At 33.6% G+C, this 72,089-nt stretch overlaps 2 protein-coding genes across 2 annotated transcripts in view; one reads left to right on the forward strand and one right to left on the reverse strand.

The window, feature by feature from the left end:
• Positions 1-760, forward strand: part of btd-like (buttonhead-like protein) — a 1,905-nt gene extending 1,145 nt beyond the window's left edge. The window contains exon 2 of the mRNA NM_001165006.1: positions 1-760. This exon is cut by the window's left edge and continues 710 nt beyond it. Coding sequence (NP_001158478.1) covers positions 1-448 — 448 coding nt within the window. The 3' untranslated portion in view covers positions 449-760.
• A 10,689-nt stretch (positions 761-11,449) lies between these two features.
• On the reverse strand, positions 11,450-54,444 carry LOC100376087 (myosin-IIIb-like). The gene is made up of 34 exons (XM_085495828.1): positions 54,291-54,444; positions 53,194-53,351; positions 52,134-52,288; positions 51,059-51,163; positions 49,645-49,744; positions 48,210-48,432; positions 48,021-48,086; positions 47,670-47,840; positions 46,778-46,871; positions 46,416-46,532; positions 44,637-44,741; positions 43,858-43,941; positions 43,481-43,683; positions 41,804-41,905; positions 41,162-41,276; positions 40,334-40,460; positions 38,309-38,519; positions 37,057-37,198; positions 36,461-36,614; positions 35,226-35,314; positions 34,928-35,057; positions 34,341-34,432; positions 30,815-30,904; positions 30,233-30,438; positions 29,674-29,785; positions 29,318-29,480; positions 26,846-26,926; positions 25,940-26,167; positions 22,078-22,262; positions 21,193-21,440; positions 16,779-17,000; positions 16,323-16,443; positions 15,198-15,295; positions 11,450-15,052 (listed from the first exon to the last, which is right to left on the reverse strand). The coding sequence occupies exons 1-34, from the start codon at positions 54,314-54,316 to the stop codon at positions 14,878-14,880; spliced, it is 4,698 nt and encodes a 1,565-aa protein (XP_085351954.1). The 5' UTR covers positions 54,317-54,444; the 3' UTR covers positions 11,450-14,877.
• Between the last annotated feature and the right edge of the window lie 17,645 nt (positions 54,445-72,089).

Consider the following 72,089-nt stretch of genomic DNA (forward strand, 5'->3'; position numbering starts at 1 on the left):
CGGATCTGCACCGACTTACCCAGTTCAGATAGGCGGAAGGTCCACAATTGCTACAGCCCGGCGCTGCAGACGATGCCGATGTCCCAACTGTGTCAACGCCACAAACTCCAACAACCCAAGCAAGAAGAAGCAACACATCTGTCACATACCCGGTTGTGGAAAAGTTTACGGCAAGACATCACACTTAAAAGCACATCTTCGCTGGCATACCGGTGAAAGACCGTTCGTCTGCAATTGGTTGTTCTGCGGAAAAAGTTTCACCCGATCTGACGAACTCCAGCGCCACCTTCGCACACATACCGGCGAAAAGCGATTCGTCTGCACAGAATGCGGCAAGCGGTTCATGCGTAGCGACCATCTCTCCAAACACGTGAAAACCCACACATTGAAGAAAGCGATAACTACAGCGACAAAAGCACAGGACAAAGAAAACGAATCTTCGCAGTGAACTCTATTTTGAGAAAAGGACTCAATTAATTTGTAACATGTGCAGTACTAGTAACTTTTACGTTGGATTACTCCGACCCCACCGATGTACCCTAACTGGGCACAGAACTTATTTATTTTTGTACTATTTAGCATTAATGCTAAAGCTTTTCTTCCTTTTCTAAAGCAGTTATTATTTAGAAATCGGATAAAAGTTGTTTGAAACCTTCGCTCATCAAATGAGTCGTTAGGTATTCATTCTGTAATTAATTGTAATTACTGCGTTTTTTTTTTACTTATAACAGTGTTAAAATAAAAGACACGTTGAATTCTATGTCATTGTTTGCTGGCGTGTGATTTTGTATGTGAGATTGAGTCGCCCCTTATCGCCCTCCAAACACCCCTGTATTATATTTCTGCGAGGCCAACACAGTACTAAAGCTCAATACAATCAACAGAGTTTGCCTGTATTTTGTACTGCAGAGTTTCTCAGAACATTTGCACGTACAATGATAAGATTCGATTCCTATTGCCACGGTGTTGCCACATTCATAGTTACAAAGTTGTGCACTTGAACAAACCCTGATGTGCATGATCCACCCACATATAGCCGGTAATTGATATATTATTATGATATATAAGTTGTGTTTTTAGTTATGCATAACATTTACACAAATTAAAAAAAAAATATCGGTTTACTACTTCTGGTATATTGCCCCATGTCTCTGAAATAATGCTAGGTACTAACATATGTGTCCGGGAGTTTACCGTCTTCGATCCTATACGTGAGCGTTTGCCTCTCGGCGCTGTTACGAGAATAAATTCACTCGTCCAATAATTTATTCAATGGTGTATGGTGTGGTTTCATTGTACACATTCCAACCCCCAACAAGATATATTTATTCCTGTAATTAAGATTTTGTGGCTCGCGTGTTTAACTATATATTGTTATTATTTCAGTACGTGTTTATGTTAGCTTGTTTTTTTAAAAAGTGTAGAACATGTGACTATGGCCAGCCATATTTTTTCATCTGTTCTTACAGGCCGTTGTGGAAATATACACGGTGAAAACAGAATATGAATAATCCTGTGTATTACATGCCATGTGCCGTTGTACTACTTGTCGGTGTTCATGGTAACGTTTTTTTTCTAAAACTGTTGACAAATTATGGTTATTATTTACAAAAAAACGCACCGCGAGTTATAATCCCCGAACGGTGAACATACAAATAAAAACAGTTTAATATAAACATTTTTAATTAAAAACGTAGACATGGACCATTTGTCACATTTGCAATTCTTATCTGTATACCGAATGTTCATTTGTCCACGCATTGTTCTAACCACTTTTTCAAACGACTCGGTGATTGAAATACCCCCATATAATCGTGTAAATAACATAAGTCGAGTTTTTATCCATTCCTATAGAACTTTAATTTAATAGTAACAATATTCTTCTTATTTTTAAAAAAAGTTACGTTTCCAACAAGATTTGTCGAATTCATGAGATCTACCCAGCACACACTATGCGTAGTTTAAAAACCTGTGTATTTCTTGTATTTATTGAATTAATTTTTGTTATTACCCCAGCAATTATCATAGAAGCCCGAACACTAACAGGGAAACTGTGTCGTTCATGTAGAGCCCATAACCTAAATACTAGTAGTTGTAATCTAAAATATACATCATGTTTTATTCCATTTTCATTTCAAATTCAAAGCGAAGAAAAGGTAAAAAACTAAGGATTTCTAAATTTCTCGTGCTGAACGTTTTGTTGTCAGTTTGAAGCCAGTGCGGAGTGATCCCCGTGCCAGCATAGGAACAATCATCGATAACGAACATTTGGCAATTTCACCCGTTTCCAGGCAACAATTACACGATGACTGTAGCCTCCAAGGGAACAGGAACAATTTCCACTGTGAGTTTCGGAATAAATCGGCACATTTTCACATGACGCTTGTACCTCGGCACTCAAACTGTTCTTTCCATGATCGTTTTCGTAATTTGTCAATTTCGTCTTCTGTTGTCAAGCCTATTTTCGATTATTTGAAATCACGCTAAATGCGCATGCGCTACAAACATCGGCATATCTCATAAAACAAAGGGAGATTAAAATACAATAAAAATAACTACCCGTAGGACGAATCTTGGCAAAAACATTTTACTTTGAGGGAACTTCCGACATCTTTTATTTCCAGAAATTACATCAGCTAATATTACTTATTTTTTTGAAATTCACTTTGCTTACATTTTGACTAAATTGTGACAAATGAATAAAATGTCTTTCCGCCACAAATTCTCACGAGAGTACTGTATGTACGTGCACTTTCTATAAATACAATTATATATATAATTATTAAAATTCAAATTAAAAAAAAGTTTCACCAGTAAGTTATAAAAAGACGAGAATTAAACATGAATACAGGAACAATTTATTGTACTGCGTTCATAAATGGATAGGAATAGGAAACGCGATATTCTGTCTCGCCGGAAATTTGTTCTCGTCTACAACTATCATAATTCTTATGCATGTCTAATCGTGGTCGTATGATATGCGAAACCATTTACTTATTTGGCGAGGACGCCATTTTGGAATTACAAAAGAACTACAACACGGAGTTACAAGTATAAACATAAAACACTCAATAATTATCTATGACGTCATTAACAACGCCTGTTACGCGGTAATTATCATTGTAACAAGCCGTCTTTTATTTTATGTAAATTTACCCAATAGATTAATAATGGAGTAAACGACCAATTATTCAACATCGATTTTTAATGGTTACGTTGTTTTTCAATACGCAAACTTTAAGTTAGGTAATCGTGAACAAAATCGCAGCCCGAAATTTAGGCGCCGATTTGTTTTCATCTTTTCTGTTTTAAGCTTAAAACTGTAGACGGGACATGCCTCTTTGTCTGGTCGTAATGGGACAAATGTTCCGACCATTAGCATATGTAACTAGTTCGATGTGTCGATTGAGAGGTCATCCTCACCCGGCCACCCAGTAACACGGACAACTTATAACCAAACCGCGTGTGGCACAACCAGAAATGCCATGTTCTGGTAGTATTCTGCTTATATTTCGGATGTACAATTTTCTCCGTTTCAGTTGGAGATTGGAGATCACGTTGATGTTCCGCTGAGACAACCGGGTGGTCGTGAAAAGTGAGGAGCACTTGCGTAAACATTCCTGATCGGGTGTGAGGTGGGGTGGGTGAATGAATTAGATGATGTTATTAGTCGGCGTGAATCAGACGATTTACCGAGAGTAAGCCGGTTGTGTGTGGCATATATTAACTCTTTGTAATCATCCCTAGTTACTTTGATGTATAAGGACTTTAAAACATAAAACCAGCAGATAGTCAGATAAAACTATTCCCTTTATTTTGTACATGTGCCGTGTAATCGGAGTAGAACGGCGCCCTCAGCAGTCGCAAGGGGAGCAAAAAAACCCACAACATGTCATTTTACTAGTATCAGTTGGCATTTATACACAACGGCTTCCCGAAGTACGCGTTTTGCAATATATGTTCTGCTACAGAGATTGGTTTACGACGATTAATTAATTAAATGTTGGTTATTGACAGGTACTCGAAAAAAAACGAGCTCCTAGAGACCTTGAAGTCAACGACGCTCGTCACGGTAGATTTGAATACAGTCTCTTGCTTGTTTTTATTTGTGTGTGTTTCCAATATTATTTGAGTGTATAATTGGCGAAAGTCGAGTTGCCGCGTTCTAACCGGCCTTTTCGTTAACCCTGCTTTCGCTATTTATACAGTCACATCCTACTAATATTTTATTTTATTGAAGAAAAAAAGAAAAAGAAAAAAAAATATCCGTTGATACCAGTTATAACTGATCTGAATATACAAAATTAATAATTTTACTATCGTATAATGATTTATTCAAACTACTTGTTAGTCTACAATTAAACATACATTGCTCTGGTATTCAACTCGTGTAAAATAAATAACCATGCTTGAAATATAGAAATGGTCGGCGGTTCGTGGAAACAACACTTTAAGCCAAAAAATGATTCGGCCCGCCGAGAAGCATATTTGACGATTTGAAATAGAATTTAATTTCTTCTGACGATTTCACTGCCCATAAAACAATTTCCTCAAAAAAAAAATGAAGTATGAACATAAAGCTAAAAGGTATATTTTTAGTAAGATTTTTTCAACACGCACATTAATTAAAACTGCAAACAGCTTTTGTTGTCAGATTACAACTCTGAAATAATAAAGATTGTTTATTTGTTTTTAATTTTTGCGGTAAAATTTGGTGGCGTTTTGCAAAAATGACCATCTGATCATTGCGATCGATGTGTTTGCATATGAATATGGCTACGATAAAACCGGAGAGGATTATGAGTTTTTAAACAGGACTCTGTGGCCTTGTACAGAGATTTGAATCACCAAGGTTAGCAACACCGACAAATGTTTGAGCTGAAAAGTGGAGATTCAATTGAAAATTTGATACGATCGGCGACGAGTTTCTCTAGCGCTGTAATGATGGAGCCTATAATCAAAGCCGTGTCGTTGAAGTGCACGTTACTACGCCCAGAGCTGCGCTCACTGACGATGTGCTGGCTGAAAGCACAGGACCAACTCGCGGAGAATTAAAAAAAAACTATTATTGAAAATAATAGCAGGGGTCTTCAATTTTATGATTAAAACGCCAGCAAATGGAACTCTAAATAACTTCCTTCGGCATTTTGCAACCGTGATACCAGTCCGCCGCAGGTAAAATAGCGTTTTCAATGAAAACATATCAACTCGCGGCGTGATAACCAGCTAAACCGCCAGACAGTTTCCCGCCCATTTTTGCACTGAATATTACCACTATACAACTATACAACTATACATTTACCATTTTTAGATGTTTTAAATTCTTTCAAGTTAAAAGGTATTATTTCAAAAATCTTGGAACAGCAAACACTTTTCACAAACAATCCTGATCGTTACATCCCACCATTAACGGCACTCGACAGCGGCACAAATAAATCCACGAAAATCAGCGTACTGTTTCAATGCAACTTGAAGGGGCACCCAAATCCAGTCGAGCGAGTGTGTTTTGTATCCAAGAAGATAAATTGCAAATCTAAATACTACCAAAACATTAGAATTTCTCTTTAAATAGAAGAGATTTTCATGTTAATGAACTCACATAATTAGACAATATTTAAATTACTGATAGTACGGACGAGCTGGTAGCATATTTAATTCGCTGAACCAGTTCGCCACGTTTAGCGGTAGAGTAAACGGATCTGACCCCAAACTAATATTTCCGCCATAAACTCCCTGAATCTCGAATCCACAATGCATTATTGTACATGTCTATAGCATATCACTCAACCATTACCGTGTTCATATTACCTTACACCGATAATGTTAAAGCGCGGTGGTCGTCGCGTAGCGCGTGTTCGAATTTCATGTAAATAAACAATGTATTTTACACGCGTTGTATACGTCGCTATGAGTCCCACATCGAACAGGACGCGGCAGTCGTCGACTGCCGCCCTTTAAAATCAACGTCGGACCGTTCCCATACTAGTATATGCTATTTATTGAAAAAAAAATAGTCGTAGAATTTAGACAATCTGTATTGTGTATGCAATATACAAATAACTAAAATGATTTATACTGAAAAAACTAATGAACCTGGACAGTTTTTGCATCCATGGTAAATCTTCCAGTCCAACACGTGACTGTTCGTGAGTCGCTTCATTCACAAAAGGGAGACGAGGACGATTTTCCTGAAAAATCGACAGCCCAGAAAATTAACGATTTTGATAACAAAATTACAGAATGGATCCAATGTGCCGGCCTGTTCTCGCTAAGTGTCTCTAAAGCGCATTAAAAGGCTTGCCGAAAGAAGAACGCCCCAGGCAACGAAACGCACCGCCTTTGCCACAACAGCTGCCTATCCGTCAACTAGAAAGTGACGAGCAGGACGCCCTCGGGCGTTCAACCCAAGAACAAGCGACAGTGTTTACCGTTTATACAGAAATATAAAGAAACGCAATTTTTCAGGTTGTTGATACATTTCCGGCATAAACAACGTGATGAAGCCAACATCGTCACACCCACAATTGTAGGAGATCTATTAAAAAAAAATAATCTTTCAAAAACGCAAACCCAATTAAAAATAACCGAATGTAGACACGAAGTTCGATAAGTTCAGAACTGAGTGATTCCACACTGACTGTTAGCGTATAGAGCAGTTTCTCAACATCGATATTCAGACTAACGATAATTTGTTTCTTGAAAGACACTTTCTTATAATGTGTTAGTTTGTTTTGTTTTTTCAACGAAAGGAGTTGCAGCGGTTAGATCAAGTGTTCGATTCGGTGATAGGCCACCCGGGTAGACCGCCGACTGGGACGGCGTGGTGTCTTACCAACGGTGTTGCGGCAACCACACATGTTAACCTCTTCTCGAAACAAGATCACCACGCTGGACTGAACGTGTTAAACGGTGTTATTTTTGTCGACAATTAAGACGGAGATCGCCGAGATATATATTCGAGATGGAGTTTGAGTTACCGGCAGAACAATTTTAAGTTATCTCACTTATTAGTAGTTGGTAAACAAACAAGTGGTACACGCGAAAAAGTTCTAAACTAAGCTTACAATCGAACCACTGACATTACTTCCGCTGAGTGTCGCCCGGTGTTTTCACGGTGAACTTGGCATTGGTGGTACGCCCCGATGCCGTGTCCGGTACACTTAAATACCATTCCAACACACTTTTAAAGAACCGCTTTATGGCCATTTTTGTCGTAGTTTTTAATCAACGTTATTCGGTCCACAATGACTTTCGAGGTCGAACAAAAAAAGGATTTCCCAGCTACTATTAGCAGAATATACGCCAATTGATGTGACATATTGCACCGTGTTTGAAACTACTAGTGTTCCAATTTATTTGTTCAGTATAACATGAAATAAACAATATTTTGAAAATAGTGAAACATACAGCTCATGTGACTAGTGTGACGTCACGTTGGTTTAAACCATATTCGTTTTTAATTGATAGAAAGTGTGGCGTTGGCCGAAACTGTGCTGTATTGCAACATGGACGTTTCCCCCCCATAGATGACATCATAAAACAAGAAAATAACATGTAATTTGTCATGTTTCCAGTTAGTAGTATACCATCGACCCACAATTATATCCCAATGATTTTGTGATTGACCGTATAGCTTATGAATCTCTTGTGTGAATTATGAAAACGGACCCCTAGCTGCCATCTTGAACTTGTTGACATTCGTTTATGAAATTAGTTTCGTACAATATATATTTTGTAATAAAAGAAAGCTGACTTGTACTATATATTTCATGAAATACACCAGGAACTCGTCCTAGACCTGAAATTGAATTTTTAGAATGTCGACAACAAAAAAAATGACTTTAGTATACGCATAAAAACTTCGCTTTAGGCGACATGTTTTTTTTTCTTCACGTTATCCCTAGACCCCGGAAGTTCTCTAGGGCCATATGCGTTATCTAGATTCCGTTGAATTGAATTGCATATCGCTATACATTAAATGCACGGGAATGCCTTTGATAGTAGTGTGAATAGGAATGAATGGATGGATGCTCGCGGTTTTAAATATGCTATGTGGATAACTTTGAGTTTTTAAATTTTGTCTTATATCGCATCAGCAAGTTGTCACAGACATTAGATTTGTCGTACTAAAAATAATAGTATTCTGGCTGTAAACGTGTCGTTCGATGCAATATGCAAACGCGAGTTTACATTTACCTATACATACAGATAAATGAGAGACGCATGTGTATTAGAGGAAACACTGCCATGTTTGTTTGTTTTTTTGTTTAGGATAAAAAATACTTTTAATTAATATGTAATATCAGGATGAAATTTCAAAAAAGAAAAATATCAAAAATGCTCAGAAATACCCAAATCAACATTTTCTCTTTAACTTAATATAAAATTGTGTCAAATAATAGTTATTGTTGTTTACCGTTGACAAAATTACGAGTCATTGTGAATCATATAGTAATAGTATAATGTATGGTTTAGTAAAGTCATCCATTGATTAAAATAATTAGCAAAGTTACTTTCAGTCCATGTTGGGAATTTGACAGGGTAGCTTTACCTGCTCTAGTTTGTTCTAACAGATAAGGGCAAAAGGAAACTTCGTCAGAAGAATAGTCAGATACGCTACTGCTCCCCCTCCTCCTTCGGCGATGTGTCCGGAGTCAAATCTCGACAAATTACCATCTTTTCCTTTTGTAAAAGCCTATCAAGTCCGATCTATTAGAGGTAGACCGTTATAAGATTATGGACGGGAATATTAGAGACACACTGCGCACATTTTTTTTTCCATTTCCTTTGTGTACCAGTTTCTTCCCCTGGTGGTGTTAGTGTAAATCTCGCATTGGCTGACTCTCCCTTATGTTTTTTTTTTTTTTTTTTTTTTTTTTGTGCAGCAAAATCCACCCTAAAGTTTTCCGAACAATAAATATTACCTCACGGCTTACAACTTAGAATGTCCTTATAATTAAGTTAGTTCTGATTTCAGGAAATTGTAGTCTCCGAAATACTAATAACAAATCAAATAGCAAGTATTTTTTTTAACATTGTGCTTTTTGTGGGGGTGGGAGAATTGTCTGCAGTGACAAATCCCATTACACTAGCCATGTTGATTGTAGAACGCTTGGACCGTGACAAAGCTCGTCGTCGCAGGATTTCCACAAACTAGTTACGAATAAACTATTTCTCCTTCTTTTCAGTTGCTGTTTTGATTTTTGTCAGAATAATTATTTAAATTGCCGATAAATATGCGCAAAATTTCGTTCGTTTATAGAAAATATTTGATAAAATGCATATAAAATTGTCGACCGGTCGCATCAAACAAGATGGCGACTGTAAAAATAGACGAAAAAGTACCGACAGACGATGTTCGGGTGAATGCATTTTTATTCACGTCAGGCACGAGAGAAATGAAGCTGAAAAATGAAATATTACAATATGGTAGATAGTGAATGGAGATAAGGCACGGGTCGGTGCACAAAACACACAACATAAAGAGCAGCGAATTACCATAAAGAAAAATGCCGCGCTGTTTGTCGACGCTAAAACTCACGCCCATATTGTTCATCGTCTGCGTGACACAAACGTCGTTTAGGTGGCGCAAATGTGACTTCGGGTTTTTAAAGGTGTAATTGTTACAATGAAAAAAAATACGACAAAATACTGTCCAGTTTCGACAATTCATCTCACCGCTGTTATCTCGGCGCCGACTCTAGATCAGCTCTCGGATCAGCGCCGTTGCATAGAGACGACCAATTTGCCAGTTTACAATCGGACATTGCATTGAGATTAGAAACACTGTCCCGCCACATGCCTAAATACCAGTTGTATTTCCTTTCCCCAAACCGCCGAATTGCAAGAACGTTTAGACCGAAGACTGCCACCCAGTAATAAAACGGTGTAGACGTCAGTTGTGAACGGCTTATATGTCCCATACTCATCGACACATGTTGTAGACTATTTTGAATAGCTTCTGTGTACCCGGGTCTGTGTAGTTTTTTTTTCAAATGTGAAGATTTACAACGAAAGTTGAAAAATTTATAACATTCCCGCTGTAAATCGAACATACTGTGTCCAAATGTACTTTTAATCTTCGATCCAATCGGATTTAGATTTTGCAAGGTATCATACAAGCCGATCGATATATATATATATATATATATATATATATATATGTTTTGCGAGTAGTTCTAATAGGCGCGAAAGCAGTGGCTCTGTTTTTTTTTCCGGACATTCAACGAGCACCTTAGCAACAAGCCACATTTGCACAACAGCATGCCGTCTGTCGTATGCTCAGTTTGTCAGCTCCGTTGAACGTCTCGCCGGTTGCCTGGCAACGCCCAAACGCGTTATCACAACAAATCCACCCCGAGTGTTATCCTTATCAAAATTGTAGCGGGCATCACAGTGTTTGATCACCAAGAGGAAGCGCTGAAATCAAAGCAAAAACACGAAGCAAAACGTACGTAAACACGGCGTCCTTGGGTTGCTCGGATCGTATGCCGGACAGTAGCAGTAACATGGAAAACGTGATTGACGGTATTGTATTGATATCAATGATGATAACTCTATCCGGTTCTCTGAGGTCATTTCTACATTACATTTTACTTTAGTTGAATAGGGGAAGCTACTTTCCGGTTAATCGAAATTAAAATAGTTGCAATTTAAACTTTAATAGCATTTTTGTTTACAAGTTTACACGTGAATTAAATTCCACCTACTTTACAAAACCATGTTAGATGGTCTCCATTATAGTTCATTGATTTTTAGTCGAAGAACGGTCACAGACAAATAACCAGACGGCACCGGTTCGGCAGCTGAGTAAAAACACAGCCCGTCATCCGTACCGCTGTGCCATAACCCTGAACACCCCGCATGCTAAGTAAATGTGAGTAAATATGGCACTGACCTAAAATTAAACATTTATTTCCTCGTTTTTACAGAAGACCGACGATGCGAGTTTATGGGTATCGCCATCCAACATAAGAACCGTAATCCCAAAACTTCCGTAATCAAGATAACACACCAAGCGCGGACAAACCTCAAAGCACCACATATGTAAATTAGAGTACAGCGCCACCAACGTGGGCGGTACTTTACCTAACTTGCCACTTGGGGGCGCTAATAAAATGTAACAAGTTTTTGAATGCAAATCTCTAAATTTTCAACCAAATTTGGATATGGTATCAGAATTATTAAGCCAGTAACAGAATTAAGTGACATTTTATTGAAGTATCAGTGTGGTTAAATCAGATTCATTCTTTGATTAATTTAATAGAAAAACAATAAAAACATTTTAAAAAGTGTTAGGGTTACAAACATATCTGAACTTTAGACAAATTTGCATAAATAAACATGACTGGGGCTGAATTCAAGTTCAGGGGATAACAATTTGAGATTTGCTACTTGAATCTTTACAGGTTAATGACTGCTGTTCCACAAACTGACACGACAAGTGGGGTAATATTTGCCAAAATAAACACATTTTATTGAACAATTTTTACAAGTCAGATTCATAGGTAGAATAAAATGTACATCACTGTCAAAATAAAATAAACAACATAACAAATAATGCACCACAGACAACCAAATATCTGGATGTCACTGACACTTTGAAATCAAGTTTTTCCAAAGTGTAAATATAATGTTTAGGTCTGAATTGTCAGAGTCAACCATGTTCAGCAAAACAGAACAAAACAAAAAATGGTTTCATTTTTCGAAGAGACACAACTAGACATTTTGAACATTTGATATATGTGTATTTCTTTCATTTCTTTCTGTCAAACAAGCTTAAAAATCTGTGATGAGTACATTTTTAAATGATTATCAAAAACTTAAATATTTGTTTTTGGGTTTTTTTTAAATGAAAAAAAATGCTCCATTAGCTACAGTGAAAGGCATAAGACTGTGATCATTATAAACATATTAAAAATATATTTTTATAAATCAAAATGAATGTTTGAATTCAAATTGACTTATTGTATTGTGACATCATCGTTGCTTCTGATGAATATTAATGAGATGGTTCAACATTATCCAATCAGCAAGCGCCTCATTTTGAATATGAGGGCGGTTACAGTTGCTATGTCATGTGAAGGCATGTGTGAGTATTATGAGCGTAGACAATGTTTAGCGCATGAGCCAATCACTGTTAAATATTTGAATTTGAGTGAAAGCTGACGATCAGCATTCCCAAATATTTATAAATACGTTTATAAACAAAGCCCGACTTTTTTACAGTATACACTATGAAACTTCTACGTGGTAATAGTCTTATGAAACACAGCTGAATAGCACTGAAAATAAAATCAAGGTAAAACAGATTACTGTAGTTTGTAATGTTTACAAGAATTGTATGCAATTACAGAAGCTACATGCATAATATTTCGCAAACGAGAATTAAAAAAAAAAAAAAAATTAAATCCCTCCTGAATACAAACATAAATGACCTTTCACATCTTCACAGGTTAAAGGTCACAATGACGGAACAACTACTCCCAAAAATGGAACTGGAGCCAGATTTATGTATAAATTTAACAATGTTTTAAAATTGGAATGTTTTTCATCAAGGTGTCGTACACCACCAAACAAAATTAAAATATTCAACAATATAGAAAATTAGAATATATTAACTTTTGTAAACTTTATTTAATTAATTTGAAATAAACTGTAAAACATGTCTTTTTCGCGAGCATGTCTTTTTTGCAAATTTAGCGAGAGAACTGATTCGCTATGTTGCTAATGACTTTATTATCAATTCAAAATGGCCGCCAAACAAAGAAATCAATGATGACAAGAGAGATTTGCTAAATCAACATGTCGCTATTACGTCATTTAACTACAAATCGCTAAAATTGCATGCCGCTTTTTCAACATGTTTTACTGTAGTTAGTTTTCTAGAACCAATAATATATAAAACAAAGTTCTTAATTTTCAACATTTTATGAGATTTACTAAATGTGAGCAAAAAAAATGTTTTTTTTTTGTTTTTTTTTCAAATACACAAATTGAGGTCAAAGTGTCAGGAATGTTGTGAGTGTATATTGAACCACAGATTGCACTTGTAGAGCAAATACATCATGATTTTGTTAAGGTAGAAGCCCATCATGATTTTAAATACCCAGAATTTATTATTTTTTAATAAATTGTACTTCTGGTCAATATAAGAATATTGACTTAAAAAAAATTGGGGGTCACCAGGTTAATTTCTGAGAAAATCATGTTTGTATTTTAGTGGATAGCAGCCATTTTGGCACTATTATAATGCTTTTACCAAAGATTCCTATGGAAGAGATATTATGCCATATCTCAAATTGTAGGCTGGTGACATTGTCATGCGATTTATGACCAACTTTCTCAAAAATAATGAGTAGGCTTATGGGTACATTAGAATTCAACTCAATTGCGATTAGATCAAATGAAAGCTTACGTACATGGTGAGAGTTTGATGCTAGTAATAATAAACATTGCACATAGAGGCATCAAATATAATATTAATCCTTGATTGAATAGTAAATCACATATTTTCATAATTTTGTCCAATAGTTATGAAGTGAAGTTTAAATAAATAGACCTTGGATGGCGAAGATGAGTTTGCATGTAGTGGATTTGTAAAATATGAAGAGAAAAATGCCCCTAAATGATTGTTATTATTGTTGATCTTGAAACAATCCATTTTGAATTATATTTTGGATTTCTGGTTAGTTTCAGATTCAGCTTCATCACTGATGGCTTTGTATTCACTTTTTCTAATCATTTATCTGAACTGTGAAATCAACTTTCATTTTTCTATACTTGTGATTTCACATGTCACCAACTTGACGCTTGAGCACTTTCACCCTGGTTTATAAATTCAATGACCTGGAGGTCATAGTTCAAAGGTCACCACTTATATCAAGACATCGCCATCTTTTTGATATAAGTATTTAAATCTGCGATCTCAACTATCGAACACAACATGCAGTGACCGATAAATGCTGCAACATTACCACAAAACACATTTCATGTCAAACATGCAACCATTTTTTTTTCAAATATTATGAAATGCTGAAAAAATAGAAAATGATGTTATCTGGCAGTGACACCAAATATATTTATAATTGATATGAATATTTAATTACATGATTAAAATACAAACCTGAATAAATATATTGACATAAAAAAACACTTGTTATAATTTAGTTGTATAGTGATAATATTTTCAAAATATTATTAAATCTTTGAAATCTAACATTTTTTTCACCTGTACTGTGGTGCAACACTTTTCATGTTTTTATGAATTTTTTTTATAATTTCTTGTAAATTTTAGTCGAAATTGACATAATTTCCAATTGGCTAGAGGTCTTGATCAATTTAAAAAAAAATTATTCATCTTTATTTTGAGAAAGGTGAAAAAGTTGAGATTGCTGCACGATGGTTAACATCCACTGACAACAACAGCTTTGCAGTGGCATGCATAAACTGAACTTTTATTAAATATTTGCATAGAGTTTTATTTTCTGTACATATTGTAATATTTTCCCCCCTCACAATATTCTGCCAATCCCTGTATATTTGTACTTTGGGATGATCCAAGCACAAATGCAGTGTTGTGTGGGTCATACCATTTTTTAATAGGCAGGTACAGGTACTAATGCTGAGGGTGAAGAAATGTGACTTTCTTCAATCTTGATATGAACATGATATGTAAATTAACCAAGTTATAACAGTTTTTTCATCAACATGTGGCAGTTATTTTGATACAATGTCATAAAAATTATTCGTAAAGTTGCAATAAAGATAATAAATAATAAATTCATGACATAAATGATCTAATCATTGCAAACGGCACCACTTGCGAGTTTCATAAACTTTGTAACTGCCAAAAACATTATTAGCATTTACTGTATTCTATAATGCTGTAATAACACGCCCGGTAAACGCAACATCTGAAGGCACTCTTCTCAACATACCACGCACATTAAACTGTCCGTAGGAATCCATCTGAAGTTCGGCTCCATTGCCAATGGCGGGCATTATACCCCCAGGTCCATGTGGCGCACTCCCGTGACCAGCAGGTTTCACCCTACCAAATAGAAATAAGAACACACTGTTATTAATAAATTGCAAAAAATCCTGACAGCAAAAATTTTGAATTTATTTCTTGGTGGATCAAAAATTAATAAATGTGTGAGATAAAAAGATGATATTCTATCTCTCAAAAACCTCACCTGTTGCCTGATATAGCTTCTACAGTTTTGAAAGAGGATTTTTTCTCAACTAACGGTTGGTGGTTTATCTCTACTTGAACTTCTATTTGATGAGATTCCTGTGAAATGAACTCAATTATTATACATCTGTCACCGTAACGCCATAAGTTACAGCGTGCCGTAATTTTGCGGTATTTTATGTGGTATTTTCGTCTTACCACATTAGGAAATGGAAATTCGAAATATGGAATGATTAGGCACGTAAGCGTCCTCTAATAATAAAAACAAACATGGCTGCCACGAGAGTTTGACCGGATTCAACACAAAGAAGTTCGCTGATTCTGTTCTAAACATTTTGAATTTCGGCATTCCCATGGTGTATCCTCAGAAGAAAAAGATGTATAATAATAAGTTTATTACGAGAATACCTCAAAGTATGCACTCAGACAGTACGCCGTGCATCGAGTCGATACTCCAGCTGTACTGTCTTCGTGCATACTTTGAGGTATTCTCGTAATAACCTCATATTATCACATGAACAGCAAACGATTTTTTGTCATCGCTAATCAAAGTGTAATCAGTGAGGACAAAGCTACGACTCCAACTGGATGTACTTGATTCTGCATCCATAATTAAATTAGCATTATTAGGCGTCACCAACAATTTTTTTTGTTTTGAGGCTGATGGATTTTCTAAAACATTCAATAGCCCCCTCTAGTGGTGAACCTTCATAATGATGTAACAAGTCTTTCAATATAATAGAACAACGTATTTAAATTGTCATTTATCAATTATATTAACTGCAACACGAATTCCCAAAAATTTGAATTTACTGCACATAAGTGCAATGCATTATGGGTGAGAATGTCTCATTTATATAATTGAAAACTATTACTATACTGGAAACTCACTAAAAACGGGAATTTGTTGTATTGTTTCAACAATATTAAGATTCATATCAATAAACATGATTTTTTTATTGTATCTTCATGATGTGAAGAAACAAATTAAATTTAAAAATGAAAATTTTAACATTTTCCCATGACATTTCAGACCAATCAAAGACTACAATTTTTTGTCATGAAAAAGATGACATATAATATTTAAATTAGTTTAAACCTTAACAGGACATATGTGTATACTAACCGCTTTATCAAATGAGTTCCTCTCGAAGGCGTCATGGTAACCAAAACCATTAAGATTCCCATTCCATCCACTGATGGCTGATTCATCAACCGGTTTGTCATAGAGAGAAAACCTGTTTGGTCTGCAAAAAAGAGAAAATATGATTTCACAAAACTAACACCATCATTTTATATTCATTGACAGAAATGATGTATTTTCAAAACTTGTCAACTCAAAAAGAGAGTTGAATTTCGTCACTGCCATGACGACAACAATTTTGTACAAACATTAGTAATTAATTAATTCTTGTGATGCTGATGAACGTCCTCATATTTTCTTGATTCAAGGGTTGATTAGTGGAAGAGTTATGTGCATATGTGTAATATATATATAATATTTCATTGTAGCTACATGTATATACTCTGTCACGTTTGTCACATGATTTCAGACAAATCTATCACTGTATATGCACGTCACCTTATAACTGGAGCCATCTTATTGCCGTAACTATGGCGATTTTTATTGATATTTGCATGTATGTGGTGTCCACTCTGCGTCTCAGGGTTGCTCAGCTGTCGTAATGGAATTTTACTTGGTGATGATGAATCAAAACCGTTCATCATGCTTGAATCGGTACCATTGCTCTGCATACTGTTATAGTACTCGGTGTCGCTGCTTGACGTAAGTTGTTTCAGTTCACTGCCAACAAGAGAAGAGATGACACAAAATAAACACTAGGATAGTTATTTAAACTTAGATCTTTATGTACAAATGTTGCCGAGCACATGTTATAATTTCATGTAATTTACAAGCACTACACTTCCACTTTTGTCACCTAATTTTTTTGAAATGAAATATTGTGCCAAAAATTAAATTCTCACATGTACGAACGGTAAGTCTAAAATTTTGTTTCTAAAAAGTAACTGAAACTTGACATATGTTAAGTTGTTCGTGTATACAGACATGCATTTGATCAGCATGCATTAGTTGATTTCAACGAGCATTGTGTCGTATATAAAACTACGCAGGAGAGAAATCAACATGGAATGCACCTCTGATCTAGAGGGCAATTGATATAAAAGTCAAATAAATACCGACACATTATAAGTACGCATGCAATTATAAAACACATTTACACGTACAAAAACAGATTTTTTTGTGTGAGTTAACAATCCAGATGTAAAATTCATAATGATATAGTTGTATACCCACTCAGTGGTTCCTGGAATGACTTCCCAGACACAGTGAACATCCTTTAAATCCAACCAATCAGAAGGTGGTGCTCATCACATTTCGGGGTGTTTTTTGTAAAACCGTGCATAATTTGTTTGACACCAAGCATGCGGATGTGGTAAAAGTACTCCCATATTTTCCCAACCAAAAACATTTATTTCATGTGCAACATTTTCTTATAAATAATTTCTCAAAAAAAAAAAGTTATTTTGTATCAATACAGTTTGAAACATAAGTTTAAACAAATTACAAAACAATTTTATTTTTAGTAAACTTTGGCAGGAAACAAGTTATAATTTGTTAAAACTGAATTCATGCAGTATAGTGTGAATGAAGAGTAACCATGTCACATGCAAATATATAATATTCAAAAATAAAATTTGCATGCTACACTTAAAAGCCAATCAGAAGTAGATATAAATTATGTATGCAAAAAAGTTTGGCAAAATTCCAAAACTCAAACAACCAATCAGAGTGAAGACTCATTAATTATACATGCCAGAGCCAATCCCAGAACAAAGATCCCAGTTCAAAAGACAGAAAATAAAATCAGTTATATTTAAATTGGATGAAAATGATACTTTTATAGGCACAACGTGGTGGAGCTTGAGGAAAAATAACAAACAAAACATTACATGAATGGATGATATGATTATGTGAGGAATGGGATATACAAGCAGGGCTGGTAATAATTAATATGCAAATGAGACAATTAATATGCACAAATTGAGCCTTTAAGACATTATGCATACAATATCCACAAACATTGTGGCTATTTTGCATATGGAAGAGTTGTTGATTGATTTTGTGAATTTGTTTTATTTTTTGTCTACCAAAAATCAAGCAACACACATGAATGACTATTTTTAAAGTGTCTGAGACATGTCATACACAAGCCTGTATTTTTAAATGGGCCTTGCCCTAGTTTATGATTTTGTAGCAAATTTAAAACAACAGAATCTAAGCATTCAGCAGAAAAATGATGATTACTTTAAGTTTGGCCCACCCCACTTGTGGATCTTGAGTTTTTTCACCCACTGAAAAGTTTTTACACTGGAAATATGTTGGTTTTTGATTATCTGCAGAAATAAGAGTTTCCTTTCAGAACAGGGCAAAAATGCCACATTAGTTTCACAACTACTGGTAATCAGATGAGATAAAAAGAGCAAGGCGATGGTTGTTCTAGTTTTTCTAGGGATATGTTTTTTTTAATGGGCTACTTTTAGCTTTAGAACGCATATCAAGATTCGCTGTCTTGGTCTCCAAAGTGCATTACTAACAATATTCAGCAAACAGGGGTGAACCACATCTCCAACAAGAAGAAGTCATTAAAAGTGTACTGATCCCTTGAAAAAAATGAAATGCCATGCCTGGGTCATGTCAAACATAAACAACATACCGGTAATACTTGTGTTTCGAAAATTATACTCATAGTTAATAACATGCATTTAAAAATTCTGATTCGTAATAATACTAATTTACAAATGATTCTATTGATTACAAGAGATGTATATTAATATTGGAGTTTTTAAAAATGAAAGAACTTGATTCTGAAATTTCATATTCCACAGTGCCTATGCAGTGGAATGCAAGCTTGTATTCACTAGGAAACATCACAAACTTCTTTTGCAGAGCTTCAACCCTGCTTGAGTTTTCAACTGTTTGTGACCTTAGACATTTTTCTGAGTCAAAAACAATATTCCTTAATAATGTCTAATCAGAAACACTCACAAGTATTATTTGGCCATATTGTTAGCTAGGAAAACATCGTCCATTTCTTAAGCACTTCAATCAGAACTCATTGTGGGATTTTATGAACACAAATATACGTAAACTACCCGGTAACACAACTCTACCAGTGGCATATTATTCTGTTTATTTGACCATCTTCTTAACACTTCGCCAGATTTTATTATTTGATAATTTGACTACCATTTTAGTTAATTCTATTGTCAGAGGCTACACTAATTCTGATTGGGTGAATGTTTTAGACATGCATCCAATCATATCTATGTATTTTACCAAGGTTGAACACGCATCCTCTTGGTAGAATCACGCATAGCTTCATGGGAAATTAATGTTTACATCAAATTCACATTCAATTGAATATATTTCATTGTATATTTTGCGCCAGAAATACCTATTGTCTACTGGAGTTGATTAACATTTTTGAAAAAAATATTTCAACATCTATATTTTGAAAGGTGAAAAGAGTTATGTAATTTAATTCATCTGAGGTAAACAAAATTTGTGCAACTGAAATAAACATATGGAAGAGATCGAATCGTTCTATATAATAACAAAGTGAACAAGAATGTAGCCAATGTTAATTTGTTTTTGATTCTACAAAGGAAAATATATAAAAATGTTGCACTATAATTTGGGCGGGAAAAATTAATGTTCAAATAAACAGCTTGAAAGTAAAAAAAAAATTTCAGAATGATTTGGTATTATCATCATCATATTAATTTTTCTAAAAAAAAAATAAAACAAGCAGCCTGTCGGCTGAGATAGCTCCGCTGTTAGCAATGCACATTTCAATTAAAGAACTGAAGATATCATTAAAAAATGAACAATATGTATAGTATCAAACTTGCTGTAGTATCGGACTTGCTGTTTTCAACAAGAAGTGAAAAACATCACTTTTTACCAAAAATGACAAAAATATTCACCAAAATTTGAGAATTAAAGATATCATCACAAAATGAACAAATCTGAGAAAGGTCCACATGTAGTATACCTATATTTGTAATATCAAAGCAATTGGAGTTACGGTTTTTAACAAGAAGTCGAAAATATCACTTTTTACCAAAAATGACAAAAATATTCACCAAAATTAGAGAATTTAAGATATCATCACGAAATGAACAAATCTGAGAGATCCACATGTAGTACCTATATATGTCATATCAAAGCAATTAGGGTTACGGTTTTTAACAAGAAGTCGAAAATATCACTTTTATTCACCAAAAAATAGAGAATTTGAGATTTTGACATGAAATGAACAAATCTGAGAAAGAACCATCCAAGGTACTTGCATATCAAACTTGAAAACATTCTGACTTGCGGTTTCGAAGAAGAAGTTAAAATTGTGAAGACGGACAACGACGGACAATCAGTAATATGAACAGCTCCGCTGTGTCGACTTTGTTTAATGCTCAAAATGTACAGCACATGAGAGACAGTTATAGAAGGAGGGGTTTGTTGTGATGTCTGTCATAATGCCGTTTTCCTATAGTCTGATTGGTTCTGCAGAGAAGCACACACTGTTCATATTTATAATGGTCAATGACTGCTTAATTACAGGCCTGAATTGTTAAGCTGTAATCCCAGCATAATCTATCAGGTTTTAATCTAGTATAAAGTCATCACATTCCTGAATCAACTAATATGCAAATTTTGATAAACAGTTTCATCAGCAATCAAAAACGCAATTATTTTAATTAATTAGAATATTAATGAGGCCATCTAATATCATTCAGTTTGACCATTTTATGCTTTTATATTTTAGTATCAACTGTCCATTGTCATCTGTCACAACACATTGTCGGCTGATGCTTTTTCCCCAATCATTTCAAATATCCATAGAGGGTTACAGCAGGTATGTAATAATATCATTTAATAAACTGTGTTTTTGATACTTTGAACATTAACTTACCCAGTCATCTTTCCTTTTCTCCGGTACACCTCTGTACCAGAATTAATTGCACCATAATATGCAGCATCCTGTAGAGAGTACGGCACCTTGACCAATCCAGCTCGTTTCATCTGACGAAGTCGCCGGTCTGATAGCTGTACATCGCCGTTTTGCATGTTAATTTGATGTAATGGCATCTCAGCATCTGGGAGGGCTGGAGTGTTGATTTTGTGCAAAGCGTCATGGAACTCTTCACCATGGTTCTTGATCTTTGTAAAGGTTAAAGTTCAAAGGTTACAATACAATTTTCAAATAACAGAGACAGGGTAAATCATAATTTAAAGAATCAAAAGGTTTTTTCCAGGTTTTACGTGCATGGTCTTGGGGACTCCAGTAAAGTGTTGACTGCTACATTATTCCGTGATTTTTACAGATCCACTCATGAAATCCAAAACAGGAGATGACAATCTTTTTTTATGAAATTCAGTTTACATGAAAGCTCTTAAATCATGAAATTTCTTATCATAAAAAACCAAATGGTTACTGTATACGAGTAAAACCAATATTATTTCCAATGAAAACTAAACTTGGTTGTATACTGTAAAATACTTTATTTTAGCTGGAATTAATTTTCACTGAAAAGACTTTCTGGGTGTTTTGTATGGAATTTATTTTCACTGATTTTTGATGAGTTGAATGTAAAATATAGGAAGAAAGGTATAATTGCTGGGTTTTATTTCCACTGAATTATTTCTTCATTCCTTTCGCGAAAATAGCGAAAATTAAATCCAAGCCAAAATAAAGTATTTTACAGTAGTCCTTCATGACATAAGCATACTTGATGTGGAACATTCCATTTTAAGGTAGGGATGGGTTAAACCACTATGAATATAGGGGGTTCTATACCTGCTGTAAGAAGAAAATCAAGCGTGTTTCTTGCTGCGACCTGTATAGCTGTATTTGCTGATACAGCGATCGTTTCTTCCACATTCGGAACCAGCGCTGCAGTAGGATGGACGAGTCCCATTTCTTACTATCATGTCGTGCTTTGATTACTTTGTACTGCTGTCGACATAAGAAACCCCTCACAGCTACGGGTACGGAGAAAAATAATAATGTCAGATACATGACAGACATAAAATGTGATTATCGGCATCATCAGTTTTTTTACTACAAATTAAAAAAGTAAGTTTTCAGAATAAATTTTCCTCAAATATACGAACAAGCACTAAAAACCAATCAAAACATATACCCCCCACTAAAATTGACATAAAAGTTAAAGTTACAATTAAGGTAGAACCCTACTTATAATCTTAGAAAAAGTTGATCACTGACACTGTTTTTTAGTTTATTATGAACAATCGTAGCGCTATAATTCCATAGTAACATGAAATAGCATTCAATTGTGTTACAGTGTTATATTTTGGGAAATTTGCCAAATACCATTAAAATATTTTTCAGAACAGTTCCATAGAACAAAATTTAAAAAAAGCCAAACATCATATGTTGTTAATTTCCAAAATAAATGGCATAACAAAAAATAGAATGTATAATACGTTTATGTATAATACGTTTTATTATGTTAACACGAGAATACCGTACGAAATATGGAGAGATTACGCACATATGCATTCCAGGGGTTTGACTGGTCCCAACACAAAGAAGTTTGCTATTAAAATCTGAAGACAACTTCAATTAGTCATGAATACAATTTATTACTACATAAATAAATTCTAGGTATTGTTATTTATGAGTAGGCTTCTACCTTAACATAAAAATAAGTGTTTTCAGGTAATGGATTAAATGAATGGATTAAAAAACATTGACGGCTGATAAGACTAGAACTACGATATTCGTCTTACAACTAGAAAATGCACAGGTCTGATAAAAACAATAAATATTTTCCGTTTTATATTTTGTCAGAAAAATGATAAATAGCAAAAATATAAAAAAAACAGAAAAATAACACATTAGTACCATATTCAACAATATGCAAATAGCTGATGCCATATATGGCGTTATGCAAATAGCTGATGCCATATATGGCAATATGCAAATAGATTGATGACATATATGGTAATATGCAAATAACTGATATTTGGCATACATGGGGAAAAATGCAGATTGAGGGACTACAAGGTAATATTACCGGTAGTAAGGAAACTAGAAGTAAACTAAAGTAACACAAAGTATGCCTGTCATATTCTCAACCATAGACTAAAATTTTCAACATGGCTGCTAGGCATTGATGTAGCTTTCAGACACTGGGAAAAAAGCAGTGAAGCCCCACTGAAACACGAATGGCTATTTTATTTTACTTTACTGTTCAGTAATATTATGCACTTAAATTGTTAAATATAGACAAAGATATTGTTGTGGGCAGAAATGAACATAATTTCAGTGAGAATATCATCACTAACATTATGTTGTTTGTTCCACGATACCTAGATCCCCTGTGGCCGAGAATATGACAATTGAATGACAGAAACAATGACAGTGTCACTCATAGCATGCTTATTTTTATTACTACATTTTTAACACAAAATATTTTTCACAAGCTTAGCATGCAGCTCACTACCCCTCTGTTCTGATTTGTCTCTGTTACAAAATCCATCTGCAAGTCTACTGACCTCTATGGTGAGTCCATGAATACTTTTGTTTTTCAGTGTAACAGAGAGAATCCACAACAAAAGAATATCACCAGACTAATATACAACAACTATTTCTTCAGCAAATTTTAACCTGACTGCACAAGAAGAAGTTGTTCCTCTTTCACATGCAACGTTTCAAATGATTCCTCCACTTTCCCAATATCCATCTTAAGTGTTCCCTCATCTGGGTTGATGTCCAAAACGGAAGCTTTGATAATGTCTGTCACCATTTTCGCAGCCTCTAAAGGTGACTCTGGGTATCTCTGTTCCAGGAAATTTTCTTTTGTCTGTGTCTCATCGTCATTAATTTCGCTTTCCACTTTCTTCAGCACTGCAGTATTCTCATTTGCTTCATCTTGTTTTCTTTCAAACTGGTTTTCATTTTCCAGATCTGAACTTTTTGTCTCTCGTCGATTGATTTCTGCGGTGACATTTACAATATTTTTGGAAGGAGGAGTGACGGCAATATCTGAATTCGGATTGGTTCTTGCATCATGCTGACAATCATCAGTTATTTCTCCATCACTGGATGCTTTTCTTTCTACGTTGTTGATTTCACTCAACTGTCTTATGATCAGATCATCAGCTTTTGGAGTAACAACACTTTTCATTACATTCTCTTTATTACTTCCATGCCCTTTAAAAATCCCTTCAAAATAACTTTCTAATTCATGCACTAAATTTCGCCGCATAGTTTTAGCTCCAGGTTTACCATTCTCGCTAAATCTACGATTTCTGAAACTAAATTTTCGATTTTTAATTCCTGATCCATTTCGTGTAACCACAGCCGGATGATTTTCATGAAAACTAAGTTTTTTATTTCTAGTGGCAGATTCATCACATGATTTTAGTAATTGTTCTCTGAAACTAAGTTTTGGATTTCTAGCCACAGATTCATTCCTTAAATTTAAACTGGGGCGAATACAGGAGCGCAGATTGTCGTCTGTTTTCTTATAACCAATTAGCTCAACTTTGTCGGAAAATGCTATGATCTTTCTTTTCTTTTTCTCTTTTGAAAGTTTTCTCTCAGTGACAATTCCGGCTTCTGTGCTTGTTGATGGTGTGTGAGGAATTACATTTTAAATAAACGGGAATATAAGCAATGATATTAAAAAAAGGGACAAGTGGAAAAAAGAAGAGAAAAAAATTTGCATGACATTAACAAAACTATTTTGGTTGCAATTAATACCTTTTCAAAAAAAAGCATGCAGTCAAAATAACGGTATGCCATTTTCATTGTCATGTGATAGCAAATGTAAAAACTTATAATAAAATCTGTTTTTTTGCCCGGAAGGTACTTTTTTTAAATATTTTCTTGAAACTTTAATATGTTGATAGTTCACAATTTGCATCCAAATTAACAGTGAATTATGTTAATCGCTAAAACATAGTTTGCTGCATAACTCTTTTTGATCGAAAAAGATAAAAAAAGTTGTTCTGCTTTTGTGGAAATGTATCGTATCATGGCATTATATTTTGTGAAAAATAACAAAAGTTTATATGGTGGGTGAGGTTAACCTGAAATATTAATATTAATACAGCAAAAGTTGAATTATTGATATGTATTATCAGACTTTTATCAGATTTTTTTTGTTTCAAAACATTCAACAAATTTTGCCAGAATACTGATAATTTTGTTTTTAAAACTGATGATTTACAAGTTTACATTTTGTTTTAATAGATACCAACTGACTAGGCACACCATTACTTTAAACTGAGGGAAAAACAACAGCAGTCAGTGTTGAGTCATGTGACTATCATGTGACTATCAGGCATAAGACATGCAGTACACAATGAAACGTTGCTACAGGAACAAGTTTTGTAGTGCAAAAATTAACAAAAACAACAAAAACAGAAACAAATTTGCAGTTGAAAATAATCTTGCAGAAATTTCAAATTTCATTTAAAAAAAACATCCTCCCCAATAGAGAACAAATCAGAGGCACAAGTACTTGAAAAAAAACAATCCAAGAAAAAAAACATGCTCAAATGTGCAAAAAAAAACAAATCAAAAATGTCACATGTTTTTGTAGCATATTACACCTACAACAAAATAGTATGCTCCATCTAACAATAAAGGAATGTTCCATTTCAAATTTATGGGAGGGGAAACTCACCTGCTTGTGCAATGATTATTTTTCTCATCTGCATCCTGTGGTTGAGTTCCTTGGCTTTTCGAACTCGATGTCCCCTCCAGTACGATTGGATGGTGATAGTAGACATGAGACGTTTGTACTTATACCGGGCGATGTATCCTCGATATATCCGCTGAATTGTAATAGCTGCCTTGTTGTTCCTTGACAGTTCCTCAGCATACCTTTTCATCGCTAACTGACGTCTAAATGCTAATTAATATGAATATAAATGTAGATTATCTTGAAGATTATCATAATCCTAGCAGAAAACAGCTTCAAAAAATTATAAATATATTACAATTAAAAAATTACTAAATTAAATACTAAAATTTTGTGAGAAAATTTATGAGTCTGGAAGAATCCAAAAACTTCATAGCAGTTAGTGATTTTCCTAAACAATAATTCTCCATGAACGTGCATCGATTTTGGAAAATTAATATCCAGGAATTATTTTTGACCTTGTACATTTCTAGAATATGCCTGGGAGAAATAAGATCATATTTTTTTCCAAAATCAGATAGATTAAATGAAAATAAGCAAAAAAATTGTTGTAGTAGTTGCGCTATGTTACCTTGGAGCTGACAAAGTCAGATAAAAATGATCAAAAATAAAAGTCCAATGAAAAAAAAAACAGACTAAATTTAATATTCAACATATAAACTTTGCTGGTACCTGCATATATTGTATTACATACACATCCATATATGGCAATATGCAAATACTGTAGTTAATATTTGCATATTGCAATAAATGGTGTTTGTTTTGTTATCATTTTAATCTTATCAATATACATAACAATACAAACTGATTATACATTCACAAATATGATTAAAGTTTATTTGCATAAAACAGTTAAATCTTCTCAAAGCCTATATTAGATTATCTTACCCTGTTGTATTTTATAAGCGGCCATCCATCTGCGTGCAGTGATTCGTCTATACCGTATTCTCGCCATCCAACCTTTTACACCTATTTAATAATATGGGGTCAAGGGTCAAACACATGCTGTCATGCAGTTATATGTGGTGAGATGTGGATTGTGGAACGTTTCATGCAAGAAGACCCACTGTTGCAAGTTAATGATGTAGATGGTGATATTAATTAACAGAATTAATTAATTTCAGTTATAAAATAACATCTCATGCCATGATATGCATCATGATTTTAAGAATTTTCATAAATTATTACTAAGTACAAATTATGCATAACACAAAGTGCTCATTAATATACATGTATCTGGATTTTCAAAGAGTTGAAGTTAATAAATAACTGAATTCACATTTTAATCACATTAAAGTTAGAGGGTCTTTGCAATATTGTAAGGTTTTATGTGGGCCCACTGTTAGAGCTTTCCAGTAATACCAAGTTAGGGTGACATAATGCTGTACTGTCAAGTTAGGAGGCCTTGCTGTAGTTGTTGGATAGTGGGCCCTAACGCTGTAGTATAAGGTTAAGGGGTCCTTGCTATAGTGTCAGGTTAGAGAGTCTTTGCTATAATGTCAGGTTAGAGAGTCCTTGCTATAATGTCAGGTTAGGGGGTCCTTGCTATAATGTCAGGTTAGAGAGTCCTTGCTATAATGTCAGGTTAGGGGGTCCTTGCTATAATGTCAGGTTACGGAGCCCTTGTTATATTGTCAGGTTAGGGGGCCCTTGTTATAGTGTCAGGTTAGGGGGCCCTTGCTATATTGTCAGGTTAGGGAGCCCTTGTTATAGTGTCAGGTTAGGGAGCCCTTGCTATAGTGTCAGGTTAGGGAGCCCTTGCTACAGTGTCAGGTTAGAGAGTCCTTGCTATAATGTCAGGTTAGGGGGTCCTTGCTATAGTGTCAGGTTAGGGGGTCCTTGCTATAATGTCAGCTTAGGGGGTCCTTGCTATAGTGTCAGGTTAGGGGGTCCTTGCTACAGTGTCAGGTTAGGGGGTCCTTGCTATAGTGTCAGGTTAGGGGGTCCTTGCTACAGTGTCAGGTTAGAGAGTCCTTGCTATAATGTCAGGTTAGGGAGTCCTTGCTATAGTGTCAGGTTAGAGAGTCCTTGCTATAATGTCAGGTTAGGGAGTCCTTGCTATAGTGTCAGGTTAGGAGGTCCTTGCTACAGTGTCAGGTTAGGGAGTCCTTGCCATAGTCTCAGGTTATAGATTCCTTGCTATAGTGTCAGTTTAGGGAGCCCTTGCTATAGTGTCAGTTTAGGGAGCCCTTGCTATAGTGTCGGGTTAGGGAGCCCTTGCTATAGTGTCAGGTTAGGGAGCCCTTGTTATAGTGTCAGGTTAGGGAGCCCTTGCTATGCTGTCAGGTTAGGGAGCCCTTGTTATAGTGTCAGGTTAGGGAGCCCTTGTTATAGTGTCAGGTTAGGGAGCCCTTGCTATAGTGTCAGGTTAGGGAGCCCTTGCTATAGTGTCAGGTTAGGGAGCCCTTGTTATAGTGTCAGGTTAGGGAGCCCTTGTTATAGTGTCAGGTTAGGGAGCCCTTGCTATGCTGTCAGGTTAGGGAGCCCTTGTTATAGTGTCAGGTTAGGGAGCCCTTGTTATAGTGTCAGGTTAGGGAGCCCTTGTTATAGTGTCAGGTTAGGGAGCCCTTGTTATAGTGTCAGGTTAGGGAGCCCTTGCTATGCTGTCAGGTTAGGGAGCCCTTGTTATAGTGTCAGGTTAGGGAGCCCTTGTTATAGTGTCAGGTTAGGGAGCGCTTGTTATAGTGTCAGGTTAGGGAGCCCTTGCTATAGTGTCAGGTTAGGGAGCCCTTGCTTTAGTGTCAGGTTAGGGAGCCCTTGCTTTAGTGTCAGGTTAGGGAGCCCTTGTTATAGTGTCAGGTTAGGGAGCCCTTGTTATAGTGTCAGGTTAGGGAGCCCTTGCTATAGTGTCAGGTTAGGGAGCCCTTGTTATAGTGTCAGGTTAGGGAGCCCTTGTTATAGTGTCAGGTTAGGGAGCCCTTGTTATAGTGTCAGGTTAGGGAGCCCTTGTTATAGTGTCAGGTTAGGGAGCCCTTGCTAGTGTCAGGTTAGGGAGCCCTTGTTATAGTGTCAGGTTAGGGAGCCCTTGTTATAGTGTCAGGTTAGGAAGCCCTTGCTATAGTGTCAGGTTAGAGAGCCCTTGCTATAATGTCAGGTTAGGGAGCCCTTGCTATAATGTCAGGTTAGGGAGCCCTTGCTATAGTGTCAGGTTAGGGAGCCCTTGCTATAGTGTCAGGTTAGGGAGCCCTTGCTATAATGTCAGGTTAGGAAGCCCTTGCTACAGTGTCAGGTTAGGGGGTCAGGGCATCTTTTTCCTGATTTGGTATTGCTGAGTTTCATGTTTGAAGTTTTAGGAGAGAAGAAGGAGTGGGATCATAATCAATATCTTTCAATTTGTTTAGGAATGGTCAATTTTCTTACATTTTTGAAGTAGAATTGCACTTTTCCATCTTCTTGCAATTAGTCTTTTGTATTTTATCTTAGCAATCCACCCTCTCATCACTGCCTGTGCTCGGATAGCCATCTTGTGGTACTTTTCCAATTCCTTGTCCAGCTTGTCTACATGGTAGTACTTTAAAAACACCTGAAAAAAACAAAAAAAAACAAGACAATCAAGCAAATCTATTACATTTCTTCTATCATCAGGATAATTTCAAACTCAGACAGAGACAAACAATTTAAAAAAAAAAGAGTCATCTTTCATTCCTGGGTGTGATTTTAGCCGGCGATGTATCAGACAAATATAAAGGTAGTAAGATTTGTACTGTGAAACATACCTTGGTTCGACCCATTAACCAGTTCGTCATGCCACATGTTTTGATTATTCTCTCACACATTTCGGCCGTCTCCTCCACGTCTTCATTCATGTTAAATGAAAGCACTTTGTACCTGGAAAAGAAAGAAAACAAGGAAATTGTTATTGTTTAATTGCACGAGTTTTACGTTCTCACCATTTTTTTGATTCTATGTTACTGTATTTATTCTGAACAGACAAGAAGTCATGATGACTTATGAGAAACCAGTTGTGATCAAGTCGTGAACATTTTTCGTTTTTGTTGTTTGCAGTGAAGTGAATAAAAACAAAAGAATCAAACATTTGGTGGCACCCTTCATACTATTACCCTAAAATCTGTATTAGAAGCCGCATCTCCAATAGATGTCGCACCCATTCTTTTTGAATAATTGAGAATCAAAAATTCATCATTTCTCATAAGTGTAGATGCTCTAATAGAAGCCGCACACTCTCTGTTGCATTGTACTATTGTAATAGAAGCCGCAGCTTCTAATACAGATTTTACAGTACTTATTTTTAACAATTGAAAATACATAATATACCTGTGTACAAAGTCAGAAAACGTTATCCGGTGTGAATATCCCTGTCGTCGAATTCTTGTCGTTTCAAGAACTCCTGTGTATCTCAGCTGTATCATGACTTTATCACGATCAAACTGTCCCGGCGTCTTCTGATCATTTGGCTTGATGCAACGTACAAAGTGAGGCGTTCCGGAAACCATTTTGGATAACAGCTCCATTAGGGAATACTACAAGAATGGTAATATACATGAAAATCTCATAAAATAAGAAAAATATTTCTGAATTGTAATGTTTTCGCAGTTATTCATTCTTTGAGTCAAGTATATAAAAGATTGAAAAAAAAAACATTACAAAATAATGGCATATTTTCATATTATCCCCATAGTATTATGTCCAAAATGGTAGCCATTTTGAACTCAGTGGTAGCCATTTTGAACTCAGTGGTAGCCATTTTGAATTCAAATTTTAAAGCTCTCACTAAACAAATTTAATGATCATTCTACTGTAATGAACAAAAATCTTTGAGTGAAAATGTTTATCCTGATCAAATTAGAAAATATGACTGTAACCATGACAACCCAGACTGACAAATATTTAACTTACTCTAAAATATGACGCTACCGTCATTTTATTTCTATTCTGCGTCAGACCTGGAATGTCTTCGTTTCCATTCAGCAAAAAACTACTTCGACCCTGAAATGTAATGTTGTGATATTTGTCACCAAAATCTTATGAAAATACAAAGCAATGCATTGTAGGGTAGGAACACAATTTCCATTTACTTTGAATGAAACCCCCCTAGTGAGTTCGCAAATGTAAAATTTGCAGATACTTTGAATGAAGCCCTCTAAGTGAGTTTGCAATTCAAGAACACAATTTGAAGATTCTTTGAATAAAGCCACCTAAGTGAGTTTGCAATTCAAGAACACAATTTGAAGATTCTTTGAATGAAGCCACCTAAGTGAGTTTGCAATTCAAGAACACAATTTGAAGATTCTTTGAATGAAGCCATCTAAGTTAGTTTGCAAGAGCAGTTTACAATTTGCATATACTTCAAATGAAGCCCTTTAAGTGAGTTTGCAAGTGCACAATTTGCACATAGTCTGAATAGAGCCCTCTAAGCGAGCTTACAAGTGCACAATTTGCATATAGACTGAATGAAGCCCTCTAAGTGAGTTTCCATGAGCACAATTTGCATAGACTTTGAATAATAATATAATACTAATAACAATGTCTGTACGAATAGTTTCATTCAACTGTCGTGGAGCAAAATCCTCTATTAACGATATTCACGCTCTCTGTGACTCTCATGACATAGTGTTAATCCAAGAGCACTGGCTTAGTAACTCCGAATTAACACTTCTAGGGAGTATACATAATGGCTTTAATGCATGTGGAGTTTCGGCAATGAATGAAGAGACGGCAATCCGCGTGGGACGGCCGTACGGAGGCGTTGCCATCTTGTGGCGCAAATCTCTTGGTAATAAAATTAAAATACGATATTTAAATGATAACAGACTTATTGGCGTGGAACTGCGTACTGAACATAGTCATATACTCATACTGTGTGCATATTTGCCCACTTGTTCAGATGATAATTTTGATGATTTTCTTAGCTATTTGGCTAAAATCTATTGTATTGTTCAAGATTGCAACGCTACGAATGCTATTATTCTAGGTGATTTTAAACTTGAACATTTTTGCTCAGAAAATAATATATATGTTTCGGACATATGTTTCCTTGGTCGTTCCACTGTAAACTTTACATATTACAGCGAGGCTCATGGTAGTACTGGGTGGTTAGATCACTGCCTTAGTACACCCTCTGCTCACAACGCAATTAAGAAAATACGTATTATGAATGATTTTATGTCGTCGGATCACTTTCCTCTCAGCGTTGAGATAGAGTGTGCGGGTCTGACACAATTTGAGCGCCTGCATCGATTTGGAAATTACCATAGAATTGTGCCGAAATGGTCTAATGTGACCCAACATCAAATAAGAAGGTACCAATCTAGGACTGCTCAGCTTCTGTGTACCATTAATACACCAAATAACGTACTGAGTTGTCGTGATCCTAATTGTAAAAATCAAGACCATATGATCGCTCTTAACAGTTATTATGCTGACATTGTTCAATCATTGCGGATAGCGGCTGAGGATACTATACCAACTGTCAAACCTAAACAACATCATGAAATTCCAGGATGGAATGAACAAGTTCGTGACTTTCATAACATTGCTAGGGATGCATTCATGGTATGGGTAAGTAATGGAAGACCTCGTACTGGACCAATATATGAATTGATGCGTAAAACGCAGGCAAAATTTAAGCTAATGATTCGAATGTGTAGACGAAACGATGAACAAGCGAGAGCTGATGCGTTAGCTTATAAGTTATCACAGGGGAAATCTCAAGACTTTTGGAATTCAGTTAATAATATGACTAACAATGTTGGACCTCTACCATCTACTATAAAGGGTTGTGATGGGCAAACAAGCATTTGCAATATGTGGAAAAAACATTATGAATCGCTTCTTCAGTCTGTAACAAATTGTCAAAACAAAAATCATGTGATATCTGCTGTGAATGTCGTGAATTACCACGAAGATATGATGGTCACCTGTAATGAAATCAAAGTAGCCATTAATAAATTGGAAAAGGGAAAATGTATTGGAAAAGACAGTCTGTGCTTGGAACATATCATATTTGCGGATCAAATACTGTGTGTTCTACTAGCCTTGTGCTTTACTGCATTCTTTGTTCATGAACACCTGCCAGACTATTTTATGGATACAATGATTGTCCCAATTGTTAAAGAAAAGACTAAAGATATCACAAGAGTGAATAACTATAGACCTGTTGCTATAGTAACCGTTTTATCGAAATTATTTGAGTTGTGCATTTTAAATCGAATTGAAAAGTTTATCGAGACTAGTGATTTTCAGTTTGGGTTTAAACGCAAGCATTCAACAGAAATGTGTATCTTCGTAGTGAAGGAAATTGTCGACTTCTATAAAAGTCACAACTCGCCCGTTTTTGCTTGTTTTATGGACGCAACAAAAGCGTTTGACAGGGTAAACCATTGGAAGTTATTCAAAAAATTACTTGATAGGGGAATGCCTGTATTCATTGTGCGTTGTCTATTGCATTGGTATCGAGGTCAAACTTTTTGTATCCGATGGGCTTCAGAAATATCTGCGTCCTTTAGAGTGACCAATGGAGTTCGACAAGGAAGCATTCTTTCGCCGACGTTATTTTCAATTTATATTGATGATCTCAGTACTAGGCTGCAACAAGCGGGTGTTGGATGTCATTTAGCTGGTAAAATAATGAATCATCTTTTTTATGCTGATAATATTTTGTTAGTTTCACCTTCTGTCAAATCATTGAAAAAGCTCATTGAGATCTGCGAGTGTTATGGTGAGGAGTTTGACATTCTTTTCCATAATACTAAGACAGAATGCAAGTAATTTTTTCCAAAAACGTGGAGACAGACAAGGGTCCCAAGCGTGTACTTGTACGGTAACCTCTGGTTTTCGTCTCAGTGAAAAAGTACCTGGGTTATATGGTGTCATCAGATGGCAAGGATGAAGCTGATATGAAGCGACAATTGCGGTGTATTTATGCTAGGGCAAATTTTATTTTACGAAAATTTATAAAAAGTTCAGAGTACGTTAAGTGTTTGTTATTTAGAACGTATTTATACAGTATATATTGTCTGAATGTTTGGTGTGATTATCGTACACAAATTGTGAATACTGTGCGAGTGGCTTATAATAACGCTATAAGATTGATCTTTAGCCTTAAACGGGCTAGCAGCGCCAGTGGTAATTGCGTGAGTAGAAATATTTTCAACTTTGAATCTCTTCAGCGCAAGGCATTATATAACTTCAGTCAGTGTCTACTTACAAGCGATAATGCTTTAATTCGTACTTGTGTCAACTCTGACAGTTTTTTCTTATCCAAATTTTGGACTAATCTTAGACGTTGTATTTATTAGTGTTCGTGTTTGTTATGTATTTAATATGGGACTTTTTTGGCCTGAAATAAAGGATTAATAATAATAATAAAGCCCTCTAAGTTTAGTAGCTGTGTGAGTTGTTGTCTGATCGTGTATTTATTTACCTTTTGGTACTGTTGCATTGGTTTTTGTTTCACGACTCTGCCAACAGGCTGTAATTTCATCTCGTCCAATCCTCTAGCATCGGCAAGATTACCTACACGAAGAAAGAAGAATATTTAAAGAGGTTATTTAAAGCGTGGTGGTCGACGCGTAGCGAGTGTTCGAATTTCATGTAAATAAACAATGTATTTTACACGCGCTGTATACATCGCTATGAGTCCCATATCGAACAGGACGTGGCACTACGACTGCCATCCTTTAAATTTTACATCACATAATTATTTTCACTTTTTTAATACTAATATTGACAATAGGCACTTTATTTAGAACATATTTGTTTTATATTATGGTTGAATTATTTCATTTCTGCTCAACTTCAATTTCTATATTCAAAGACATCAGCTGAAGGGCTGGGGGTAAAATTACATGCAACAACACTTGGGTCAGAGGTCAAACAAATCCAAATCCAAATCCAAGTCCAAGTCCAAGTCCAAGTCCAAGTCCAAGTCCAAGTCCAAGTCCAAGTCCAAATGTCAATGCCAATGCCAATGCCATTGATAATGTCAAAGATTGCAATTAAATAATATACCTGTTCGCGTCAACTGTCTCTCAAATAACGTTCTCACAAGTGGCATTTCAGAAGATCGCAATAAAAGAACTATGTCAGGTGCCAGTGTATCTCGATTCTTTTCTAAGAAACGACTTGCAATGTACTCAACCTGTAAAATATCATAACAATAATGATCACATATCACCTCACAACTATGGGTTACATACTTTAATTAATTATAACAATCAATGATGTTCATCCACACAAGCCACACTAAAACAAAAGTATTTTCTAGTTCACTGCATGATGGCGCTTTTAGAAATATAGTCAGACTTACCTTTCCAGCATAATGGTATATTCCAAATGAAAGTCCATGCTGTAGGGGCTTCCAGTAATACTTTTTGCTCAGATTTTTGTAAAACTTGTCTGCATTGGATAGAAGCAGAAAAATGTAGTGTATTAACCTGAAAGTTATACCTTATTAACCTAGGTAAACCTAGTGTGTAGTAGTTGACATGACTGTGAAGTATACAATGGTCATGTTATTGTGTACTGTAAAATCTGTATTAGAAGCTGCGGCTTCTATTAAAATGCTACAATGCAGAAGAGGGGATGCGGTTTCTATTAGAGCATCTACACATATGAGAAATGGTGAATTTTTGGTTCTCAATTGTTCAAAAAGAATGGGTGTGACTTCAATTAGGAATGCAGTTTCTAATAGAGATTTACGGTACATGGCAACCATTCAATCTCCATACTCCATAATCCAGTGCTATCTATGTCTGTTTAAAGACACAACTGTTCAGAAAGTGTTTTTGTTCAACATTGGACAGACACTGCATTATAATTTATCTCAAACTGTAAATCCACAATCCCTGGGATTACACAAGTGCATCATGGGAAATATAATTTGAATGGCCCATCCATTATTTACTGTGTACACAAAGGTTATTCAATGTGCCAATCCAGAGTGGACAAAACTTACTATCTGTCTTAAAGGACATATTGTCGCAGTGTGGATTCACTTTGATTAGAATAAATGTAAGACTGACGATTATTTCGAAGGCTAAGTTGGGACAAGCCTTCAACCATTAGATGTGAATTACCCTTACATCTCACACAATCAATGAACTCGTGTCAAAAGCGTATTGTACATATATTCAGAATTATATAGGACACAAAAACACATTTTCAGGGTGAAAAGAGTGGTTTTAGAGATAAATCACTATGTGGAGTTATTTCCTTAAATAAGGTTGTCATCTTTCCTTTCATAACCTAGAGCCATGGTTTAAAGATGTAATATTTTTAATATGTTTTTTTATTATTATTGATTTTATAAAATGAATTAAAAATAAAAAAAAATTGTCCTGCATGCAACTGAGTATTCCTTGAATGAAAAAACAAATTATTACTGGTATATGATTCAACATACATGTTAAAGCTCATAAAAAGATACAAAAATATTGCAAAAATAGTTTTCAGTAAACTATAATCCAATGTGTTTATTTTTTTAATCCATATTCCATCTTTAAACACAACAGTTTTTGTTTTCACAACATATGAAACACTCACCCACTAAAGTCTGCTCAGTAGCCTCTGGAAAACGACTCTCTTCGTCTAGAAGTGACAACATTCCCATCGGTTTTTGGAGAAACATGTCTAACAATGGCCGATTGTCTTCGTAGGTGATCATATCAGCGTCAATACCTTCACTTATGTACTCTTGCTGTGAACAAAAACAAAATGAATACTTAAAAAAAATAGTACATTATTATATTTAAAATATGGGTATTGATTTGTAGAAAATATGAAATAGAGAATAATTGGGTAATAACTATTTTATTAATATTAATAATAATTACTTTTGCTTCAATTAATAATTATCACAAATCCATCTACATTTTATGACCCCCGAAAAAAAGTTTTGGTCAGTGTGTTTTCCAAAATCAATGTAAGGAAATATATGGGCTTGCAATTGTAAGGAGCTTCGAGTGAAAAAAAAACGATTTGATGACTTTCACTAAAATCAGTGTGGTTCCCTGTCTTAAGGACCCTCATCTTTCCAGTGAAATGATCACACATGAAATGTAGTGATTTCTCCTGACTTGAATTCACAAAAATGAGTTTCTCTGGAAATTAAAATGGTGTACAGAGGTATGAATAATTACCTGCTCCCATGCAAAGATATGTTGGTTAAAATAATACTGAATCTGTTCATTGGCAATGTTGATGCACAACTGCTCAAATGAATTCACTCGGAAATTCTCAAAACCAAAGATATCCAGAATACCAATCTGGCGTGCTCCATCACTGGAAAAAAAGAAGAAAAAAAAAATTCCATGAATTAACACAGTTGTTTTATAATTTTGTCTTGCAACATGTGTATGAAAGAAATTTGTTTTGCTGTATTTTTTTTTAAATTGATTACTGGTATTATGTTTGAAAATATATTTTTTATTTATACACCTGTGTGATATTTCGGTATCCATACATGACACATACATGTACCTTTGATACATGTTCATGGCACTCTCACACCCAATAGTTTGAAGGGCGCCCCCCACATTCATGATTCTTTTGTTTTTATGTCACATACATGTACATGGTACCTTTGAGGCACAACAGCCAATGATGTGTAAAAACTGAAGCAAACAATCACATGTTTGAATGGTCATGAAATCAACCAGCCTTCCCGTCCCTGACACACGTAATGTGACAACCAGGAAACTCAAAACTTGTTCATTGCTGGTTCCAAAGTTTTAACATGAACAGTGTTCTTAGGGGCAGATATCCAGGCATTTTCACTGCCTGGCAATCATCAAAGGTGAAAACAAAAGCTGAAAACTCTCAGGAAACGGTACTTTGGGATGGTTGTTGAGATTCTCCTGAACAGTGTAACAAGATTATCCCTACGTGTGTAACATATATAAATTTAGTTGCTCAGGATTAATTCAAAGTTGAGTTTGTGCTGTTTTCTTGATTTTAGCTGTTCAGCACAGCAGCTTGTGCATATCCCATACAATTACACTGTACAGTTGTGCACATCCAATGAACATAGAACATTTCATAACCTAGCTCTCCCCCCAAGAATACTGTAAACAGCTTAATTTTCACTAGAAAATTTCATTTGATGATTTTATGGCCTTTGTGAAGATGAAACTTTGTGAAAGCTTCAACCACTTAGTGTTGTAAGACCCAGAAGATCTTTATTACTTCAAATTTCCTTTTTTTCACCAACAGAATTAAATTGGTTCACAGTATTCAAACTTGAATTAATTTACAGACCAGAAACAGATTATGCTTTGAAACAAAAACAAAAGTACTTCAATTATTCACCATAGAGGGCAGTATGACAATTGCAAGTTGAGCCAAAAGCTAAGAAGATGATTTTTTTTTAACACAGAATATCTCGCTCTTTACCTGGAGTCCTGTGAAGGTTTCAGCAGAACATTGATACGATTTACGATCCAGTTAAAAAGCCGTCCATAGATGGCTTTTGACATGGCATCTCGTACATCCTCTGCTTGTTGGACAGTATTACTCCTTACTATCGTCTCTCCCCTAGTTACCACACTGTTGGTTGTTAATGCTTCTTTCAGTTCTTGCTCCTCTACCAAAAGCAGCTCAGCAACTAATGTGGAAAAAAAATCAAAACAAGGTTTATATTTGAGTTAATGAGTAAAAGTGTTTTTTATTGAGATATGTGACTTTCAGGATCATGCAAGTTATAAAGAAATATCATCAGTTAAATACTGAATATAAGATGAAATCTGACATCAAATCAACAGTGTCGATTTTCTTTAGGCACTCTCACACCCAACAGTTTGAAGGGCGCCATCACATTCATGATTCTTTTGTTTTTATCAACAATACCAAATAAGCCTCAATTTTCATTTTTCAATTTTTCCACTGTTATATATTTGATAATATTCATTGGCTTTTGAATTCACAGATTTTCTAGCAAAACAGAAATGCTATCATAATTTTATCACTCTCTTTTCATCACAAATTCATAACAAAATACCATTTATAGTCTTCCTTCAGAAGATTGGGATAAAAATAGCCAAATCTTTTGAGTAAAAACTGAATATTGACTCAAATTTAGGGTTCATTTACAGAATTACAGAAACATTGCAGAATATAAGAAAAAGTGCAGAAAAACTTGGGCAAGTCTATTTTAGAATCTAATTTTTACTAAAAACAAGCAGCCTATCGGCTGAGATAGCTCCGCTGTTAGCAATGCACATTTCAATTAAAGAACTGAAGACATCATTAGAAAATGAACAATATGAATAGTATCAAAGCAATCAGACTTACAGTTTTTAACAAGAAGTCGAAAATATCACTTTTTACCAAAAATTACAAAAATATTCACCAAAATAAATTAATTAGAGAATTGAAGATATCATCACAAAACGAACAAATCTGAGAGAGGTCCACATGTAGTACCTATATATGTAATATCAGAGCAATCGGACTTACAGTTTTCAACAAGAAGTCTAAAATATCACTTTTTACCAAAAATGACAAAAATATTCACCAAAATTAGAGAACTGAAAATATCATCACAAAATGAACAAATCTGAGAAAGGTCTACATGTAGTATCTTTATATGTAATATCAAAGCAATTGAACTATTGGTTTTTAACAAGAAGTCGAAAATATCACTTTTTACCAAAAATTACAAAAATATTCACCAAAATTAGAGAATTGAAGATATCATCACAAAATGAACAAATCTGTGAGATATCCACATGTAGTACCTATATATGTAATATCAGAGCAATCGGACTTACAGTTTTCAACAAGAAGTCTAAAATATCACTTTTTACCAAAAATGACAAAAATATTCACCAAAATTAGAGAACTGAAAATATCATCACAAAATGAACAAATCTGAGAAAGGTCTACATGTAGTATCTTTATATGTAATATCAAAGCAATTGAACTATTGGTTTTTAACAAGAAGTCGAAAATATCACTTTTTACCAAAAATTACAAAAATATTCACCAAAATTAGAGAATTGAAGATATCATCACAAAATGAACAAATCTGTGAGATATCCACATGTAGTACCTATATATGTAATATCAAAGCAATCGGACTTGCGTTTTTTAACAAGAAGTCGAAAATATCACTTTTTACCAAAAATGACCAAAATATTCACCAAAAATAGAGAATTGAAGATATCAACATGAAATGAACAAACCTAAGAGAGGTCTACCCAAGGTACATATACACCAAGTATCAAAGCATTCAGGCTTGTAGTTTTCAAGAAGAAGTCGAAAAAGTAAAACATTGACACGGACGACGACGACGGACAATCACTCATATGATAAGCTCCACTCGACAAAGTAGACAGCGGAGCTAAAAATACTAGGAAAAGGTTTGAACTTAAAAACAAAGTAAAACTAAATCTCACCACTAGATGGCAGTGTGCTTACCTCGTTTCGTTCTTTTAGAATCTGCAATTTTACTGGTATCTGACATATGTTTCATTTCTAAACTTTCAAAAGTCACCTCACCGATGTGAAGAATTCCTGATAAGAGGCAATACATCTGATGAATTTCCTGAAAGAAGAACCCAGATATACTGTCAGTACAAACATGGATTGACAAAACAAACTGGAGCAGTAAATGTATCAACTGGTAGATATCTCTCCTGTTTGTAGTCTTAACCATGAGAGGTACCAATCAGAATCTCAGCAAGATTAAGTGAATCATATCAGAGCAATTGCTTATATTCAGTGACGTGATTCTACATGGAACACACAACATCATTGCAACATCCAGCATTCAAATATCTCATTTTTCAAGTACATCTAACAAAATCAATCACATCCATAACACTGACATGTTGGCTAAATTTTACTCTCAAATGTATAGTTCTTAATAATGCAATATCCAATAAAAAAATTAGAAATTATTATTATTAATTATTATGTTTAATTTGTAATTTCCCTCCAAAAAACATATTTATAGATTACAAGTTACTTTAGTTAAGCTGGATTTAATTAAAACCACAATACTACTTTTAAGATAAACACTTTTCAAAAAAAAAAATTCTGACTGTTAATTTGATAATGTGAAGATGAAACTTGGGGTAATTGAAACAAGTTGGAATTTCAAACCTCAGTATTTTGATTTCTGAAACAAAACTTGACTGTCTTGGATATATACACTATGACACAGAAAAATAATCTTTCTATCTTCATTCATAGTTATATTAAAATAAAAATGTATTTCTGCATGATTAATTCAAATTAACATACCTCTGATGTAAAGCCAATGGTCTCCAGGCACTTATTAATGACCTTGAACTTGACCTTATTGATTGACATATTAGCAACATCCTTGTAGGTCAAGTTGCCACCTCCTTTCAGATATCTACAGGAAGAAATAAAAATAAATTAAATGACATCCCAAAATAAAATGTTTTGCAAGAATTTATACCGATACATATGAATTGAGAAATGAACAGATAAAAACTTTTGGAGTTATTGCAACAATAATTGTTAACAACAACAACAACAACAACATGGACAGACATTTTTCAACTGTTATACCTTCTTTCCGATTTCAAAACAGAAAATATCGTTTTTCCATAATTATTTCCAAAAAATTGAAAACAAGATCAATAACTAAATATGGATCAATTGAACAAACAAAAGTTCAGTACAGTATCTCTGCAGAATAGACAGGATTTCATGACATCTAAAATGCATGTGCAATAAAAACAAAAGTTGAACGTATTATCACCACATGATGGCGCAATTTAGTTAACATTTCTAAAGAAGGAAAAATTATCAATAGCAAAAACTAAATGCACCCAAGTTGTAATGAAAACAAAAGTTTACAGTTATATCATCACAAGATGGCGCTATGCATAGATAATTACAATATTTAACCAATACCTGTACACAGTCTTATTTTTGAAGTGATATACATTGGCATTGTCATCATCGCTTGATAATCCGGCTAATACATAGTAAAATATATGGAAGTTTCTTTCACCCCTGTTGAGTAAAAATATCATGGAAACAATCAAAGTGATTTTAAACACTACCGAATTCTGCCATAAATTCGCCCAGGGCCGTTAAATGGCAGTTTGAGTTTTTAGAAAAATAAAATGGGACCAAATAACCGCCCAGGGCGATTTTTCAGCAGTTTTTTAAGGTGTTATTTTAATCTTTTCTGATGCCTAAAAGTTTCGCCGTAGTCACTGACACCTATTCAAGAGTATTGATGTTTATTACGACTAGCGTGAATGATAAGCTTCGTTTCGACAATGAGCTGTTATCGCTGTAAATAATGTTAAATTATTCCTCAAATGCTCAGTTTATCTTTTGAAAACAACTAATTTTTTTATTTAAGAACAAATCTTGCCGCTTTCCCATCGAAATCCAAGCCAAAAGATCGTACAACAACATCGGCAAATCTTTTCCGTACTGCGTTCAATAACATTAACATATTTAAATGATCTATGGCAATTTAAACACGTTGGCATCATCCATCGTTTTCATTGGTTAATTATCGATTTAACCTGTCAGGTCAAAGAACACCGTCTCAGGTCAAACATGGCGGATATTCATTTTCACAGCATCGAGCGCTGAAAATGCGATCAGGATCATTCGCTTACGATGAAATAATTTGAAATTTATTTCCATTTCATAACAATTCAACGAATTTATTTTTTGAATGTTATTATAATTATTACTAGGTAATAATCAACAATTGTAAAACGCAGCATGGCCGGATTGCGATACCGCGATCATTTGCTACTAAGCAATGCAGTTGGGTTCGTTTTTATTTGAAACTTCTTTTAGAATATACTTTCGTTACTAATAAAATGAAACAAAGTAATTGTATTTGGCGCACGAGGTTCGTTAATGTTACTTTTTTGGAGAAAATTGCGCTGTCTACTTTTTAATCCAGTAAGAAAAAAATGTATAAAATTTTAGATTAGCTTCTTCAATAGTTTCTTTCATTTTGGGTGGTCTAACTTCCGGCGTTGAAAATCGACGTAGGTGGATTTTTCAATGAAAATATAAGCCCCTCTAAAAATATTTGATGATAATTTTTTGAAAATTTGAACCCCAAATAAGGGCCCACCAGCCGTGAAACCGCCTAAGACAATTTTTCGGATGGGCGAATTTACGGCAGAACCCGGTATTATTTTGTGTTGTGGAAAAACACAAAGACAATATTGTAGAATACTTTATTTTCCCTTGGAATTAATTTTCGCTATTTTCACTGAAGGAGTGATTCAGTGAAAATAAAATCCAGCGAATATACCTTTTTTCCTATATTTTACATTGAACTCATCAAAAATCAGCAAAAATTAATAATTCCAGCTAAATTTTTTTTACAGAAAACATTTTTTCATAATGTCTTCTAAATTTATACACTGCTTGTTACGAAGTAAATAGATTAAAAGTGTTCTTGAGAAAAGTCTGCAAAATAATTTAATATTAATATTTTTTTTTCTTTCAAAAAAGTAAATGTTACTACTCTTTCACATCACTATTAAAGATTGCAAGTGATCATTGAAGTATAAACAAAACAAAACAAACAAAAACAAAGGAACCTACTTGGCTTGGAAAATGACTCTGGACTTTTCCAGCAGATACTGAGAGATCTCGGCTCCGATCACATGACCCATAGGGGTAAATTTCAACTCTAAATATTTGCCAAATCGACTGGAGTTGTCATTGATGACAGTCCTGGCATTGCCAAACGCTTCCATCAGTGGATTAACTTGTAGTACTTTTTCTTCTAGACTTCTATTTAATGCCTGTATACATCAGAAGCAGACATGTTTAAAAAGAATTATCTGTGGAAATCCAATGTTTGCCAAGTTATAATAAAAATATGATTTTGGAAAACAAATTGACCAGATGTGGTTTATATTAATAGAAACATGCATGTAAACATTTCATATAAATGGCCCTGGACCATGCATACTTACCTTCCCAAGCTTGGTAAGTTGTGTTACCAATAAGTTAGCACTCTCAGTCTTTCCAGCACCGGACTCACCACTGATAACAAGACACTGCGAAAAAACATAGGTAAAGTATAGAAACCTTGTCCTCAATGAGATGTAACTGCAAATTGTTAAATAAATAATATTAATTTTACAGTATAAATAATATTAATTTAAGGGCATGTGTGAGGACTCAATTTTAGGTGAATGAATTAAGAACCAAAGTGAAAACTTTACTAATACAAACTTCCGTGACATTCTAGAATTACGAAATTTGTGAATACTTAATACTAGTATTGTGATTTACAGTACTGTAGAATATTTTATTTTCTCTTGGAATTTATTTTTGCTGAAGGGAAGCTTCAGTGAAAATAAAATCCAGTGAATATTCTTTTTTTCCTATATTTCACATTCAACTCATCAAAAAATCAGTGAAAATAAATTCCAAACAAAACACCCAAAAAGCCTTTTCAGTGAAAATTAATTCCATCTAAAATAAAGTATTCTACAGTATTATCTTGAATCTATCATATGACGAAAAAAACCCATAAACTGCTTTAATTTTGAGTTTGAAAAATCATGAATTTTGTAGCAGTATAAGTATTTGTAAATATCTGAATGACAACACAAAAAACACATTTAATTTTTAGGCAAATTTAAAAAAGCCAATCTCTGATATACGGATATTGTATAATTTTTTCTATTATGAGCAACGCAGCAAACTATTACTGAAATCAAATTAAAATATCAAGACAAAAGTTTACCTGGTCTTGGGTATAGTGTAGCATGGCTTGGTAAGTGGAGTCAGCGACACCAAATATATGAGGAGGATTGTCCCCTTTGTCAGCGTGATTGTACCGCAATGAATGCTGGAAAATATGAATAAAAATGTTACTGTAAAATTCATATTTAAGGCCGCAGCTTTAATAGAAGCCACACCCCTAACTTGAGACATTGTTTCATGTTGAAATTGAAAAGTCTGCGATATAAGCCGCACCCCAAACTTTCACAAACCAAACAGCCACCACATATTACAGGAAAAGATATACCATTTAATTTTAAATTAAGGCATAATTTTTCGAACATTTCAATCTTTCCTGACGCCTAGATTAGAGTTTAATTTAGGTTTCCCGTAGTTATTGATGCGTTTCGACAATGAGCTGTTAATATTGTAAAAAGTGTTAAATTCTTCTTCAATGCTCAGCTTATTTTTCGAAAACAACTAATGTTTGTTTTCCCATCAAAATCAAAGCCAAACGATCGCACTACAACAACGGTAAATCTCTTCCGTGTTGCGTTCACCATGAAGTCGCTGAACTACATTAACATATTTAAATGAGATATGGTAATTCAAACACGTCAAACACCATCCAGCATTTTGATTGGTTAATTAGCGACTTGACCTATCAGCTCACAGAACAGTATCAAGGCACTAATGTGCTTGGACAAACATGGCGGATATCTTATCAGATCGAGCGTTTACATGTGACCGAAATCATTTGCTTGAGGTGAAACTAAGTTGAATTTTCACAACAATTCAACGAATTTTATTTTTTACACTACTGTAATCACAACTGAGTAATAATTATCAATTGTAACACTTTGAAATAATGACCGGTCGGATTGCGATACTGTTACCGTAATCATTTGCTACTAAGCGATGCATTTGTGTTTATTTTTATTTCTTTTAGTATATTTTGTTATCAACAAAATTAAGAAAATAAATAAATATTACATTAAATATACCATGTATTTTTTTGTTATCATGTGAACAGTTTTTTTTTGATTGATTATAAAATAGAGCATGAAAGGTACCGATACTAACGAATTAAAGTGATGTCTATTCAAGAGATTATACGGTACCATAATCTGCAATTGCATACAATATTTGTAGATATTATTTATGTTATACAGTGTGAAATTTTCGTTTGTGTACAAGTTTGTCTGTGTGTGAAAATCTGATAGTACGCTTAGAATTGCAACAAAATGACAATCAAGTGTAATGCATCTCATTAGCATATCATTATCCTTTCAGGCCTTTGTTTTCTGATAAAATTTCCCAGTGTGACCGAAGTGAATGCTCTAATTAAAGCCGCACCAAGACTTCACATGCATTTGAATTTTAATTAAAGCCGCGGCCTCAATTAGGAATTTTACAGTATAACAACGGATTAGAATTTAATATATTAGTCTTGACAGCATATTGAGTTAGTTTGGGCACAATTAGTTATATTCTGTAATCCGTTTTCATGATTTTAAGATTTTACAGCATTCATGAAGACAAAATTTCACGAAGCTCTGCATCATATGAATCAAAAGAAATTTTAAAAATTTTGCAATTTTCACTGACTAGTGAAAATTTGTTCATCATGAAATAAAATTGGTCACATGCGTACAATATGCATTGTTTGTTTAAATTAGCATGCAACAACTGTGGTACTCTAATAAAACCGGTTGAAACTAGTTTTTCAAACTAAAAATAATAGATGGTGAACCAGTATCATCCAGTTCCAAGTGGTTCAAACCAGATTTAACCAACTTACCCTGTCATCATATATATTGAGTTGCGTAAATGGATTTACAGCAATCATGATATCTCCAACATATGTGTAAACCTGTCCAAATTGGTATCGCTCGTACAGATGTTTTACTAAGACATCCTGGAAAAAAATATGTACTGTGAAGTTTACAAAAGTGAAACCAAGTGGCAATTGAGCAAATATTATTGAAAACAGACACAAGATTGTCGCGAACTACTGAAAAACTCATCAAAGACATCTTGAAAATAGTAATTGTATTTTTTACGAAAACGAAAAAAATTGGCAGTTCCATAATGGAAAATACCCTGTGGAGAGGATGATTATTTGCAAAGGAGGCAGTTGCTAAGCAACCGTAAATTACTAACTTCATCAAGATGTTCAAGCTGAGCTAGATCATCCATGATGGGAAATCTTGTCCTTCGGGATTTCCTTGCAGCCGGTCTATTCAGCTTACCACGTCTAGAATACAAATGACAATTGTTACTTCATATGACTCGATTCCTGATTTTAATTGACACTTATTCTGACTATACCTTTATAGTCACTCAAAGGACTGAGTGGCAAATTTTAATGGCATTTGTGGACCCCAATGGAATGTTGACAACTACAATATTTTCACAATTTTTCTGACTCAAAATCTCACAAGTAGTTTACAATGCCCTGGTCCTTACAATGTTTATTTTCTACTTTCTTTTCCCCTCTGCAAAGAGATCATTAAAGCCCATAAAAATACTGTAAAATACTTTATTTTCGCTTGGAATTAATTTTCGCTGAAGGAATGAATTAGTGGAAAAAAATCCAGCGACTTTACCTATTTTTCTATATTTTACATTCAACTCATGAAAAATTGGTGAAAATAAATTCCATACAAAACACCCCAAAAGTCTTTTCAGCGAAAATTGATTCCAGCTAAAATAATGTATTTTACAGTATTTATGTTTCAAGTCATCACACATGTCACACTGTTTCATGTACATTGTTTTCAAAGTTCACAATTTTTGGAAAAACAAGAGAAAATCAAAATCAAAACATGATTTTCATGACAATACTAAAGTAAAGATCTTTATCGCATATCATAGAAACCTCTATAATTTCAATCATCAAATGTTTTTAAATTACGGCAGGAAAATTAATGAAATAATGTAGCAGTGAATGTTACGCAGAGTTCTTCAAGGCAGATTGAACAGAATCCTTCTAATGGTGTCTCAAATTCTGGAATCAAAAACTAAATGGATTAAAAAATAGAGTTTCACTTACTTTGTTGTAACTTCAGGTGCTTGCTGGATACCGCCTAATTGTTGATGGACAGCCATCATTTCAATTAACTGAAGCCGAAGTGGATTTGTATCTTTCGGAACTTTCTTTATAAATGGGTGATTGAGAAGCCGCTGGGCTGTGGGTCGCTTTTCAAAATCTTTAACCAGACATCTGTGAACAAGGAAGAACTAAGTTAGAAACATAGCAAAGAAATTTATCAATGAATTTTATTCTTGGAAAACATGGTTCACAGATTATTGCTGGTATACAGAATCAATTTGTTTCTGTGTATCTGCATAAAATGGCCTAATGGCAGCCATTCCAGTCATGAAAATTTACATAAAAACTTACTTTGCAACAAAATCCAAATAGTCATGTGACCAAACTTCCGGATTCTTCAGTGATGGAGGTTTATTTCTAATGAATATACAAAACATTGAATAAATAAATAGATAAACCACATTATATTTTGCGAAAAACAAGTCTGGCAAAGGTGTGAAAAGATTGAACAAGGAAATAATGTTTATCTTAAGAAATCACCTTGGAATTTTGATGAGCGCCCTCATGGGGTGTAGTTCAGAAAGAGGTGGATCACCATCACCAAGTTCTATGGCCGTGATTCCAAGTGACCATATATCGCATCGGTTATCGTACGTGTAATCTATCTGTTGTTCACAAGCAATGACTTCTGGCGCCATCCAAAATGGCGTACCAACAGATGTGTTTCGTCTCATCATTGTTCTACGAAGTTGTGCTGATACACCTATAGTGAAATAGTTTCATATGTAGATACATTCAAACATGTTTATAGCAAGAAAACAGAAGAAAGATCACTTGAACTTTGAATGAATCCACTAATTCTAATTCTTTGAATGTTAAGTTGAGTTCACATAATCTTCTCTTAGAACTCAATTCAAGTGAAGAAAAATTGCAGGGATTACCAATGAACATAATCATTACTCAAGCAATGCTGCAAATACTGTAGAAGCAGTCGCTTCTATTAAAAGAAGCTTCTAGGCTGATTGACGATTAGTGATTCGCTCCGCTCACAAAAAAAAAATTTGGGTGTTGCTATGGTAGGACAGAATTTTTTTTTTCAAAATTTGTCCACCAACTAGAGTGCACATGTGACCAGCCTATCAGCTTTGAACAGACACACAAAAAAGTGAGTTCTATAGAGGTTTATTAACATGGCTATTTTGAGCAATGAAGTCAAGTGTAAATAACAATTTAGACTATAGCACTGAATGCATGTTGTGTGTGTGTCAATCCAGTAAAAGCAAAAACAGAATAATAACTTCAGGCACATACTCTAGCAAATAAGAATGAGAAATGTCTGAAATTCTGACTCTGAATTCTGAAAGATTTGTACAAGGATACATTTTGCGCAAAGCTACCACCAAAAATCAAGTTTCTGGTTTTTGTCATGGTAACAGGAGGACAGAACTATTATTTTTCAAATTTGTCCACCTTTCTAAAGTGCAGATGTGACCTGCCTGTCATCAAGTTGGACCAATATTGGCTCATACCCCCCAAAGAAATCACAGAAATGTTAAAAAACATTCCTGACAAAAAATACCCCAAAATTCGAGGTCAAATTTCTCAGCAATGGAAAAAGATATAAAAAACAAATGGTAACTTTGTGCACACACTCAAGCTGAGTAGAATGAGATATGTCTGAGGTTTTAACCACATGACTGGTAGGAGAAGATTAATTTGGCACAAAGCTATTCAAAGTTTGTGTGGCCTGCCTGCCAAGTTTGATCGTAATTGTCCCAGCCAAAAAAATCACAGAAGAGTTAATATGTGAAGACAACATAAGAAATAAGAAATAATTAATTTTTGGTTCTCAATTAAAATGAGTGTGGCTTCTATCAGGTATGAGGCTACTAATACGGATTTTACAGTATTACTTACGCCACCATCCATTGAGTTTTATTTTTTATTTTATTTCAATATATATAAGGAATCTTACCAAAATCAATTAGTTTTATTTGTGCATCCGCTGTCATCAAGACATTGTGACCTTTGATGTCTCGATGTATCACACGATTGTCATGTAAATATTTGATTGCCTGGAAATGAAAAATAGGATGAATTAAACAAATATGCAAATGTATTCAAATGATACAAATAATATGCAAATGAAGTTCAAAAGCTATTCAAATGATATTCAAATGACATGCAAGTGGTATACAAATAATATGCAAATAAATTTGAATAATATGCAAATATGTTCAAAAGCTATTCAAATGACGTGCAAGTGGTATACAAATAATATGCAAATAAATTTGAATAATATGCAAATGAAGTTCAAAAGCTATTCAAATGACATGCAAGTGGTATACAAATAATATGCAAATAAATTTGAATAATATGCAAATATGTTCAAAAGCTATTCAAATGACATGCAGGTGGTATACAAATAATATGCAAATAAATTAGAATAATATTCAAATGAAGTTCAAAATCTATTCAAATGATGTGCAAGTGGTATACCAATAATATGCAAATAAATTTGAATAATATGCAAATGAAGTTCAAAAGCTATTCAAATGACGTGCAAGTGGTATACAAATAATATGCAAATAAATTTGAATAATATGCAAATATGTTCAAAAGCTATTCAAATGACATGCAGGTGGTATACAAATAATATGCAAATAAATTAGAATAATATTCAAATGAAGTTCAAAATCTATTCAAATGATGTGCAAGTGGTATACCAATAATATGCAAATAAATTTGAATAATATGCAAATGAAGTTCAAAAGCTATTCAAATGACGTGCAAGTGGTATACAAATAATATGCAAATAAATTTGAATAATATGCAAATATGTTCAAAAGCTATTCAAATGACATGCAAGTGGTATACAATTAATATGCAAATAAATTTGAATAATATGTAAACGAAGTTCAAAAGCTATTCAAATGACATGCAAGTGGTATTCAAATAATATGCAAATGAATTTGAATATTACGCAAATATGTTCAAAAGCTATTCAAATGATATGCAAATATATGAAATGCTAAAACTAAAATCTTAGCTTAGGATTGAGCTTTTATTCCCGCTACAGAGAGCATGGAAGCTATATTTATAATTTGGTGGAAATTTTCTTTTTATTACTTTGAACTTTTTTCTTCTTTTTTTAATCTGGCTCTAACCCCCCCCCCCCCAACCCGAATGTATAGCTACATCTTCTGTTGAATGATTTTCATATGCAATTAGTTTGCTCTCTGATGACCCCTTTGATTTTCCTGTGAATTTACTAAATATACCTTGAAAAAAAAGCAACTAATATTTTAGATATAACTTTAAAATTATCTACACACCTGTAATCTTACATAGCATAAAATGTACTTTTTAAAAATTTATATTTTTCTTACTGTTAAAGTTTCTTTGATGATGTATGCAATGAGTCGTTCATCCATCCTCTCGTCTCGTTTCAGCATTCCCTTAATAAGGTCAGTGACAGCGCCACCGTGACAGAACTGTAAATAAAAGTATCTCTGGTTAATTTGTACACGACATGGATAACAGTTTGAATACGGTAAAACATGTCTTGTAAGTACGTGTAATGAAACTAATCTACATCAACATTAATGTAGAAAGCTGAATTGACAAAATCAAAATAAAAATTGAATTAAATCTTACAATGCAATGTATCCAAATCAAGATTATAGCCAAATTTGTAATTAAACAATCATGGAACGCTGCTATTTAAATGTGATAAACCGATTATGTTTGGAGTTCATAAACAATGCCTTAAAGATTTAATATTTCATAATGGTTTGATAATTAGTACTGGGATAAGAAGCAATTGCACTGTTCAGACTGAATGCATTAAGAGTTCTAATTTCATTGTACCCATTATTTCAGGTGAATGCTTACATATATGTAGTAGTATATCGTTATGTTAAGTATACAGTTCCTAAGAACACATTAAATATGACAAATGACATATTTGCTATCGTAGAAGCGCACATAAATCGAAAAATTGCTTTTACTCATTGGATTATTAAAATCTGACTTCGTTTGACCTCTGACACACCTCTGTCAATTACATAAGCAGATATTTACAACTAGAAATAACCAGATGCCACAGAAACTAGAATAACTATTCAGTTTACAGAGGTATTTTTTAAAGCAATTTTTAGAGATGTTTATGATAGAAAGATGCTTTTCAAATTCAAATCCAGGCTGGTTAATAGTTATGCGACATTCTAAGTCACATGACAAAGATTGTCCAATACCTGACTAGCATATATTGAGTATTTTATTTTCCTTTGGAATTAATTTTGCAATTTTTTTTCTTGAAATTGGCTATTTTTTTCATTTCTCTAAAATTCTGCTAGCAAATATTTAAAAATATTCATGAAAGTAATTTACAATATTAGTGATTATTATATTATTTCTTCAAATCAAAAAATGACAGATCTAACAAAGATGAGAGTTATATACCTCCATCACCAGCCATATCTGGTCGGTCTGTCCGCTTGGCGTTTTTTTGTAATAAGCACCATAAAACTTAGGTAAATTAGGATGCACACAGTGATTCTTGAAAATACCATATTCTGCTTCAATTTCCTCCTCAGTGTCTGCACTGGCATCCATTACTGGAGAAGAGTATTAACAGGCATAGGAATTAAGGTGAAGACTTGGAGACTTGGAGGGGGTAGATTTAAAAAACAATTCTGCTGAAACAATTGACAGCAACAAATAAATCTATACAACAGATTAATGGAAAAAATATTCCAGATGAAAAATACATATAGGAACTTTGCTCCAAACTAAACAAAATAAACATTCGGCATAGTCGCTTGTACATCATCTCTATCAATAACTGAATTTTGATGTGAATTTTTTTTTTTAATTCAAAATGATTGCAAGGTATATAAATGGTAAAAACGGTTACTATAGCATGTGTATCCCTTATTTTGATTTAATTATAACAAAAAAATATTGAGAAATAAATATGACAACCAAATTTAGGAGCATAGTAAAATAATCAGGATCTAACATGAAAAAGCAATTGGATTTAAATGGACACTGTGAACTGAATAGGTCAGGAGGTCAGCCTTTACTGTTAACCTGCAGGGAAGTAAACATCATTTCTATTCCTTGATGTAAAGAGTGCAGTGAATTGATTCTCCACATCATTATTGTCCCTGACTGTCAAACTAGACATCTAAAGTCATAATATTGCTATTGAATGGGTTGAAAATTATGCAATGCAAAACAAATTAGTTCTCTTGAAAAATATGGGAATTTAATTTTCTTCACATCTTGAAGTCACTAGAACTGTGATTCGTACATGGCTGCATCTACGGAAGAAAGCAATTCAATTGGCCGATGTAAGGTTGATGTCTTTTGTTTCAAAATGGCGTATTTGATATTCACATGAATGTATAATTAATTCAACATAATTAAATCAATCAAAGGCTGTGAAAGTTTAATAAAAAAATAAAGGAAATCTTGTTGGCACATGGTGAAAAAAAAACTATTTCACAAAATAACTTACTTTTAGCGGCTGTCAATTCTTCTGTTTCTTTATTTTTTGCTGTGAAGACTTCCCCGTAAGTTCCCTCTCCAATTGAGTCTATTAACTCCCACTTATCTGTGGGGTCTTCCAACCCGTTACATATGTCTACAAGCTTCATTTTGGTTCTAGTATTCAAGCTGGAAATCAAACAGATTTATAATATGTCAGGTGATAGTCACATGATGATCACATGACAAGCTTGAATATCCATGTTAAAGAAGTTAAGTATCATTATTGAAATCGTATCAATGGTTATTTCACTGTCAAAAATAATATCTACATAAATTTTCACAGCAGAGAGTTGTTTATAGTGGATCTATAAACGGAAAACTTGTCTCGTTACATGTATTGTGTTTACATGTTTTTTATTGAGTGTCATTTCAACTTTATATAAGCGTGCATGTTTGAGGAAACTAAACTACTTACAGCTAAACTGAACATGTCATAAGTTTAAGCATTATAAATCTGACATGTCATTCATTTAATTCGAGAAACTTCCTTTTAGCCATTCTGCTAATAATTACGGTAGCTATGAATTCACTATAAATTAGTAGAGGCAACACTAACAATGAAATTGCACAAAAAGTTGAATGCTATAAAAAAAAAAAAAAATAGATTTTTCGAAATGATGTTTTGGGGGTTCCTTATGAGGGTGCTGCATATTAGCTGTTAAGGTTGAACAAAATAATTAATCATAGCAAAAAGACAAGTACCGGTAATAAATGAGACTGAGCAACAGTTTAATAATTTCCTAAATTAAACATCATTTCAATATAAAATATAACATGCTACAAACAAATGTGAATGATTGTGATAGAAAAAGTTCTATAATAGTAAACATATGAACTGTCAAGTTATCGTTAACATTTAATAATAATACAGTGTCCTCGGGGGAGGAAAGCATTATGTATACTTAACAACAAAGACATGTAACTTTTTGTTAAGTAAATATTCATTTTAAACGATTATGGTTTTTTTTTTTAATTGAAACTAAATTAAACATAAACATTAAGTTGGAAAATGTGATCTATAGAAGAACTTTTTAAATGAATATTTTGATAATAAACAAGAATTACCAATTCAATACTGTTTCCTTCTGCATTACCGTTACATTTTTTTTATATAAATATTCCTGATATAATAGTAAACTTATCGATAGTCGCTTGAAGCGCTGGCTGGCTTACTGATCCCTATGAATCGATCACTGCTACACAAAATGTTGAAGCTGGGTTCCTGCTAACCACATAAATGAAATATCAGATAGCAATTAAAATTCAACTGACAAAACTCAGTTGTAAGGTGACACATGACTGATCCGATTACGGAGACATTTCGATTCCAACTCTCGTCATTGTCAGACATGCTTAACTCGACAACATACTATAAAACATGCGATGTGTAACCATGACAACAGACAATTAAATCCATGTACCGGAAATGCCTCGGGAATAAATTTCTTTCCTGTTCTTTGAGAAACTTATCATGTATGTGTAGATATACGCGAATGAAACCCGAAATGAGGCCGATCCACGATCCCTACTATAAGACTAAAAAAGAATCTGTAAAGTTAATACATTGTGTATGACAAGATTAAATTCCCTGCAGCCAAAAAAAAATGCAATATAAATGAAGTTCCACAATTACTTTCAATCCTATTTTCTGAATATATTAAATATTGATCACCATAAAACTGTTCTAAGTGCATGTGGTATTTCCGATACTGAAACATATTAATGTATTCTCAGAATACTTGAATAATTAATCTGAGTATTGTAACAAAAATTGATTTTTAGATAAAAGGAATTGCCAAGTACATCTTGAATTCCTTCATCCACTATTATTACAATAACTCAGATTTGTTGGTGCCCAGTTAGCTAGCATTTTATATCTGTTGATTGTTTTTTTAAAACTGAAACATACGTATATGTGCTACTGGTATCATCTCCCAAATAAAATAAATAAATTGAGGATTGGTGATATTATTCAAATTCTTTTGTAGTGTGTATTTTGTAAACATCACACATTTATAAGGTACATATTTTGTAAAAATCATAATTTTGGAGAATGTATTACTGGTGTGTAATTATCATACATTTGCAGTATTTATTGAGTAAATATCACATATTTACACCCATAGCATGTATTTTGTAAACATCTCACATTTTGAAGGATGTATTATGTAAATATCACACTATCTTAGAATGTATTATGCAAACTTTTATGGTTTCCATGGAAACAAGGTCATCAGTTGTTTTTTTCTGTTCAATAACTGATCAAAAACTGTTTTCTATTTTCTCTTAGCATTATATTATATTATAATTAATTCATGACAAAATGAAAGAAGAACCAGTGTAATATTACTACTATTATTAACAGAATTGATTAATTTCCTGTACATTCAGAAACTGTAACCTAAAATATTCATGAATGTTGGTTGAACAAACCATCAAATTTAACTTTGAACTTCATCAGAGTAAGGGTTTGGCAATATATTTCAAAGGAGTTAACCAAGGTAAGGGTCTGGTCAATACATTTAAAAGAGTTAACCAAGGTAAGGGTCTGGCCAATACATATAAAGAAGTTAACCAAGGTAAGGGTCAGGCCAATACATTTTAAAGAAGTTAACCAAGGTAAGGGTCAGGTCAATACATTTAAAGAAGTTAACCAAGGTAAGGGTCTGGTCAATACATTTAAAAGAGTTAACCAAGGTAAGGGTCTGGCCAATACATATAAAGAAGTTAACCAAGGTAAGGGTCAGGCCAATACATTTTAAAGAAGTTAACCAAGGTAAGGGTCAGGTCAATACATTTTAAAGAAGTTAACCAAGGTAAGGGTCAGGTCAATACATTTTAAAGAAGTTAACCAAGGTAAGGGTCAGGTCAATACATTTTAAAGAAGTTAACCAAGGTAAGGGTCAGGCCAATACATTTTAAAGAAGTTAACCAAGGTAAGGGTCAGGTCAATACATATAAAGAAGTTAACCAAGGTAAGGGTCAGGTCAATACATTTTAAAGAAGTTAACCAAGGTAAGGGTCAGGCCAATACATTTTAAAGAAGTTAACCAAGGTAAGGGTCAGGTCAATACATATAAAGAAGTTAACCAAGGTAAGGGTCAGGTCAATACATATAAAGAAGTTATCCAAGGTAAGGGTCAGGCCAATACATTTTAAAGAAGTTAACCAAGGTAAGGGTCAGGTCAATACATTTAAAGAAGTTAACCAAGGTAAGGGTCAGGTCAATACATTTTAAAGAAGTTAACCAAGGTAAGGGTCATGTCAATACATTTAAAAGAGTTAACCAAGGTAAGGGTCTGGCCAATACATATAAAGAAGTTAACCAAGGTAAGGGTCAGGCCAATACATTTTAAAGAAGTTAACCAAGGTAAGGGTCAGGTCAATACATTTAAAGAAGTTAACCAAGGTAAGGGTCAGGTCAATACATTTCAAGAAGTTAACCAAGGTAAGGGTCAGGTCAATACATTTTAAAGAAGTTAACCAAGGTAAGGGTCAGGTCAATACATTTTAAAGAAGTTAACCAAGGTAAGGGTCAGGTCAATACATTTAAAGAAGTTAACCAAGGTAAGGGTCAGGTCAATACATTTCAAGAAGTTAACCAAGGTAAGGGTCAGGTCAATACATTTCAAGAAGTTAACCAAGGTAAGGGTCAGGTCAATACATTTTAAAGAGGTTAACCAAGGTAAGGGTCAGGTCAATACATTTTAAAGAAGTTAACCAAGGTAAGGGTCAGGTCAATACATTTAAAGAAGTTAACCAAGGTAAGGGCCAGGTCAATACATTTCAAGAAGTTAACCAAGGTAAGGGTCAGGTCAATACATTTCAAGAAGTTAACCAAGGTAAGGGTCAGGTCAATACATTTTAAAGAAGTTAACCAAGGTAAGGGTCAGGTCAATACATTTAAAGAAGTTAACCAAGGTAAGGGTCAGGTCAATACATTTCAAGAAGTTAACCAAGGTAAGGGTCAGGTCAATACATATAAAGAAGTTAACCAAGGTAAGGGTCAGGTCAATACATTTCAAGAAGTTAACCAAGGTAAGGGTCAGGCCAATACATATAAAGAAGTTAACCAAGGTAAGGGTCTGGCCAATACATATAAAGAAGTTAACCAAGGTAAGGGTCAGGCCAATACATTTAAAGGAATTAACCAAGGTAAGGGTCAGGTCAATACATTTAAAAGAGTTAACCAAGGTAAGGGTCAGGTCAATACATTTAAAGAAGTTAACCAAGGTAAGGGTCAGGTCAATACATTTAAAGGAATTAACCAAGGTAAGGGTCAGGTCAATACATTTAAAAGAGTTAACCAAGGTAAGGGTCAGGTCAATACATTTAAAAGAGTTAACCAAGGTAAGGGTCAGGTCAATACATTTGAAGGAATTAACCAAGGTAAGGGTCAGGTCAATACATTTAAAGGAATTAACCAAGGTAAGGGTCAGGTCAATACATTTAAAAGAGTTAACCAAGGTGAGGGTCAGGTCAATACATTTAAAAGAGTTAACCAAGGTAAGGGTCAGGTCAATACATTTAAAGAAGTTAACCAAGGTAAGGGTCAGGTCAATACATTTAAAGGAATTAACCAATGTAAGGGTCAGGTCAATACATTTAAAAGAGTTAACCAAGGTAAGGGTCAGGTCAATACATTTAAAGAAGTTAACCAAGGTAAGGGTCAGGTCAATACATTTAAAAGAGTTAACCAAGGTAAGGGTCGGGTCAATACATATAAAGAAGTTAACCAAGGTAAGGGTCAGGTCAATACATTTAAAAGAGTTAACCAAGGTAAGGGTCAGGTCAATACATTTAAAGAAGTTAACCAAGGTAAGGGTCAGGTCAATACATTTAAAAGAGTTAACCAAGGTAAGGGTCAGGTCAATACATTTAAAGAAGTTAACCAAGGTAAGGGTCAGGTCAATACATTTAAAAGAGTTAACCAAGGTAAGGGTCAGGTCAATACATTTGAAGGAATTAACCAAAGTAAGGGTCAGGCCAATACATTTAAAGAAGTTAACCAAGGTAAGGGTCAGGTCAATACATTTCAAGAAGTTAACCAAGGTAAGGGTCAGGCCAATACATTTTGAGCACAATTAGAAGTGCATAAGCTACCATAAACAAAAATCACCGATGAAACAATTGCAATCACGCTTGGTTGCATGGAAAAAGAAGGGACGCCATTCCTCAGACATGGTTTTACAAACATCATAAGATGGTCAGGAAGAAACAGTGAATTAAATCAGAATAACTAAGAAGTAGGATGAATGTAGAAACTTAGTGAAGATATCATCAAACCACTGCAAAATGGCCATATACATGTAGTTACAGGAGTGACCTGACCTGACCTGACCTGACCTGTCATATGGCACGTCCGAAAGTTTCTAATACCGATGAGATACCGACTATTTTCACACTTTCACTCAATGAAATATTCGAAACATACTTAAAGCCATAAAAATGTTGCTGTCATCAATGTTTGCTGTTAGATAATTGATTGCCTTGTGGGGCTAAATATCTTTCATTTGAGCTGTAAACTGTAAAATCAGTCAGTGTGAGTGTGAGTGGGCTAATGTACTACTAATGGTCCACTGTGACTGAGATACAGTAACTAGTGATCATCCTTTCATGCTATACATTTTCGTTGTTTTCCAAAACTGACCAAATAAAAAAAAATATCTTACAAAAATAAAAAAGTTGACTATACAGGTAAATGCAGTTAATTAATAACAACGAAAAAAAACATTACTGTGAAATACTTTATTTTTGCTTGAAATAAATTTTCGATATTTTTGCTGAAGGAATGATTTAGTGAAAATAAAATCCAGCGAATATACCTTTTTTTCTATATTTTACATTCAACTCATCAAAAAACAGTGAAAATAAATTCCATACAAAACATCCCAAAAATCTTTTCAGCGAAAATTAATTCCAGCTAAAATAAAGTATTTTAATACGGTAATACAGTACATCATTTAAATTTTACGCAACCATAACAAAATAATGTATAAATCACATGTGTTCATTCCTTTGACAAGATTTCAAAATAACTCATTCAACTTTGTTGCCATGGTTACATATCTGTAAATTGACTAATAGTTACTACCTGTTAATAATCCAATGACAAGCTGAAAATACGATTGAACAAAATATTAAAGATTATTTTCCTTCATGCTATTAAACACAGATGTTATTTCAGTATTAGCTGCGTTGTTTGCCACTTTTTTCTTATTACATGCAGAGTAAAACAGCACCAGAATAAAAATGAATTAGTACACTTATATAAAAAAAAAGCTGTATTATATAGTAATTACATCCAAAAAAGTAATTTACCTGAAAAATGTACTTGCCCCCACCAAAATTAATGGTTTGTCTCTTAGTTCCTAATGAAATATATCAGTGAAAAAGCTTAATATTTTACAAGAGCCAATGGCAAAATTAGATTCCATATTATATACAATAAAAGCCACTTTCCATCAATTTTTCCATGAACGTACAAATAAATACATTTCAATTGATATAACGAAACATATCTTAGTTGAGTCAAGAGATCAATATTAACTGCCGAATGATAATTTTGGGAGATTTAAAATACGAAACTGTCCAGCAAACCAATGAAATGTGATCAGATGAATCTAATGCACGTTTGTTGTTTACAAGTTACAAGACGAAACAATTATCATAACCGCTTCACATAAAACACACCCTACCACCTCATACCATCGAAAATTAAATTGATGATTTAAATATAATATACATATAGATCAATTCTCTAGAATTTCACTAGAAAAGCATTTTGAATGGAAAAAAAATTTTAAAAATTGAAAAATTACTCTGGTTATAACTAATTTTGACTAATTTTTACGAATAATTAAATAATTTCAAATTACCAAAATATTTCTGTGAGTAGACATCTAGTTTTTTACAGTACCTGACATACAAAGTGGAAAGAATCACATTCTTTCTAGTCACGAAATCCATCACCAAAAAGTATTGTAGTATATACTAAATAGCAAAGAATGTAGAATCGCCGAATCAGGCACTGCATATATTTACTATAATTCCTAACTAAACTGCAATCAATTTTGCTAAGACGAATTACTGGAGTAATCAAATATTCAACAGACAGACATAAACGCCTTTAATTGGTTTCGTATTTCTGTTATCTGCAATACAGGGTTTTAGTTCAATGTTGCTATGGCAACCAAAGATATTTTATCTTCCATTCTTATAACTTTTTCATCATTTAAATAGAATTTTTTAGGATTATATTGATATAAAACCTTTTAAATTCGATTAACTATATAAGCGCTGAATTTATACATTTGTTAGCAGACTTACGTTATACAACAAAAAAAGCATACAATATCCAGGGATGATTCAATTGATAATACCCTGGTATATACTCTGGAGTCGGGAGTAAATCAATCATTTGCGGCAGTTTATGAGCTATTTTGAATGAATTTTGTATAAAAAATTAATGTATTTTATGCAAGTTGTATTCATCACATACATGTACGGTGCAACGAACATGACTTGAAACAGTTTGGACAGAATAAATCAAAAAGTATTTGAAACATCGTTTTCTACATCAGTACAATTCTGTTAAACTTTTCACCACCAGAATTTCTCCGCCAAATTTGTTTGCACGTTTTTTCTTATATTCTTCAATATTTCTAAAAATGAACCATAATTTTATAGCCAAGATTTGGCTCTTTTTGTCCCTGTCTTCTGAAGGAAAGTTCAGACTATTTGGGCACTGTATATACCGGTATAAATATATATTTTGATCACAGCTTTTTGCAAGGATTATTCATTTTTCAAACCTTTCACAAGATATACCAGTATAACCAAGCCTTGGATTTGTGAATGGAATTTTAGCAAATCTGATTTCAAAAATACATTTATAGGGATCAAGCAATCAGTTGGGTCAACTTTTCCCAATATGTCAGTATTGAATCAATAATGTGTTCATTTTGGGGACTCCTGTGATGTTACTGGTAATGTTTATTATTAAACATGTAACGTGCGATTCTTAAAGTAAAATCTGATTCAATGACTCGTCATATATTTTTACGTTTGGCCTAACGCACATTAAAAACATGATATCAGTGTGCTTCAATGTTGTTCAGAGATTTTTGTTAAACACGGGAACAGGAGCGCAGCACCCTAATGCCTTTGCCATGAGCCCCATTACCCCGCAGAGCAAATCCTCTGGTAACCATAAAATTCTGATTGACCAGGGATCACATGTGGCCACAGTCTTCAACTGTGACCTGTCTGATAGTAATTTTGGCCCAAGAAAGCCATAGAATGCTCCATTTTAACCCTATCTCACCCACTTGGTGGCATCGCTGAATTACAGTGCTCCCTCTTGCAGTTTTTTTCTAGAAAAACTCCTGTTGTTCTTATAAATGTTTATGACTACAGTTTGAAAACTGTATTTTTTGTATTAGGTAAGTTCTAGCTGGCATTCCATAGATAAATTTGCAGTGGTCAAACGGGGAAAAAATGGCAGTTAACAGAGGTTGTGACATTCCATTAATTGCACAGGCATAACTATAACCGCAGATCAACACAAGTTATTTTATTTCAGACCAATTCAACACTTTCTAAAATTGTTACTAAAGTATGATAGTTACTTAATGTCATGATTAACTAAATTATAATTTTGTTACTATAGTAAATTGAGCACATGTACAGTAAGTATGAGACCTAAACATGTTAAACTGTACATTTAGCCCCTCTGGGTAGTTTGGAGTAGAACAAAAAAGCTATCAGAGATGGCAGATCCCCGGCATCTTTTTACAAGCACCGGTTGAACATCTATATTTACAACAGTGTTCCATATATGATAGTTATGGGTTTTTAAAGAGGACACATGACCTTATATGGTTATTAAATATGTTGATCAGATCTAGTGTTCAATTTCTTTAATATAACACTGTGAATGTCTCTATCTGCATTAGTGCTTGCTCCTCATATGGCTTTGTACGAACATGCAGACAGACGGACGGACGGACAGACGGACGGACAGACAGATGGACAGACGAAGGGACAGAAGCTGGTAACCACTATATGACACACCCGTACCATCTACTGGTGGAATCCAAGTAAAGTACACTTGATTATAGTGGGATAGGTTAATTACTACATGAATCATTCTTGGGTCAATACATTTGTATTCTGTGGGAAAGAATGTATAGTTTTGGATGATCAGACACCCGAAATGTCTTCTTAAAAATGCAAAAAATGAACAGCATTAATAAATAAAAATGCAATTAAGATATAGAAAAGTAATTCTCCTAGGAGTATATTTGTATCAAAAGACATCACCATAATAGCTCATTAGAAAAAATAATTTGTATATCACGTCAACTCAACTATGACAGATTAGTTATGTTACAATAGCAACAAAAATATATTTCCTTAGCAACCAGTATCCAGCCGAACATATCTCATAATACAATTCTATCAATTGTTTTGTTTTTTTCTGATATACCGGTAAATTCAGAACCAAAACACGACACGACTACAACTGTAACTCTTTATGTGGTACAATCATTGTACATCATGCATTTAAATTTTGTGTAAAAAACACACACATTTTACTCGCATTATATACATCTCAAATATCGAACATGATATAGTGCAATGACTAAGACAGTAATCGTAACATCGTAATGTAAATTACTTATTTAAGTTGGAATTAATTTTTGGGTGTTTTGTATGAAATTTATTTTCACTGATTTTTGACGAGTTGAATGTAAAATATAGTAACAAAGATATATCTGCTGGAATTAATTTTCACTGAAAAGACTTTTTGGGTGTTATGTATGGAATTTATTTTTACTGATTTTTGTCGAGTTGAATGTAAAATATAGTAACAAAGATATATCTGCTGGAATTAATTTTCACTGAAAAGACTTTTTGGGTGTTATTTATGGAATTTATTTTCACTAATTTTTGACGAGTTGAATGTAAAATATAGGGAAAAAGGTTTATTCGCTGGATTTTATTTTCACTGAATCACTTTAGCAAAAATAAATTCCAAGCGAAAATACATATTTTACAGTAATATTCATAAAATCGTAACATACATGAACATTTTTTGGCTGTATCATTTCTCAATTATTGCATCACAACAATCAGGTTCAAAAATTAACAAAACAAAAATGGGTCATAAAACATTGACAATTTATTTTACAAACTTTCAATAATTACTCATAATTATTGTTGTTAAAGGAAACATCAACCCAAACAACATAATGACCCCTGAAGAAGAAGCTCTACAAATGTAGGAGAATGCAATTTGCAGTGTTTTTATATCACTTTTCATTCTCTAGATATTCAACTTTTCATCAGTATTATGTAGTCAGCCATCTTGATTTTCATGCAAAGGATTATGGGTAAAGTATGACATCATCAATCCTTTGCTTGAGAATCAAGATGGCTGACTACATAATAATTATATAAAGTTGAATATCTAGAGAATGAAAAGTGATATAAAAAAATTGTAAATTGCATTCTCCTACATTTGTGGACCTTTTTCTTCAGTGGTCATGGTATGTTGCTTATATTGATGTTTCCTTTAAGCATCATATTTGTATCTGATTTGATATAAATTTGTCATCACTTAATGCAGAATAAATGACAATTCTTGGAAATCATACATATAGCTGTGATAACGTTCTTTTCCCTATTGTTTTATATGCATACAATCTATTGTATAAGTTGCATATATGTTGCAATTGTTCATTAATACTAATAATATTAAAGCGGGAGGGTCGTCACCTGCGCACGCACAGGAATTGACTCCCAAGCAACGATAACAACACACGCTATAAACGCAAAGGCTCATAGGTAGATGCTTGTTTGTAAACAATGAAACACTATGGCCATTTGACACATGCGCAGGTGACGACACCCTCGCTTTAATATTATAAGTCTTTTAAAAAACAATTAAAAATATTTGACATGATGATGTGATGTCTAGGTAATTTAAAAAATAATTACAAATATTAGACATTGCTGATGCGTCCATAGCAACAAAATACTTTGATACAAGTAATGAATTACCGGTAATGTACAACACGTCAACCTGAATAAAAACTAGTAGGGGTCATATCTTAACAATAGACCATTGTTCCTACACCAACCCCCAAATTAGAAACTTTTGGTATCATGGACAACAGGAAAAGGGTGGTGCAATGACGTAATTCATTAGGGTAATTTTAACAATGTTTGTTTTGTTTGCAAGCAGGAAATACAAGGAAATAAGTACACTGTAACCTCAATATAATGAACTTCCTGATATAATGAACACATAGCGTGTCTCCCGCTTACAACAAACTCAATGTATTATGTGCTTCATTATAGTGAACATTTCACTATAACAAACTAATTGTATGTCCCCCAAAGAGTTTGTAATAACGAGGCTACAGTGTACTGAAAAATTTGTAATAGAAGTCGCTCCCATTCTCTTGAACAAATGAGAACTAAAAATTCACCATTTTTCATATGTGTAGATGCTGTAAGGCCAGGAAAAAAATTCTCTGTTTTTCGTTTCATGGAAATTTTAAAATGAGGCGATTTTTTTTTTTTTTTAATACTGATGGGGGCAATTTGAGACAAGTGCGAGTACCGTAAAATCTGTATTAGAAGCCACATCCCTAATAGAAGTCGCACCCATTCTTTTTGAATGATTGAGAACCAAAAATTCATCATTTCTCATATGTGTAGATGCTCTAATAGAAGCCACATCTCCTCTGTTGCATTGTACCATTTCAATAGAAGTCACAGCTTCTAATACAGATTTTACAGTACAAGCGCATTTTGGAATGCTTTAGAAGGAAAAAAACGTCCGAGGCGCATAGTTCAAAATGATGCGCATGGAAACGAGAAACAGAGATATTTTTTTCGCAGCCTAATAGAAGCTGTATTTTTTCTGTTGCATTGTTCTAATAGAAGACGCAGCCTCTAATACATATTTTACAGTACCTTTACAAGTTGTATTTTACATAAATGCATAAAATATGGGTACACATATCAAACATGAGTGCAGAGCAACAGCTGTGGTACTTTAAATTATGAAGAAGCCAAAATTATTTTTCAAGTTACTGATAGATTTGATTATAAATACTGTGGAATATTTTCGCTGGAATTAATTATTGCTAAAAAGGCTTTTTGGGCGTTTTGCTTGGAATTTATTTTCACTGATTTTTGATGAGTTTATTGAGAAATATAGGAAAAAAAGTATATTCTATATATAAATTTTATTTTCACGGAATCATCCCTTCAGCGAAAATAGATTCCAAGCAAAAATAGAGCATTCTACAGTATTCAATACAAATAATGATAACCAAATTACTGATAACTGCATGTTGCAATCATTATACTGAAAAAGTATATTTAAAGTAATGTACTGGTACATTTTGTACTAATATAGAAATAACTCAAATATATAAATGATAAACATGACTGAACCATTAATTAACGCTCTTCCGATTTATTTCTGACTGTTGAGTCATTGAGAGGAAGACGTTTTATTGAATACGGCAAACACGTATAACTTACACATGTTTATTTACCTGCATAACATGTACGGCCATTCATGCACTTAAACATAGCAGCTCTCGTCAACATACATGTAGTCGGTCATTTCACAAAGCCAGACCTTGAGACAAACGTTACTCATTATACCACACCAGTATAACAGAAAACACCCAACTATTGTTTGACTTCTGACCTTTGACCTAAACATGGGCGGGTATGAGAGTTGATTCCACAATAGTGGACTGTTTTTTTTTTTTTATATGAGGTCATAGGTAATGAATGGAGGAACATATGGGCGGCTATTTGAAGGGACTGTTGTATGATGACTTACAGTTTATTTTATACAAATCTTTTGTAAGTTGGGGCTCAGTTGCGTAAAAGGATTTCATTCAAAATGCAACAGGTTGTTGAAACAGTCGCTTTTGTTATATTCCACTGACAGTCTGCTCAGTACATGTCCATGCATGCGAAGTTAGGCACGAATAAAGTGCCATACGATGTGACGTGTATGTTTGATGTTTACTTAACACCTGTTGAAGTCTAAGGGGTGGACCACCTGCAATTAGGGAAAGAGCACATTAATGAATAGAGAATTTGAACTTCATAGCGGGGTATAAACATGACATTGGTGTGATGCCTGTCTTAGATGAATTATTACCTATCTAAACCAAATAAGTTTTGTACTAATTGAGTTCCGGACAGAAAAAACTAATATTATCGACTTTAATAGTTACGGTAATTCAAAGCCTCAAAATTGAGGTGCAGATTCTCCAGTGCATTTAGACATAAAAAAGCTTAAAAACATAATTATTATTATTATTTTGACCAATTAAACTTTAATAACTTTAAACCTTTGATTATCTTAATTTTCCCGCAGCATTTTGCAAATTGCACTATATTTTTTTTTAATAATTTCTTGTAAGGGACATCATTTTCCATTGCCACGATCTCAATAAAAATTTATGTAAGTTTATTTTGTTAGTGTTTAAAGGATTAAATACTTATATTTAAATGTTTTTTTGCTATTTTTATTATTTTTTAAATGATTTCACAGAATCCAACATCTAGAAAAAACTGTATTCTTTGCACAATAGGTTGCAAATGCCATTTCATCACAATTTTTACATATAAACAATGAAAATTCTACTTATATAATGGTATATACTGCAACACAAGTCTAAAAATAAACATTAACAAAGTCATTTTTATGTCAACAAAAATACAGGTATGTGAAATATCATATTTTTAATTTCAATGACCTACATTGTTAAAAACATACGAGGCAACCAAATTTAATATAACATTAGTTAATTTATTTGTTTAATTATCCCTCATGCTCGTTAACACAATAGAATAATTGTTAGCATAATTTAAATGTGTAGTAACAGCCCTGACTGTAAATATTTACTTTTATATCGCATGGCACGGAAATGCCAATTCTAAAGCCTAAACCGAAGAAAGAAAGTTTGGTTCGCATCATACACCATTTTACTTTAATATTATGAAATATGAAAATAAATTTGAGGTCACATGACGTACAGATGTATATGTAAACATTATGAAATCACACCAGGGGTGTGTTCAGTAGCACAAAACGTTTTCAAATCATCCATCATTTTTTTTTACGTCAACAAGCAGCTAATAACCTTATGAAAAACCCATCAAAATGGATTGTTCGATAGAAAAATGTTTTCTAAAAATATTTTGAACACACCTCTGTATTTGTATAGTCCATGCATTCACCAAATTACTATGAGCGCAACCAAAATCATGTTCGTTTTTATAAATCAAAATACAATATTAAATAAAAATAATAGTCAAACTTAAATCCATAATGCATCTGCGATGACTTATAAATTAAAAAATTGCGATTTCTGTATCCATTAATCTTCTATGAATAAGTAACAATGTCCTCTGGAACACCCTATTCAAGTCGGAAAGATTGAAATAACAAAAAGTTTTCAAATATGGAATTAACATGATGGATAATTGTATGTAACAGCCGGTCCAGCCGGCCAAACATTTCACTAATACAAACTAGATTTGAAAAAATTAACATTAAATTATACATGTCAATAACAAAAAAATTATTTTTTGTTTTATATGATGACAAATTGATAACATAATAATAACTTTGATGAGAAAGTTGTTCTTTAATGTAGTAGCCTGGAAACCGCCAAAAGCGATCATTAATATTAGACATAAAATGTAGAAGTTGAAAGTACTACATGTATTATTTCAAAGCAACCATTCTTGATACGAAAATGACTGCATCGATAAAAAGTAATTTTCTAAAGAGCAGTATCCCCACTGGGGGATAACATTTTATCAACTAATAGCGAGCACTAATGTCAGGAGTTATTTTTTTTTTATAAAAAAACACTTATTTGCAATTCTGTTTTTCAGAAATTCTGGTCAAAATTTGTAAACAGCAATTCTTTAATCGAATGTGTTCCAAAATGAGTGAAGAATTTGTGAAAATTTTCAAGAATGTTAAAAAATTATTCAAAAGTTTGTTTGCGTGAAAAATTTGAAAACCACTACTGTGGATCACTATCTATCCATCCTGAATATATTTTAATTTAAAAACAAGACAGTGAAAATAAAATCCATCGAAAATGCATTTCCCAATATTTTATTGGGAATATGCTATAGTATTACAGAGTTGTCATAAATCATGGGTCCTATGTGACGAATACAATGCATGTAAAATTAATTGTTTACATACATCATAATGAATGATGCTTTGCAATTACAACGAGTGATTTGTAGTTTTTTAAAATTTGATGAAGCCCAAACCAAGAGCCTATTATCTCATGTTACATTATACAAATAATTTATATCATTTTCTGTACTTAAATAGGTACAATTAAATTTTAACTTTTTGAAACTGAAGAGAAAATATGTAACTTCATAATGTCAGAGAATTGTTGCCATGGAGATTGCATTTTGAGATTTTCATTCTAGACAGAATATAGTTTAGAAGATAATAAGTATATAATTATAAACCAACGTATGTTTCATCCTATGGCTAGAAATTTACTTTTAAGTTTCATATTCATGTGTAATTGGAGACTAGAACTTGATCAAATATCAATAATTTAAAATAAATGAATTATTTGACAATTGACAAAACATTAAAAATTCACTTTTTGCATGTCTTACAATAAGCACATTTTACCTAAATATAGTGAATGAATGACATAACAGATCTATACCTATAAATATAACCTTTTAAAACTGCCTTCATTAATGTCATACCTTTTTTTCACCAAATTGGACAACTGTTGACTTTTCAAAAATGTTTGTACTATTACATCATTTTGTTTCATACAGGTTGCATGGTAGCAAATAAATAAATAAATAAATAAATAAATAAATAAATAAATAAATAAATAAATAAATAAATAAATAAATAAATAAATAAATAAATAAATAAATACATACATACATACATAAATAAATAAATAAATAAATAAATAAATAAATAAATAAATAAATAAATAAATAAATAAATAAATAAATAAAAATGACATCAGTAACCGACTGTGAGTAAAGTCAACCCAAGTTTGAATGAAATCAGTCAAGACAACACTGAAAAACAATTGATGACAATATTGATTTTTGGTATTTTTTGGAACAAAAAATGGTTGCCAGTTGGTCAAAGGTCAACCAAACGAAAAATAAATTGACATGCATATGTATCCCATTATATCTCGTCTTTGTAGTAACTTTGAGCCAGGCATGTCTGAGAAATGACAATGATGAATGCACAGATGCACAGAACCCAAAACTTAAGTTTTGGTTTCGGACTTTGTTCGATGAGGACTAGTAAAAGACCTCGCTAGCTATACAAGTTGCTTTTAGACCATTAAAAACACACATGTTTCTAGGTACATTGTATATATATCATTAATACACAGCAAAAGGTTAGTGACCTTCTAATAACTCAAAAACAAACAGTTTATTTAACATATGTGCCTCCATTAACCAAACAATCATAAAACATAATGACGTTCATAAAATGTTATTGATAGCTTATAGGCAGCATTGGACATTTATATCAACATTGTTATTTTTTCTGTCAACAACTTAGAGTAAATAAATAAATAATATACAATGTAGCAAACATATTTAATATAAATATTAATATTATTATAATCATTATAAATAAAAAAAAATAAAAAAAATAAATGAATGAATAAAGTTCATTAGTTCATTTTTTTTTATCATTTCTTTTTTTTTCAATTTGTGAAGTTCAGTTAGATCAATACATTACCCTTACAAATAATTACAGACAGATTATACTGATTTTTGTAATAATTATATTTATCGATCAAACAAATTTTAGCAACTTTCACTATCACTAATAACCATATTGCAACCTTGTCAAATAACATGTGATCAAATCAAATTATGTATTCATATAGCCTTGAAACGTGGCATTAACATCACCATTTATCAGTACATTCATGCAAGTTTACAACATCATAAGCATATTGAACTTGTTTCTGTCTTTATTAATTCAAAATAAGAGAAATGTGCAATAAACTGGCAAATAAATAACTTTCCAGAAATGTTATTCAATTGAGTGAACAACAAAATCGTTATCAACACCCTACTTTTTGAGAAAATTACAAGAATTAAACAGCGAGAAATCATGCCCTCTATCAATGTATAACATGTAGCGACACGTTTCACACAAGGAAGTTGTTTTGTCAGCTTTTAATTTATTCAGTTATTTGTTTACTTATTGCTATTTTATAGCTTACTTTAAAGCGAGGGAGTTGTCACCTGTATGCCGTCAGATGGCCATAGCGTGTCAACGTTTACAAACAAGCGTCTACCCATGAGCCTTTGCATTTTTAGCATGTGTTGTTATCGTCGCTTGGGACTCAATTCCTGCGCATGTGCAGGGGACGACCCTCCCGCTTTAATAGTTTAGTTACCCGGTATCTACTTTTTTTAACATAACACAAACAATTTATAAGTTAACATAACATGCTCTAGGACGGCATAGACAAGATATGTTTCTTCCTGAAGTGTCACAAAATATTTCTTCATTTTATTCCAACTAGTATGTGTGTAGTCAACTACTGTGGAATACTTTATTTTCGCTTGGAATTAAATTTCGCTATTTTCACTGAAGGAAAGCAAATATACCTTAATTCCTATATTTTACATTCAACTTGTCACAAATCAGTGAAAATAAATTCCATACAAAACACCCAAAAAGTCAATTCTGGGAAAATTAATTCCAGCTAAAATAAACTATTTTACAGTAGTACATGTAGTGTATAGTTATAGTCACTGCATTCATTGTCCTTTTCAAACACTGCTACAATGTACTGAACATACATTATATACATTGTGTTCGATACAATGTGTAAAAAACAACATGCAATTTAACTGTGGCTATTTAAAGCACCACAAATTCATGAAAAAAATTACCATTGTGAATACCCAGAATCCACCTCAAATTACGATTGTAAATTTTCAAAACAAATGATTCGCATGCCAGTTGAACTATAAACTAGAACCACTCCCATAAACTAGAGCTTAATAGATAAGACTTAACTAGAGACTCTAAATAATATGCTTCTTATCTTAGTGTAAATTCTGCAATCTATTAAATATGACAGAGGTACAGTACCGTATGTCTAGTGCAAACTGCAATACCCTTATGACCTTTAACCAAGATACGTGCAAGCTGCAACACCTGTATATTATATTAGGTTATTAGGTTAAATCTATCACATTAAAGCGGGAGGGTTGTGTCACCTGCGCACATGCGGGAATCGAGTCCCGAACAACGATAACAACAAGCGCTAAAAACACAAAGGCTCATGGATGGACACTTGTTTGTAAACAATGACACGCTATGGCCATCTGACGCATGCGCAGGTGACACCTCCCCCGCTTTAAATATACCGGTATGCAAAAACTCAATATTATCTTTAACACACTAGATTTCCCATTTAAATTTCTCTGATACCAGCAATAAAGTTGACACCAAAAACACATTGAAATTGAAAAAGTGATCACAAATTATTTTGTTCAAGTGGATAATGGTGGTGTAGTGAGAGGATCAAAGACCCTTGTAAGTTTACTGTTATTGAATGTTTTCACAGACAAGTGCAATATCCTAGGATACTTCAGACGAGTATAAACGAACATTATCAAACACACATGCCAAATATGCAAGGTAATATTGCTAGAATAGGAAACTAATTGATAGGGAGACAATAAAATTTTATAATCCCTGTCTACTTTTTTTTTTCTTAACTATACATGTATATGATATACTAGTGTACCAATGCA

Source organism: Saccoglossus kowalevskii, chromosome 22, assembly GCF_978046115.1.
Source record: "Saccoglossus kowalevskii chromosome 22, keSacKowa6.1, whole genome shotgun sequence".
In the NCBI taxonomy this organism is placed as follows: domain Eukaryota; kingdom Metazoa; phylum Hemichordata; class Enteropneusta; family Harrimaniidae; genus Saccoglossus; species Saccoglossus kowalevskii.

Excerpts from the sequence above, each read along its gene's own strand:
- LOC100376087 (XM_085495828.1), bottom strand. The coding sequence starts at position 54,316 with ATGCAGAAGGAAACAGTATTGAATTG. Across the intron at positions 46,872-47,669 it reads GCACCTGAAGTTACAACAAA|ACGTGGTAAGCTGAATAGAC; the intron begins GTAAGTGAAACT and ends TTTGTATTCTAG. Across the intron at positions 41,906-43,480 it reads AGAGTCATTTTCCAAGCCAA|GGGTGAAAGAAACTTCCATA; the intron begins GTAGGTTCCTTT and ends TTTACTCAACAG.